The sequence below is a fragment of the Nicotiana tabacum genome, chromosome 18, assembly GCF_000715075.1.
Source record: "Nicotiana tabacum cultivar K326 chromosome 18, ASM71507v2, whole genome shotgun sequence".
In the NCBI taxonomy this organism is placed as follows: Eukaryota; Viridiplantae; Streptophyta; class Magnoliopsida; order Solanales; family Solanaceae; genus Nicotiana; species Nicotiana tabacum.
This window is the reverse complement of record NC_134097.1, coordinates 4,312,567-4,384,655: the sequence shown is the minus strand read 5'-3', so window position 1 is coordinate 4,384,655 and position 72,089 is coordinate 4,312,567. Positions and strand designations below refer to the sequence as shown.

Genomic DNA, 72,089 nt, shown 5'->3' with positions numbered 1-72,089 from the left:
TAAAACTAGAATTTCGCCCGATTCCCATATTTTCGTGTGCTATAGCCCACGACACCAGCGTGGACCAGGGCGCTCAGACCTAGATAGCCTAAACTTTTACAAGTCCATAAAAAATAACCTGAGGAACATTAGTCGTCGCCTCGCCATGACCGTTCCTCCTTTTTTGGCATTTTAGGACCATAAAACTGGAATTCCAGAATGCCCGAACCCGAATAGAATAAAATTTTGCCGGCCCATTCAAAACAATCTAAGGAACATTTATCATTGCCTCACCATGGCCGTTCCTCCATTTTTGGCATTTTTGGGCCATAAAATTGAAATTTCACCCGATTCCCAAATGTCCGTGTGTTATTGCCTACCCTACCGGTGTGGGACCGGGCGTCCGGACCTAGATCGCCTAAAATTTTGCCGGCCTATCAAAAATAACCTAAGGAACATTTGTCATCACCTCGCCATGACCATTCTTCCTTTTTGGCGTTTTAGGGCCACAAAACTGGAATTCTGCCCGATTCCCATCTTTGTATGATATTACCCACGCCACCAGCGTGGGACCGGGCATCCGGAATCGGATCGCCTAAAATTTTACCGGCCCATCAAAAATGACCTAAGAAAAAATAGTCATCACCTCGCCATGACGATTCATCATTTTTTGGCGTTTTAGGGCCATAAACCTATAATTTCGCTTATTCACAGATTTTCGTGTGTTATAGCTCACGCCACCGGTATGGGCCCGGCTGTCATGACCCCAATTATCCTCCGTAGCATGTAGTGATGGCACCTAGTCTTTATGACTAGGTAAGCCTAACATTAAATAATAACTTGACAGAAATAATTAACAAAAATACTAAAGCAAGTCTAAATAACTGATATAATCTTCTGAAATAGAATCTCAACAATATATTTTCCAAAATCGGTAGTACAAGTCATAAGATCTACTGAGTTCACTAGAAAATCTCTAAGTACAACTGTTCCGGAATAGAAATAACCAGTACAAAATAAACTTCAGAAGATGACTTTTAGGCCTGCGAACGTGACAACAAGTATACCTTGAGTCTCCAATGCAATGCCTGATCAGCTAGCTAATGATCAACAAACTCCGAAGTACCTGGATCTGCACAAAAATGTGCAGAAGTGTAGAATGAGTACACCATGGTGGTGCCCAATAAGTATAAAGACTAACCTCGGTGGAGTAGTGACGAGGGATAGTCGAGACACCTACTAGACTTAATGACCTATACAAGTATGATTGTGAAACTAACAGGAAACAATATCAATGTAAGGCTAAGAATAGTAAAAACGACAAAACAATACTTGCAATAGAAAACTAGAAGTAACAATTAGCGGGTCCTAAGTCATGAACCCTAATCACTTGGCATCTTATGCCCACATTAAAATTCACAACCGCACGGACAACTCACGTGCTACACGGACAACTCATGTGTCAATACCATTAGTACCTCATATCTGCACGGACAACTCACGTGCTAAGAGAGTGACAATATCTCATAACCGCACAGACAACTCATGTGCTAGCAATAATAATACCTCATAACCGCTCGGACAACTCACGTGCCAATAATACAACTCTCACAAAGAAGGCAAGTATACGAGAATACATGTAAATGATCAATAAATATATGGGTTCATCTTCTTAAACTGATATGAGCGATTAATTACGTGTATACTTGTGCAAGTGTTCTATCATAACTCGAGTCAACAAGTAAGATCAGAGACAACAAATGGTACATAGGAAACTACACAACAAAATATAAAATGCATGACTCACACAAAGTAGGAACACCACTACACAAATATTATCAACAACAATGCCCCCAGGCCATCACAAGTCATCACAAATCATCCCCGACATAGCACCCTTGTCTCGCCACATGCGCAACCATAAAGTAAATGCCTGTCTTGTATCGCCGCACACGCATAATAATATTCCCACCTTGTCTTGCCATATGCAAAACCTACATATATAGCCCGCCTTGTCACGCAGCATGTGCAATATCAATGATAACAATAGCACTGACAACTCACGTGCGAACACCCTGACAATCCTCTCAACAATATCACGTGTGCAAAAAATATAACAACGCAATATAACAACTCGCAGCACATGTGGCCATTGGCCACAACATTTCCTTTACACAAATCCCAATAAAACAACCACACGTAGCCCTCAGCTCAACAATACTGAGTACAAAAACAACAACAATAACATGGGAGTACGACATGTAAATCAACACAAGAATTATTAAACACAATCATGGAAGAACGAGCTCACAATGAAAGACATGAAAAGTAATAATGGTTTCAAAAAAGAATAACTCAACAATGGAAGAGATAATGTATAACAACAAAATCAAATAAGAGTAACTCAACAATATGAGAGATAACATGTAACAATGATTCCAAATAAGGATAAGTCAACAATGGAAGAGATAACAATAACTTCAATTAAGGATATTTAACTACGAAAGAGATAATATGGAAATAAAAGAGGTAATAACTTCAATTTATATAAGAGTATATTTGGCAATAAAGGTTAGAACATGAACCAATCAACTTCAAATAAGACACGTAAGGGTAAATTTAGCAATGGAGAATTTAACATGATAAGACAACTTCATTTTAATGTACATAAGAACCTAGGAGTCTAAGCCAGTCAAATTTCTACATATAATCCGTGAACATAACTTTCACGTAGTTCATACAGTACAAACAAACAATCCCTACGGGATAGTTCTCCCACACAATGTTATGCAAGATACTTACCTCAAAAGCACTTAATCAATACTCAAAAATAGCTTCTCCTTTACAATTTACCTCCGCTCGACACAAATCTAACCAAAATCGACTTAATAACATCGAATAATGCAAGAGAAATCAATTTCAATAAATAAAACTATGATCTTTACACAATTTCTCAAAAGTCAAACTCGGGCCCGCCCGGTTAAAATCCGGCTCTAATGGTAGATTCCGACTACCCATGACCCCATGAGTTTATATATGTGATTAGCTTCACAATTCGAGTCCAAATCGACTCTTAAACTCTTATTGTTTTTCAAAACTTGACAAAGTTTTTATAAATTTTCACTTTGATTCACATGATTTTGATGCTAAAATCTTACATATATTGATGGAATATGATTAGAAATAGATTACAATCACTTACCCAAAGTTTTAGATGAAAATCCCTCTTCAAAATCACCTCCTATCGAGTCTAGAGTTCAAACATGTAAAAATGAGATTAAAAATCCCGTCCCTCAGCTTTTTTGTCTAGTTGCAAGTGTCGCAAATGCGATTCGGGGTTCGCAAATGCGAACCCCGCAAGTGCGATGAAACAATTGCAAAAGCGAAATCCCTCACATCCCTGCTATCATCGCAAATGTGATGAAAAGTTCGCAATTGCGAACTTTGGACTATCGCAAAAGCGATCAAGATGATCGCAAATGCGACCAATGCCCAGCCTAGGCTAGTATCGCAAATGCGATTGGGAGTTCGCAAATGCGAACTCTTCAGGCCACAATGCACTTCGCAAATGCGAATAGGATGCCTGCAAATGCGATAGTCGCAAGTGCAACATATGCCTCGCAAATGCGATACCAGAGCACCGGCAAAAATCTAAATCTTCTATGAACTCTCTGAAACATGCCCGAAACTCACCCGAGCCCTCGGGGCTCCAAACTAAACATTAGTACAAGTCTAATAACATAACACGAACTTGCTTGTGCGATCAAATCATCAAAATAACATCCGAAATCACGAATCGGACCTCCAAAACACATGAAATCAACATGAAGCTCAAGGACATCTAAAACACAACCGAGCGTCCAATTCCTATCAAATCAACTCGGAATGACGCCAAACATTGCGGAGAAGTTCCAAATGAAAAAACGGACCTATCCCAAATCCCCAAAAAGAAATCCAAATACGATAGCTATGAAGTCAACCTACGGTCAAACTTGTAAAAAGTTTAAGCCTTTAAATTGCTAACTTTCGGCAAACAACACAAATCAACCTACGCACCTCCGAATTCGATTTCAGGCATACACCCAAGTCCAAAATTACAATAAAAACCTATTGGAGCCATCAAAATACTGCTAGATGTCATTTTCACAGAAGTCAAACATCGATGAATATTTTCCACTTAAGCTTCTAAAGTGATAATCACTCATCCAAATTCATCCCAAAACATCTGAAATTCAAATCCGACCATGTAAGTAAGTCATAAAACCAATATGAAGTCATTCAAGACCCTGAACCACTGAATGGATCGCTAAAGCTCAAAATGACTAGTTGGGTCGTTACATCCTTCCCCTCTTAAACAAATGTTCATCCTCGAACGTGGCAAAAGTCTTTCCCAACCCATCAAATCACCGTATTAACTTTCCATGCACATAGACACGGGTGATCCCACGTTACCCCAAACCACATAAAAATTGACAACACCATCTGAACCGAAGATTATTCTTTCTATTCATGCCGATAAGTCTTAGAATCAAATTTCCACATCTACCTAGGGCCCTATTATCACACAAACACACTGTAAAATCCTCAACTAGCTATAACAGATCATGCATACACCCATAAGGTATAACCACACGACATAACACATCATCCATATGGCCATAGCAATAACTCTGACCACAGCAGCTGCCCATTACCAAGCCCGGTACTGGAAAACAAACTCATATAGACTAGAACATTGTTCCGAACCTTCATAATGTTTAAAATAATGCAAGAAATATGTGAAACTCATAACTACTAATCCGATTAACAAGCCACCTCAAAAGACACATGGGCACATACATCGTAATCCAAACCCAACAATCACAACTCAAATATGGTTTAGTATGAAAAGAGGAACATATGAGAGAACCGTTAAATAAGCCAAACAGGCAAAACTCGATACCATACTGCAGATTCAATCCACAAGGAAGAAGCAAGACACACGCAACAACCACAATAAATCTTGCCTTAATATGACCTTACTGCATTGCATAGCCCGACACCAACGCACATATTCACAAAGAACACCAGGTCCTCATCCTCCACTCGGAATCACGAGTAAGGTAAACATCTCAACAACTTCCCTTACCTGTAGAGCACCCAAACCACAAGTCGGGCCGAACTATCCAGAGATCACATCAAATCCTACCGTTTTTAACTAACAGAAAGTCCACCCAAGTCTCATGACCTACAATAGCACCAAAACCATAACGATGGACATGGGCTATCAAAATAAAATTCTTAATTGGCATGAACACATGAACATAGTACAAGAACCACAAAACACCACCATATCTAAAGCAAGGTAGGATAAATATTACCAATCAATGGGACCAAATTGAAATAACATAAATGGGTTTCCATAATCAATCGGAATCATACCTGTAATGACATCATCTGGCGCATCAACCTCAGTCCAACTAGGAAAAGCATAAAAATGGGCCCAGCCTCCTCCTCTAGGATGACCTCTACCTGCCTGACCTCCACCCCTAGTATGCGGTACATGTATAGCAGCAACTGGAGGGGAACTCATAGCCTGAATACCTCGATGTGACACATCTATCTAGAGTCTAGGAAAATATCTTACCATGTAGCTGGTATATCCATACTCAAAGCAACCTCTCCGTTGACGTGGCTGTGGAAGCTGTCCGGTATGGGTGCTCTGGGACCCATGGATTACTGAAACACCGTGCAAATCATGAAGTGTAAACTGAGCTGGTTGACCCATAAAACCTCTACCATGGCGTACCCTGCCTCTAAAATAGGGATCACTAGATCCTCCCGGTCCACGGGGCATCTTAGCCTCCCTGCCCTCTCTCTCCTGGCCCCGCATACCCTCTAATCGACGAGTAATCTCTACCATCTGCTGAAACAGAACATCCATCTCCAACTCCCAAGCCATGCTGAATCGGATACCATAACTGAGCCCCTCAATGAACCTGCAGACTCACTCTCTAACTGTAGAAACCAAAGCAGGTGCATGCCTGGACAAATCACTGAATCTAACAGCATACTCTGAGAGTGTGAGTACTTGAGGCTATCACTGTGATGCATTGCATTTGACATGCTTATTTGACATGTAGTCATAGAGATGTAACATTCCTCATTCTAGCTGTACTTGGAATATCTTTATTAGTGTTGAGCTTAAATTATTGAACTCGAAAGCATGTCTATATTTCTGCACTGTTTGCAAACTGATTACAAAAATTCTCGAAGTTATTACTATCATTTCCTTATTATATCTGTGCTGCCATTTTCTGGATTTGGACTGTATCTTTCTGAGCTCGCCGTTACTTTTAGCGCAAGGTTATTCCTATTATTTATTCAGTACATTGGGTCGGTTTTACTCATACTATATTCTGCACATCGTGTACAGATCTAGGTACATCTGGGCATGGTGGTTGCTAGACATGGTGCAGTATCTGCTTGGAGACTTTTGAGATAGATGCTATGATCCTCGCAGACCTCGACTCTCCTTCTTTTCAGTTTATTTAGTAATGTTTTATTTTCTACAGTTGTATTAGAGATTTAGAGTGTGTTGACACTTAGTAGCTCATGTACTCGCCGACACTAGGATTTTGGGGATTTTATAGTTGAGTCGCAGTTGTTCTTATCGATTATTTATGATATTTTCACTGTTAAACTTATTACATCATGCTTTAATTTAAAATGCGTAGTTATTTTGTGATTTTTGGCTTGCCTAGTAATGTTATAGGCACCATCACAACATACTGAAATTTGGGTCGTGACAAGTAGGTCTCACGAGTGAGGAGCAGGTTTAGTAGAGTCTTGCGGATCGATACGGAGACGTCTGTACTTATCTTCGAGAGGCTACCGAACCATTAGGAAACTTCACTTTCTTGTATTATTGTCGTGCGGATTTGTTGATTCTAAAAACTAAACTTTTATTATTCTATTCTCTCACAGATTGTGAGGACACGTGCAATCAGATTTGGCAAACGGCTACCAGTACCACCAGCTAGGGCCGTGAGAGGTCGGGGCCGCGAGAGTCCGGGGCCGTGGTAGAGGCGAGGTGCAGCTCATACAGCAGCTAGAGCAGTACTTGTGAAGTCACCAGTTGCTCCAGCTCAGGAGGAGATACCGGATGTGGTTGAGCCAGTGGGACCAGTTGAGGCACCTGCTGTTCCCATTGCGATTCCAGGGCTTCAGGAGGCTCTAGCCCAGATATTGACTATATGCACTCGCCTTGCTCAGGCGGTTTCAGTTCTGGCTGCACCATCCACTTCTTAGGTCGGGGGAGGTTCTCAGACTCCCTCCGCTCATACTCTAGAGCAGGTACTTTAGGGACTTCGAACACTGAGGGTACTGCTAGCCCAGCCGTTTGTATCTTCTCAGGCCCAGGTTGGTCCACCTATGAGTATCGAGGAGCATAAGAGCCTTGAGCGGTTTGGGAGGCTCAGGCTTCCAGAGTTCAGTGGGATTTCTTAAACAGGTGCCAGCGGATCCTTCGCACGATGGGTATTCTGGAGACTGGTGAAGTCTCATTTATTACTTTTCAGCTGTAGGGGGCAGCCTTCAGATGGTGGGAGGCCTATGAGTTGAGCAAGCCAGCCGGCGCTCTACCACTTACGTAACATGAGTTCTCAGTTCTCTTCTTAGAGATATTTGTTCCACAGACCCGCAGGGAGGAATAGCATAGGCAGTTTGAGCAGCTACATTTGGAGGGTATGTCAGTGACCCAGTATGAGATGAGATTTTCATAGTTGGCTCGTCATGCAGTATAGTTGGTTCCCACTGAGAGGGAGAAGATTAGGAGGTTCACTGATGGCCTCAACTATGGACTACGTTTCGTCATGCCTCGGGAGATTGCATCAGGTGCTAGGTTTGATGAGGTGATTCATATTGCTAGATGCCTAGAGTAGGTTCGTAGCTAGAGGCATGAGGAGAGGGAGGCCAAGAAGCCTTGTGATTCGGGTAGCTTCAGCAATGCCTTACCTGGAGGGCAACCCCACCACAACAAAGGTCGTCAATATAGGACAACTCAGATGGCTTATCCAGTTCATTGTGGTGCATCAGCCATAGTTCATATGGAGATCGTCCAGGTCAGTCTTCTCTCAGTGCCCTCCCACTTAGAGTCCATCTCGTGCTCCATCGGTTCAGGGTTCATCGGTGGTAGGTCCTTCTAGAAGTTATTCAGGTTCTCAGAGTCTGATTCAGTCTCCACTGCCATTGATAGATCGACATTGCTTCAAGTGTGGATAGTTTGGACATGTGAGGAGGTATTGTCCCCGTCTCTTGGGAGGTCTAGTTCAACAGATAGTTCAGGTTATAGCTTCCACACCAGTTACTTCACCACCTACTCAGCTAGCTCGGGGTGGGGCTCGGGCAGCTAGAGGTCACCCTAGAGGGGGAGGCCGATCAGGTGGCGGTCAGGCTCGATGCTATGCTATTCCTGCCAGGCCAAAGGTTGTTGCTTCAGAACTTAGTGTTCACATGTATTGTTTCAGTGTGCCACATGGATGCTTTCATATTATTTTACCCTGTATCCACTTATTCATATGTATCATCATTTTTTGCTCGTTATTTGGATATGCCCCGCGAGTCCTTAGTTTTGAATGTTCATGTATCTATGTCGGTGGATGATTCTTTTTTTGTGGACCATGTGTATCTGTCGTGTGTGGTGACCATTGGGGGATTAGAGATGAGAGTTTATCTTTTATTGTGTAGTATTGTTGATTTTGACGTGATTATAGGCATGGATTGGTTGTCCCCATGTCATGCTATTCTAAATTGTCATGCTAAGACCATGACATTAGCGATGCCGGGATTGCCTAGGATTGAGTGGAGAGGTTTTCTGGACTATGTCCCATATAGCGTGATCTCTCATTTGAAGTCCCAACAGATGGTTGGGAAGGGGTGTTTGGGGCTAATACTCCTACCATTGATTTTGTTCCGATTATGCGAGACTTTCCGGATGTGTTTCCTGCTGACGTGTCGGTCATGCCACCCGACAGGGATATTGATTTTAGTATTGACTTGATGCCAGAAACTCAGCCCATTTCTATTCCTTCATATCGTATGGCACCAACAGAGTTGAAGTAATTGAAAGAGCAGCTTCAGGAGTTTCTTGATAAGGGATTCATTAGGCCTAGTGTGTCACCTTGGGTTGCATCGGTTCTGTTTGTGAAGAAGAATAATGGTACTATGCGGATGCGCATTGACTATTGGTAGTTGAACAAAGCTACAAATAAGAACAAGTATCCTTTGTCACGTATTGATGACTTATTTGACCAGCTTCAGGGAGCTAGAGTGTTCTCTAAGTTTGATTTGAGGTCTGGGTATCACCAGTTGAAGATTCGGGACTCTGATATCGAGAAGATGGCATTCGGGATCTTCTATGGTCACTACGAGTTCCTAATAATGTCTTTTGGGCTGACCAATGCCCCAACAATATTCATGCATCTAATGAACAGTATATTCCAGCCATATCTTAATTTGTTTGTTATAGTATTTCTTGATGATATTCTAGTGTACTCAAGTAGCCAGGAGGAGCATGTACAACATCTGAGGATTGTACTACAGACGCTGAAGAAGGAGAAACTTTATGCTAAATTCTCCAAGTGTGAGTTATGCCTCGATTCGGTGGCGTTCTTGGGGCATGTGGTGTCCAATAGGAGGATCAAGGTAGATCCAAAGAAGATTGAGACAGTTCAGAGTTGGCCCACACCGTCTTCAGCTATTGATATTCGGAGTTTTCTTGGCTTGACCGCATATTATCGCCGCTTCGTGGGGGGTTTCTCGTCCATTGTTTCACCTTTGACTAAATTGACCCAGAATGGTGCCCCATTCAGATAGTCTGATGAGTGTGAGGAGAGCTTTCAGAAGCTCAAGACTGCCTTGACCACAACTCCAGTTCTAGTTTTGCCTTCAGCATCGGGTTCTTATACAGTGTATTGTGATGCTTCTCGGATTGATATTGGGTGTGCCTTGATGCAGGAGGATAGAGTGATTGCTTATGCTTCATGCCAGTTGAAGCCCCATGAGAAGAACTACCCCGTTCATGATTTAGAGTTGGCAGTAATTTTCCATGCATTGAAGATTTGGAGGAAATATCTCTACGGCATGTATTTACACATCATCGGAGTCTGTAACACTTGTTCAAGCAAAAGGATTTAAATTTAAGGCAATGGAGATGGTTGGAGCTGTTAAAAGATTATGATATTACCATTTTGTATCATCCCGGGAAGGCCAATGTGGTGGCCGATACCTTGAGTAGAAAGGCGGTGAGTAAGGGTAGCCTTACATATATTCGTGTTGGTGAGAGACTGCTTGCATCAGATGTTCAGGCCTTGGCCAATCAGTTCATGAGGTTAGATATTTCGGAGCCTAGTCGTGTTCTATCTTGCATTGTTTCTCGGTCTTCTTTGTATGATCGCATCAGAGAGCGTCAGTATGACGACACCCATTTGCTTGTCCTTATAGTCACAGTTTAGCACAGTGATTCCAAGGAGGTTTCTATTGGATGATGGGGTGTTGCGGATGCAAGGTTAGATTTGTGTTCCCAATGTAGATGGGTTACGTGAGTTGATTCTTGAGGAGGCCCACAGTTCGCGGTATTCCATTCATACGGGTGCCGCAAAGATGTATCAGGACTTTAGGCAGCACTACTGGTGGAGGAGAATGAAGAAAGATATAGTGAAGTTTGTAGTTCGATGCTTGAACTGTCAGTAGGTGAAGTACAAGCATTGATGGTAGGCTATAATATCATGTTTTAGTCGATTATTACATTCCAATTTATTGCACTTTAGTTGAGTTTGAGCTTTAATCGCTAGTGTAATTATGTGTTTTATGCCTTGTAGGAGTAATTCCGAGCTATGTAGATGTTATGGAATGAATTCAAGTGATTTGGATCTTTGAAGTCTGAGTAAAAGCCCAAGGAATTAAGCTGGGATCGTGTTCGGGGATCAACGGATGATAGTGGAACGAAACGAAGAATCGAGCAGGCATGTTGCGCAGTGTCCAGTAAAATGCACATAACTTTTCGCTCGGAACTCCGTTTGGGCTCCAAAATATATTGTTGGAAATCTACTTCAAAGGGCTACAACTTTCATGTGTGAACAGTGTGAAACGTTCGCGGGCACATTTCCAGGTGCGCAGCCGCGCACGTCCAACTCCGAAAAGTGTCCTTTTTCACGTAGAAGAAGGTGTATTTGTTTGGAATCGACCCTACTTGGTATATATACATAGAAAAATAGTATTTTGAGGACTTTTGACATAATTTAAACCTAAGGAAGCTAAGGAAGAGAGGGAGAAGCAAATGCACAAGGATTTCACAATTCATCCTCACTCAAGATAAGGGTTTGGATGTTTTATGTTTTCCTTTGACTTAAACTTAATTGTGATGAATTTCTCCATATCCATGAAGTAATTCTTCCTTAGGGATTGATGGATTTGGTGTTTTGAGAATTGTTTGTGGATATTAACTCTAGTTTTATGTATTGAAGCGTTTTGGGTATTTTTATTGTTACATATATATTCACTTGTTTATGTAATCAAAAGAAGCATAATTTGTGATGTTTTGAATTATTTTATTGGTTGAATTCATTGATTCTTGTAAGTAATTGAAAGAGCCTGGTTGAATTAATGTTTAGACCTATTTAGAGGAAAATCGAAAGAGGTTCTCCTAAGGATCAATCCACTACGAATTCTTGCATATCTTCACCAAGCTTAACTTAGCTCATATCGTAAGGTTGAGACTTAATCGAGAGAGGCGTTTCTACTGAATGTTTGATTATAATAGAGTGAATTCGAGAGACTCATTTGAACCATAGAAGTGAAGTAACTAGAGTTAATTCCCAAACAAGTATCTTACACCTATCCAATCAACCCCTATTTTCTCCCCTTGATATCTTCTTGCTTACTCTTGTCGCAATTGTCATTAGCCAATACTTAGACTTTTAGTTAATGTTAGTTTTAATTCACACAAATCTAAATTGTTGATCATCTTGAATAGAAATAAAGCTATAAACTACGAAAATAATGTTTAACTCCAATCCTTGTGTATACGATATTTTCTATACTATATTCGACTAACGAGCATAATTTTGTGTTGTGTTTTAGATCGTCAAATTTTGGCGCCGTTGCCGGGGATTGGCAATCAACAGTGTTTGAAATAGTTTTTGGTGCTAATTCAAGAATTAGGTTTTAGTTTTTTTTTATTTTCGTTTTCTTTTTCTATTTTATTCTCTTTATTAGTTAACTTCTTTTCAAGATTTGTTTTGTAGTACCTAAAAAGTTGGAGAAGATACTGTAGATATTGAACTCTAAATGGTGTGAATATGGAGTACACCCAGCCCAAGAAAACGATTGACGAGTTAGCAGCTAAATATTATCAGCGGTCTGCTATGTGTTTTAAATGCGGTGGAAATCATCTATGGGTTGACTGTCAAACAGGTATGTATTCTTCCTATGGTTCATATTTTGAACAGTCTCACTCTGCTTCTAGTTCGTACAGGTATGAGAATTCATATGGGCACAATCTTGACTTTGGTTGGGATTAATACCCTTATTATAATAAAAGTAAAGTGAGACAACCACCTCAAGGGGAGAATGATAGTTTGGAAGAGAATGTATATAGTTCATAAATAAGCCGGTAGATAGGTTTTCACAAGATGATGAAGCCATTAACAACCTAACAACGCAAGTGAGTCAAATAATAAGTACACTTTCAGAAAAATTATTGCGTTGTAATGGGGAATATATAGAGGAGATACCCTGCGAGAATGAGCCTACTCAAGAGGATGAGCGTCTACAGAGGGAGATTTCCATAGTACAAGAAGACTTTGATTCAACTGAGATGATCGAGAATAAGGCTATGGTTGAGTGTGAAGCAACGGAATAAGAGCTCAAACCTCTATCCAACTTTTCACATTTGCAACCTTTAATAGAAGAGAATGAGAAACGAATGGTCGGGGACATACCAGAAGAATATTCACTTGAATTTTCTTCTTTGTTTTCTTATTCTAACCTTGATCATGTGGATTTTATTTTTGGGGATTTACAAGAATATGTATGGATTGATCCTGTGAAAGAATGCAGAAAAAAGTTAAGGATGATCCTGAACGAGCAATTCACCGCTCAAGATGAGGGCAAGAAAGAAATAAAAGAGTGGGTCTTGCAGGTATCCTTAGAAGAATTGGGTTTAATGAGCTCCATGAAGAATCCCAAGGCGCGAAAACGAGAAATGAACTCAGAATTAGGGGTGGATTCATAAGTTCTCGGAAAAGAAGAAAGTTCAGGAAAGTTTTCTTTATCTTATGCTTTTTAATTGTGTGTCATTGGGATATGCCACAACTTAAAGTGTGGGGTGGGGGATATTTGTATGGTGTATGTATATGTGCTAGTTTTAGTTTTATGCTTTTAAGTAGTTAGAGTGAGAAAAGGTAAAAAAATAAAATAAAAATAAAAATTTTAAATTTTTTTATTTTTTCCGACGATGGATATCATTCGACGGGTTTCTTGAGGGAATTAAGTCGAAAGAAAAATGCAAAAAAGATTTTCTTTTGTAGTTAGTGTATTAATTACTCGTTGGTTTTTCTTTATGTCGCGGTTCTTTTCCAAGGGTTTTGTTTGAACCGTGTGTAGTTAGATTTTTGTTTTTAGAAGTAGGAAAACCTTGTGCTATGATTTGAAATGGAAGCAATATCTCTTGACTTGATCATGCCTTGAGAATAGTAAGTGCTTTAATTGTGACGCTTAGACTCAGTTTTTGACTCTTGTACAAGTACCTTAAATTGTATGATCTTAACTTTACTTAAATACTTTGACTAGAGTGTCTTGATGAGTCCAACCTTGAGTGAATTATGTGCCATGTGTGTGAGAGGTTTATATGATTCTGTGCATTTGATTTGTTGTCTAGAACTTGCCCCGTGTGTTTGCAAAGCGAAATAGTAGTTTTATTCAGTCTTGAAAGTGATATAGTCATTCCTTTGTTGCGCCATTTATATGTTTTACCCACCTAATTGTTATATATCTTAGTTAACCCCTTTGAGCCTATAATCCTATTTCTTTGGTAACCACATTACAAACCTTACCCTTTTGTTTGAATTGACCATCTATTTGAGCCATTTACCTCCTATGAGCACTTAAAATTATTATGAACTTTGTAAAAGTTGAAGTGTGGGGTGGTTGGTTTGGATTTTGAGTGAAACTAATGAAATAAGGAGAAAGGTGCACTTTTTTGAAAACGTAAGAGCCACTTGAATTGAACAAGAAAAGAAAACAAATAGTCGTATTGTCGTGAACGAGATTTATTCATAAGTGGTAACTCTTGATGCAATTGTGCTTAAAGAATAGGGAGTTAATGCATGTTGATGTTAAGGTGGAGTATGGTTTGACATAAGTATGGGGTTTGAACAATGAAATGTATGTATTAAAGTGCATAGAGAGGTGTAGTCACTCTTATATCTAAATGTATCCTACTCGTCCCGCAGCCTACATTACAACCATTTAAAGTCCTATTTGATCCTTGACTGAATGAACTCAATTAGTTGAGGAGTACACTACGGGCAAGCCTATGGTTCATCTTTTGTGGCATATGAATGTTGTTTCTGAGAGTGAGTGAATTCTTTCTATCTTGAGTTCCTGATTGTTCTTAATTTTGATTGTGTATGGAACAACTCTCGTTTGTTGTGTGAGGGCACATGATTCATGAAGGAAAGGTAATATCATTGATCTGTATGTTAAAGTAAGTGAGTGAGTTGTGAATAATGCGTGGTACTTGTGAGTCAAATCTTGAGGTGAAGATGTTACATTATTGTGCGTAGTCTATTTTAAATATTCTTGGTGTGATAAGTTATGAGGGTTGCTTAGTAAGGTTGTGTTTATATAAAGTGTGGTTTGATTGCTCGAGGATGAGCAATGGTTTAAGTGTGGGGTGTCGATGGGAGGCTATAATCTCATATTTTAGTCGATTATTACATTCTAATTTACTGCAGTTTAGTTAAGTTTGAGCTTTAATCGCTAGTGTTTTGCACTAATTGTGTGTTCTATGCCTTGTAGGAGTGATTCCGAGCTATGTAGATGTTACTGAATGAATTCAAGTGATTTAAAGCTTTGAAGTCTGAGTAAAAGCCCAAGGAATTATGCCGGGATCGTATTCGGGGATCAACTGATGATAGTTAAATGAAACGAAGAATCGAGCAGGCATATTGCGCAATGTCCAGTAAAATGCATATAAATTTTCGCTCGGAACTCCGTTTGGGCTCCACAATATATTGTTGGAAAACTAATTCAAAGGAATACAACTTTCATGTTTTATGTGTTTTCAATTACCAACAGAACAGGGTGAAAGGTGCGCGGCAAGTGCGCGGCCATGCACTGACCGCGTATATGGGGCAGAACAGTGTGAAAAGTTCGCGGGCACACTTCCAGGTGCGCGGCCGCGCACGTCCAACTCCGGAAAAGTGTCCTTTTTCGCGTAGGAGAAGGTGTATTTGTTTGGGATCGACCCTACTTGGTATATATAAATAGAAAAATGGTATTTTGAGGACTTTTGACATAATTTAGACCTAAGAAAGCTAAGGAGGAGTGGGAGAAGTAAGAGCACAAGGATTTCACCATTCGTCCTCACTCAAGACAAGGGTTTGGATGTTTTATGTTTTCCTTTGACTTAAACTTAATTGTGATGAATTTCTCCATATCCATGGAGTAATTCTTCCTTAGATCTTGATGGATTTGGTGTTTTGAGAACTGTTTGTGGATATTAACTCTAGTTTTATGTATTGAATCGTTTTGGATGTTTTTATTCTTGCATATATATTCACTTGTTTATGTAATCGAAAAAGGCATAATTTGTGATGTTTTGAATTATCTTATTGGTTGAATTCATTGATTATTGTTAGTAATCGAAAGAGGCTAGATGAATTAATGTTTAGACCTAGTTAGGAGGATGATCGAAAGAGGTTCTCCTAAGGATCAATCCACTACGAATTCTTGCATATCTTCACCAAGATTAACTTAGCTCATATCGTAAGGTTGAGACTTAATCGAGAGAGGCATTTCTACTGAATGTTTGATTATAATAGAGTGAATTCGAGAGACTCATTTGAACCATAGAAGTGAAGTAACTAGAGTTAATTCCCAAACAAGTATCTTACACCTATCCACTCAACCCCTATTTTCTCCCCTTGATATCTTCTTGCTTACTCTTGTCGCAATTGTCATTAGCCAATACTTAGACTTTTAGTTAATATTAGTTTTAATTCACACAAATCTAAATTGTTGATCATCTTGAATAGAAATAAAGCTATAAACTACGAAAATAATGTTTAACTCCAATCCTTGTGTATACGATATTTTCTATACTATATTCGACTAACGAGCATAATTTTGTGTTGTGTTTTAGATCGTCAAATTTTGGCGCCGTTGCCGGGGATTGGCAATCAACAGTGTTTGAAATAGTTTTTGGTGCTAATTCAAGAATTAGGTTTTAGTTTTTTTTTATTTTCGTTTTCTTTTTCTATTTTATTCTCTTTATTAGTTAACTTCTTTTCAAGATTTGTTTTGTAGTACCTAAAAAGTTGGAGAAGATACTGTAGATATTGAACTCTAAATGGTGTGAATATGGAGTACACCCAGCCCAAGAAAACGATTGACGAGTTAGCAGCTAAATATTATCAGCGGTCTGCTATGTGTTTTAAATGCGGTGGAAATCATCTATGGGTTGACTGTCAAACAGGTATGTATTCTTCCTATGGTTCATATTTTGAACAGTCTCACTCTGCTTCTAGTTCGTACAGGTATGAGAATTCATATGGGCACAATCTTGACTTTGGTTGGGATTAATACCCTTATTATAATAAAAGTAAAGTGAGACAACCACCTCAAGGGGAGAATGATAGTTTGGAAGAGAATGTATATAGTTCATAAATAAGCCGGTAGATAGGTTTTCACAAGATGATGAAGCCATTAACAACCTAACAACGCAAGTGAGTCAAATAATAAGTACACTTTCAGAAAAATTATTGCGTTGTAATGGGGAATATATAGAGGAGATACCCTGCGAGAATGAGCCTACTCAAGAGGATGAGCGTCTACAGAGGGAGATTTCCATAGTACAAGAAGACTTTGATTCAACTGAGATGATCGAGAATAAGGCTATGGTTGAGTGTGAAGCAACGGAATAAGAGCTCAAACCTCTATCCAACTTTTCACATTTGCAACCTTTAATAGAAGAGAATGAGAAACGAATGGTCGGGGACATACCAGAAGAATATTCACTTGAATTTTCTTCTTTGTTTTCTTATTCTAACCTTGATCATGTGGATTTTATTTTTGGGGATTTACAAGAATATGTATGGATTGATCCTGTGAAAGAATGCAGAAAAAAGTTAAGGATGATCCTGAACGAGCAATTCACCGCTCAAGATGAGGGCAAGAAAGAAATAAAAGAGTGGGTCTTGCAGGTATCCTTAGAAGAATTGGGTTTAATGAGCTCCATGAAGAATCCCAAGGCGCGAAAACGAGAAATGAACTCAGAATTAGGGGTGGATTCATAAGTTCTCGGAAAAGAAGAAAGTTCAGGAAAGTTTTCTTTATCTTATGCTTTTTAATTGTGTGTCATTGGGACATGCCACAACTTAAAGTGTGGGGTGGGGGATATTTGTATGGTGTATGTATATGTGCTAGTTTTAGTTTTATGCTTTTAAGTAGTTAGAGTGAGAAAAAGTAAAAAAAATAAAATAAAAATAAAAATTTTAAATTTTTTTATTTTTTCCGACGATGGATATCATTCGACGGGTTTCTTGAGGGAATTAAGTCGAAAGAAAAATGCAAAAAAGATTTTCTTTTGTAGTTAGTGTATTAATTACTCGTTGGTTTTTCTTTATGTCGCGGTTCTTTTCCAAGGGTTTTGTTTGAACCGTGTGTAGTTAGATTTTTGTTTTTAGAAGTAGGAAAACCTTGTGCTATGATTTGAAATGGAAGCAATATCTCTTGACTTGATCATGCCTTGAGAATAGTAAGTGCTTTAATTGTGACGCTTAGACTCAGTTTTTGACTCTTGTACAAGTACCTTAAATTGTATGATCTTAACTTTACTTAACTACTTTGACTAGAGTGTCTTGATGAGTCCAACCTTGAGTGAATTATGTGCCATGTGTGTGAGAGGTTTATATGATTCTGTGCATTTGATTTGTTGTCTAGAACTTGCCCCGTGTGTTTGCAAAGCGAAATAGTAGTTTTATTCAGTCTTGAAAGTGATATAGGCATTCCTTTGTTGCGCCATTTATATGTTTTACCCACCTAATTATTATATATCTTAGTTAACCCCTTTGAGCCTATAATCCTATTTCTTTGGTAACCACATTACAAACCTTACCCTTTTGTTTGAATTGACCATCTATTTGAGCCATTTACCTCCTATGAGCACTTAAAATTGTTATGAACTTTGTAAAAGTTTAAGTGTGGGGTGGTTGGTTTGGATTTTGAGTGAAACTAATGAAATAAGGAGAAAGGTGCACGTTTTTTGAAAACGTAAGAGCCACTTGAATTGAACAAGAAAAGAAAACAAATAGTCGTATTGTTGTGAACGAGATTTATTCATAAGTGGTAACTCTTGATGCAATTGTGCTTAAAGAATAGGGAGTTAATGCATGTTGATGTTAAGGTGGAGTATGGTTTGACATAAGTATGGGGTTTGAACAATGAAATGTATGTATTAAAGTGCATAGAGAGGTGTAGTCACTCTTATATCTAAATGTATCCTACTCGTCCCGCAGCCTACATTACAACCATTTAAAGTCCTATTTGATCCTTGACTGAATGAACTCAATTAGTTGAGGAGTACACTACGGGCAAGCCTATGGTTCATCTTTTGTGGCATATGAATGTTGTTTCTGAGAGTGAGTGAATTCTTTCTATCTTGAGTTCCTGATTGTTCTTAATTTTGATTGTGTATGGAACAACTCTCGTTTGTTGTGTGAGGGCACATGATTCATGAAGGAAAGGTAATATCATTGATCTGTATGTTAAAGTAAGTGAGTGAGTTGTGAATAATGCGTGGTACTTGTGAGTCAAATCTTGAGGTGAAGATGCTACATTATTGTGCGTAGTCTATTTTAAATATTCTTGGTGTGATAAGTTATGAGGGTTGCTTAGTAAGGTTGTGTCTATATAAAGTGTGGTTTGATTGCTCGAGGATGAGCAATGGTTTAAGTGTGGGGTGTCGATGGGAGGCTATAATCTCATATTTTAGTCGATTATTACATTCTAATTTACTGCAGTTTAGTTAAGTTTGAGCTTTAATCGCTAGTGTTTTGCACTAATTGTGTGTTCTATGCCTTGTAGGAGTGATTCCGAGCTATGTAGATGTTACTGAATGAATTCAAGTGATTTAAAGCTTTGAAGTCTGAGTAAAAGCCCAAGGAATTATGCCGGGATCGTATTCGGGGATCAACTGATGATAGTTAAATGAAACGAAGAATCGAGCAGGCATATTGCGCAATGTCCAGTAAAATGCATATAAATTTTCGCTCGGAACTCCGTTTGGGCTCCACAATATATTGTTGGAAACTAATTCAAAGGAATACAACTTTCATGTTTTATGTGTTTTCAATTACCAACAGAACAGGGTGAAAGGTGCGCGGCAAGTGCGCGGCCACGCACTGACCGCGTATATGGGGCAGAACAGTGTGAAAAGTTCGCGGGCACACTTCCAGGTGCGCGGCCACGCACGTCCAACTCCGGAAAAGTGTCCTTTTTCGCGTAGGAGAAGGTGTATTTGTTTGGGATCGACCCTACTTGGTATATATAAATAGAAAAATGGTATTTTGAGGACTTTTGACATAATTTAGACCTAAGAAAGCTAAGGAGGAGTGGGAGAAGTAAGAGCACAAGGATTTCACCATTCGTCCTCACTCAAGACAAGGGTTTGGATGTTTTATGTTTTCCTTTGACTTAAACTTAATTGTGATGAATTTCTCCATATCCATGGAGTAATTCTTCCTTAGAGATTGATGGATTTGGTATTTTGAGAACTGTTTGTGGATATTAACTCTAGTTTTATATATTGAATCGTTTTGGATGTTTTTATTCTTGCATATATATTCACTTGTTTATGTAATCGAAAAAGGCATAATTTGTGATGTTTTGAATTATCTTATTGGTTGAATTCATTGATTATTGTTAGTAATCGAAAGAGGCTAGTTGAATTAATGTTTAGACCTAGTTAGGAGGATGATCGAAATAGGTTCTCCTAAGGATCAATCCACTACGAATTCTTGCATATCTTCACCAAGCTTAACTTAGTTCATATCGTAAGGTTGAGACTTAATCGAGAGAGGAGTTTCTACTGATTGTTTGAACATAATACAGTGAATTCGAGAGACTTACTTGAAGCATATAAGTGAAGTAACTAGAGTTAATTCCCAAACAAGTATCTTACACATATCCAGTCAACTCCTATTTTCTCCCCTTGATATCTTCTTGCTTACTCTTGTTGCAATTTTCATTAGCCACTAGTTAGACTTTTAGCTAATGTTAGTTTTAATTCACACAAATCTAAATTATTGATCATCTTGAATAGCAATAAAACTGTAATCTACAAAAACACTGTTTAACTCCAATCCCTGTGGATACGATATTTTCTATATTATATTCGACTAGCAAGCATAATTTTATGTTGTGTTTTTAGCTCGTCAAGCATCAGAGGCCGGGTGGTCTGCTTCACAGGCTTGAGATTCTTGAGTAGAAATGGGAGCGTATCACCATGGACTTCGTAGTTGGGCTCCCACAGACTTTGAAGAAATTTGATGCTATTTGGGTGATTGTGGACCGGTTGACTAAGTCCGTGCATTTTATTCTAGTTGGACTACCTATTCTTTGGAGCGGTTGGGTGAGATCTATATCCACGAGATTATTTACCTTCAACCTGTGCCGGTGTCCATTATTTCTAATCGGGGCATGCAGTTCACATTGCAGTTTTGGTGAGCAGTGCAGCGATAGTTAGGCACACGGGTTGGGTTGAGTATAGCATTCAACTCTCGGACAAATGGACAGTCCGAGCGCACATTCACATATTGGAGGATATGGTAAGCGCTTGTGTTATTAATTAAAGGGGTTCTTGGGATCAGTTTCTACCGTTGGCAAAGTTTGCCTATAATAACAGCTACCAGTCGAGTATTAATATGACTTTGTATAAGGCCTTATATGGGAGGGGTGTCGATTTCCAGTTGGGTGATTTGAGTCGGGGGAGGCTAGACTGTTGGGTACTGATTTGTTCAGGATGCTTTGAAAAAAGTCAAGTTGATTCATGAGCGGCTTCGCACGACATTGTCTAGACAGAGGAGTTACGCTAATTGGAAGGTTCGTGATATTGCCTACATGGTGAGGAAGAAGGTATTGCTCAGAGTTTCACCCATGAAGGGTGTTATGAGGTTCGGAAATAAGGGCAAGCCCTCGGTATATTGGCCCTTTTAAGGTGCTTGAGAGGATTGGGGAGGTGGCCTACAAGATTGCATTGCCACCTAGGCTATTGAGTATTCCCCCAGTATTTCATGTTTCCAGGCTCCATAAGTATTAAGGTGATCCGTCCCATGTTTTGGATTTCAACACGGTTCAGTTAGATGAAGATTTGACTTATGACGTGGAGCCGATGGCCATTTTAGATCAGCACGTTCGAAAGATGAGATAAAACAATATAGCTTTAGTGAAAGTACAATGGAGAGGTCATACACTCGAGGAGGCTTCTTGGGAGACCGAGCGGAAGATGCGGAGCAGCTATCCACACCTATTTGAGACTCCAGGTATGATTCTAGACCCATTCGAGGATGAACGTTTGTTTAGTATTGTAGACATGTTTCCCTATTTATTGCTTATTCTATGTTTGTTTGTTGTTATGTTACTTATCGGGGTGGTAGGTTTGGTTCCAGGAATATTTCGGACTGAATTGGGTTACTTAGTCCCAGGGTTGGAAGCCAAAGTTGAAAGAGTTGACCAGATATTGACTTATGTGTAAATGACTCCGGAATGGAGTTTTGATGGTTCCGATAGCTCCGTATGGTAATTTTAGACTTAGGAGCGTGTTCGGATATTGATTTGGAGGTTCGTAGGTGGTTTTGGCTTGAATTGGTGAAAGTTGGAAAATTGAAGGTTTAGAGAATTGAGAAGTTTGACCGAGAGTTGACTTTGTTGATACCGGACTCGAGTTTTGGTCTCGGAAGTTGGAAAAGGTCCATTGTATCATTTATGACTTATATGCAAAATATGAGGTCAATCAGAGTTGGTTTGGTAGGTTTCGGCAACGATTGTAGAGGTTGAAATCCAGTAGTTTTAATAGGCTTGAATTGGGGTGCGATTCGTGTTTTTGATGCAATTTGAAGCCTCGACTAAGTTGGTATGATGTTTTAGGATGGGTTGGTGTGTTTGGATGGTGTCCCGGGGGCCTCGGGTGTGATTCAGATTGAAATCGGATTGAATTTTGGGCATGTGAAATTGCTGGTGTGTTCAGTTTTGGGGCCACCGCGCTTGCGTGAATTTGGCAGCAGGTGCGGAGCCGCAGAAGTGGCCAAAGGTTCGCATAAGCGGCTCTGAGAGAAGTTGGGGAGGTGCATAGGTTCGAGGAAGTCTCCTCACTAGCGGGCTCACAGATGCGGAACTATGGTCGCAGAGGTTGTTAGGCGAAGAGCAGGAGCTTTCCGCAAAAGCGAAGTGTTGTGCGCAGGTCCGCTTCCGCAGGAGTGGGGTCTGGTCCGCAGAAGTGAAGTGGGGGACTTAAGGGAAACCGCAGAACATGAAATTGTGGCCGTACCTGCATGACCGCAGAAGTGGTTAAGTGAACCGCAGGTGCAAGATGCCTGCAAAAAGAGATAACTAAGGGTTTTGAGTCTCTTCTTCATTTTTGGACTTTCGAAGCTCGGATTGAGGGTTGATTTGTGGTTGGAGTTGGATGGTTTTGGTATGATAGGACTCGTTATTGAATGTGTGTTCGGATTTTGTGAATTTTGCGGGTTCCGAAGCATGACCCCAGGGTTGACTTTTTGAGTTTCGTTAAAAAATTTTGCATTATCGTATGGGATCGATTCCTATAGCTTGTATTGATTATATTAAGTTGTTTGTGGCTAGATTCGAGTCGTTCATAGGCCGATTCGCGAGACAAGGGTTTGTTGTTGCATTGATTTGCGTACTTTGAGGTAAGTAACACTTCTAAACTTTGTACTGAGAGTATGAATCTCTGGATTAGGTGTTATATGGTTGGTGTTGAGGTGGCATAGATGCTAGGTGACGGGCGTGTGGGCATGCACCGTGGAGTTTGTGACTCGGTTGATTCTGTGGTACTGTGTAGTTACCTAATCTTGTTTTTATTCATGTAACTTCTACGTGTTAGAGTAATTGAGTTGTGATTCACGTTAAATATTATGTGTAGGCTACGTGCTAATTCGGATGGGACCCATCGAGGTCATTTCTGCAGTTGAGTTGCTTGTTTAAATTGCAAATATGTACTTCGTCATATTCATTCATTTGCATGTCATATTCATTCATTTGCATATCATATTGTAGTCTCTGTTTCATTTAGTATTACATCATGTTATCATTGTTTGAGCTGAGTAGCCATAAAACTGGAATCCACTCGAATCCCAGATTTTCATATGCTATAGCCCACAACAACGGCGTGCGATCGGGCACCCGGATCTGGTTCACCTAAAATTTTGCCGCCCCATCAAAAATAACCTAAGGAATATTAGTCATCGCCTAGCCATGACCGTTCCTCCTTTTTTTTGCGTTTTAGGGCCATAAACCTGGAATTCTGCCCGATTCCCAGATTTTCGTATGCTATAGCCCATGCCACTAGCGTGGGCTTGGTCGTTTAGATCCGAATCGCCTAAAATTTTGTCGGCCCATCAAAAATGAGTTAAGAAACATTAGTCATCGCCTTGCCATGATCGTTCAACCTTTTTGGTGTTTTAGGTCCATAAAACTAGAATTTCGCCTGATTTTCAAATTTTTGTGTGCTATAGCCCACGCCACCGGAGTGGGCATGAGCACCCAAACCTGGATCGCATAAAAGTTTGCCGACCCATAAAAAATAACCAAAGGAACATTAGTCATCGCTTCGCCATGACCATTCCTCTTTTTTGTGTTTTTTGGGCCACAAGACTAGAATTCTTCCTGATTCTCAGATTTTCGTGTGTTATAGCCCACGCCACCGGCATGGGCCTGGGCGCCCGGCCCTGGATCGCCTAAAATTTCACCGACCCATCAAAAATTGACCTCAGGAACACTAGTCATCGCCTCGCATGATCGTTCTTCCTTTTTTGGTATTTTAGGGCCATAAAACTAGAATTTTTCCCAATTCCTAGATTTTTGTTTTTTATATAGCCCATGCCACCGGTGTGAAACCGGGTGCCCGGATTGCCTAGAATTTTGTCAGCGAATAGAAAATTACCTCAGGAATATTAGTCACCGCATCGCCATGACCGTTCCTCCTTTTTTGGCATTTCAGGACTATAAAACTGTAATTTCGCTCGATTCCCTCATTTCCTTGTCCTATAAACCACGCCACTGGTGTGGGCTTACGCGTCTGGACCTGGATCTTCTATAATTTTGTCGGACCATTAAAAAAGACTTAAGGAACATTAGTCATCACCTCGCCATGACCTTTCCGCCCTTTTTGAGGTATTTGGGCCATAAAATTAGAATTTTATCCGATTCCCATATTCTAGTATGCTATAGCCCCCGCAACCGACGTGAACTCGGGCGGCCGGACCCATATCGCCTAATAATTTTTCGGCCCATCAAAAATTATCTAAGGAACATTAATCGTCGCCTCGCCATCATTGTTCCTTATTTTTTGGCGTTTTAGGATCATAAAACTGGAATTCCGCCTGATTCCCAGATTTCGCTACTGGTGTGGACCCAAGCGCCGGACCTGGATCGCCTAAAATTTTGCACGCCCTTCAAAAATGACCTAAGGAACATTAGTCTTTGCCGCGCCACAACTATTCCTCCTTTTTGAAGTTTTAGGGCCACAAACTGGAATTCCGCCAAAATCCCAAATTTTCGTATGCTATAGAGCCCATGCCACCGGCGTGGGTCCGGGCGTCCGGACCAGGATCACCTAATATTTTGTCGTCCCATCAAAAACGACCTAAGGAACGTTAGTCATAAGCCTCGCCATGACTGTTCCTCCTTTTTGGAGATTTTGGGCCGTAAAACATGAATCTGCAGGATTCCCACCTACGTGGGCCCGGGTGCCCGTACTCGGATTGCCTAAATTTTGTTAGCACATCAAAAGCGACCTGAGGAATATTAGTCATCGCCTCGCCATGACCGTTCTCCCCCTCCCCTTTTTTGGCGTTTTAGGGCCATAAAACTAAAATTGTGCATGATTCCCAAATTTTTCTGTGCTACAGCCCACGCCACCGGAGTGGGACCAAGCGCCCGGACCCGGATCGCATAAAATTTTGTCGGCCCATCAAAAATTACCTAAGGAATATTAGTCATTGAATATCCATGACCATTCCTCCTTTTTTGGGTTTTTTGGCTATAAAACTAGAATTACGCCCGATTCCCAGATTTTCGTGCTCTATAGCCCATACCATTGGCCTGGGCTTTGGCGCCCAGACCCAGGTTGCCTAAAATTTTTCCTGTAATGACCGAAGGAACAGTAGTCATCGCCTCTCAATGACCGTTCCTCCTTTTTGGCGTTTTAGGGTCATAAAACTAGAGTTCCACCCGATTTCCAGATTTTCATGTGCTATAGCCCACGCCAGTAGTGTTGGCTCGGACGCCCAAATCCTGATCGCCTAAAATATTTTCGGACCATAAAATACGACCTGAGGAAAATTAATAATCGCCTCGCCATAACCATTCCTCCTCTTTTGGAGTATTAGAGCCATAAAACTGGAATTCGGCCCGATTCCAAGATTTTCGTATGCTATAGTGCCCACACCGGACCTGGATCTCCTAAAATTTTTCGGCCCATCAAAAATTACCTAAGGAACATTAGTCATCGATACACCATGACCGTTCCTCCTTTTTTTGAGTTTTTGGGCCATAAAACTGGAATCCGCACGATTCCTAGATTTTCGTGTGCTATAGCTCACGCCACTGTCGTGAGCCTGGACGCTTGGACTCGGATCGCCTAAAATTTTGTTGGCCCATCAAATACGACATAAGGAACATTAGTCATCGCCTCGCGATAACCATTCCTCCTTTTTTGGTATTTCAGGGCCATAAAACTGGAATTTCACCTGATTTTCAGATTGTTTGTGCTAAAGCACACGCCACGGGGGTGGGCCTGGGCACCCTAACCCGGATCACCTAAAACATTTTCGGCCCATCAAAAATGACCTAAGGCACATTAGTCATCGCCTTGCCATGATTGTTCCTCCTGTTTTGGAGTTTTAGGGCTGAAATGTTATCCGATCCTCAGATTTTCGTGTGTTATAGCCCATGCCACCGGCGTGGACTCGGTATCCCGGACCTGGATCGCCTAAAACTATTTTGACTTATTAAAATGACCTAAGGAACATTAGTCATCCCCTCGCCATGACCGTTCCTCCGTTTCTGTGTTTTTGTGCCATAAAACTAGAATTCTACCTCATACCCAGATTTTCATATGTTGTAGCCCACGCCACCGGCGTGGGCCCGGGTGCCAAACCAGGATCGCCTAAAATTTTGCATGTCCCTCAAAAATGAACTAAGGAACATTATTAATTGGCAGGCCATCACCGTTCCTCTATTTTTTGGCATTTTAGGGCATAAAACTAGAATTTTGCCTGATTTCTAGATTTTTGTGTGCTATAGCCCACACCACCAGTGTGGGCCCGGGTGCCCGGACACGGATCACATAAAATTTTTCAAGCCCATCAAAAATGACCTAAGAAACAATAGTCATCGCCTCACCTTGACCATTCATCCTTTTTGGAATTTTAGAGCCATAAAACTGGAATTCCGCTCGATTCCTAAATTTTTGTGTGCTACACGCCACCAGCGTAAGCCCGGGCGCCCGGACCCGGATCGCATAAAATTTGTTGGCCCATCAAAAATGACCTAAGAAATTTTTGGCATCGCCTCGCCAAGAACGTTCCTCCTTTTTGGCATTTTAGGCCTATAAAACTGGAATGTCGCCAGATCGGTGGCGTGGGCTCGAGCTCCCGGACCCGGCTCGCCAAAACTTTTTTCGGCCTATAAAGTCGACCAAAGAAACATTAGTCATCGCCTCGCCATGACCGATCCTCCTATTTTGGCGATTTAGGGGAATAGAACTGGAACTCCGCCCGATTCCTAAATTTTTGTTTCTTATAGCCCACGACACTAGCGTGGGTCGGGGTGCCCGGATAGCCTAGAATTTTGTCAGCCAATCAAAAATTACCTAGGGAATATTAGTCATTGCCTCGCCATGAACGTTCCTCCTTTTTTGGCATTTCAGGGGCCATAAAACTGGAATTCTGTCCGATTACCCGATTTTCATGTGCTATAGCCCACGCCGCCGGCATGGGCCTAGGCGTCCGGACCTGATTCGTCATCGCCTTGCCATGACCTATCGGCCCATCAAAAATGACCTATGGAATATTATTCATCACCTCACCATGACCGTTCCTCTCTTTTGGAGTATTTAGGACATAAAATTGGAATTTCACTTGATTCCTAGATTTTCGTGTGCTATAGCCCTCGCCACTGGCGTGGGGCCAGGCGGCCGGACCTGGATAACCTAAAATTTTGCCGGCCTATCAAAAATGACCTAAGGAACATTAGTTTTCACCTCGTCATCATTCTTCCTCCTTTTTTGGCGTTTTAGGACTATAAAACTGGAATTTCGGTGTGGCCCCAGGTGCCCGAATCACTTAAAATTTTTCGGCCCATCCAAAATGACCTAAGGAACATTAGTCATCGCCTCGCCAAGACCGTTTCTCTTATTTTAGCATTCTAGGGCTATAAAACTGGAATTCCGCCTGATCCCCAGATTTTTGTGTGCCACAGCCCACTCCACTAATATTAGTCATCGCCTCGCCACCAGCGTGGGGCCGTGAACCCAGGCACCCGGACCCAGATCGCCTAAAAATATTTTGGCCCGTCAAAAATGACCTAAGGAATATTAGTCATCGCCTCGCCATGATCGTTCCTCTTTTTTGGTATTTTAGGGCCATAAAACTTGAATTTCACCAGATTTTCAGATTTTATTGTGCTATAGCCCACGCCACTGGCGTGGGTCCGGGCGTCCGGACCCAGATCGCCTAAGTCGGCCCATAAAAAATGATCTAAGAAACATTAGTCATCGCATCGCAATGACCGTTCCTGCTTTTTTGGTGTTTTATGTCCACAAAACTGAACGTCTGGCCTATTCCCATATTTTCGTGTGCTATAGCCCACGCTACCGGCGTGGACCCGCGTGCCTGGACACGAATTGCCTAAAAAACATTTGGCCTATCAAAAACGACCTAAGTAACATTAGTCATCACCTCGTCATGACCGTTCCTCTTTTTTGGCGTTTTAAGGCCACAATACTTGAATTCCGCCCGATTCCTAGATTTTGTTTATGCAGGTGGCAGGGCGCTTGGACCCGGATACCTTAAAATTTTGTCGATACATAAACAATGACCTAGGGAACATTAGTCGTTGCTTCGCCATGACCATTCCTCCTTTTTTGGTATTTTAGGGCCATAAAATTATTTTCTGCCCGATTCCTAGATTTTTGTTTGCTATTGCCCACGCCACCAGCCTAGGCCTAGGGGCCTAGACCCGGATCACCTAAATATTTCTCATCCCATCAAAAATTACCTAAGGAACTTTGGTCATCGCCTCAACATGATCGTTCCTCCCTTTTAGGCGTTTAAGGGCCATAAAACTAGAATTCTGCCTGATTCTCAAATTTTCGTGTGCCATAGACCACATATCGGACGCCCTGACCCGGATCACCTAAACTTATGTCCGCCAATCAAAATTGTCCTAAGAAACATTAGTCATCGTCTCACCATGACAGTTCCTCCTTTTTTAATGTTTTAGGGCCATAAAACTGAAATTCCACCCGATTCCTAGATTTTTGTGTGATATAGCCCACACCATCAGCGGTAGGACCATGATCGACTAAAATTTTACCGGCCCATCAAAAACGACCAAAGGAACATTAGTCATTCATGATTGTTCCTCTTTCTTTGGTGTTTTAGGGCCATAAAACTATAATTTGACTCGATTCTCATATTTTCGTGTGACATAGCCCACGCCACCGGCCTAGGCCAGAGGCGCTCCAACCCGGATCGCCTAAAAATTATTTGGCCCATTAAAAATGATTTAAGTAACATTATTCATCGCCTGACCACCATCGTTCTTCCGTGTTTTGCATTTTAGGTCTATAAAAATTGAATTGTCGCCCGATTCCCAAGTTTTCGTGTGCTATGCCCACACCACTGGACACCCGGACCTAGATCGCTTAAAATTATTTCGGTCCATAAAAAATGACCTAAGGAACATTAGTCATCACTTCTCCATGACCAATCCTCCTTTTTAGGCATTTTAGGGCTATAAAACTAGAATTCCGCCCTATTCCAAGATTTTCGTGTGCTATAACCCACGCGGCCAGCGTAGGACCAGGCGCCTGTATCGCCTATAATTTTGCCGGACCATCATAAATGACCTAAGGAACATTAGTCACCACCTTCCCATGATCGTTCCTCCTGTTTTGGATTTTTAGGGCCATAAAACTGGAATTTCGCCTGGTTCTCAGATTTTCGTGTGTTATAGCTCACGCCATAGGCGTGGGACATGGCGTCCGGACCCGAATCACTTAAAATTTAGCCGGCCCATCAATAACGACCTAATGAACATTAGTCATCAACTCGCCTTGATCGTTCCTCCTTTTTTGGCGTTTTAGGGCGATAAACTAGAATTCCACCCGATATTTAGATTTTCATGTGCTATAGCTCACGCCACTGGCGTGGACTCGGGCGTCCGGACCCTGATCGCCTAAAGTTTTGCCGGCCCATAAAAAATAGCCTAAGGAACATTAATCGTCGACTCGCCATGATCGTTCCTCCTTTTTGGCATTTTAGGGCCATAAAACTTGAATTCCGCCCGATTTCTTGATTTTCATGTGTTATTGCCCACGCCACTGGTGTAGGCCTTGGGACCAGGACCCGAAATACCTAAAAAAAAATTCTGTCCTATCAAAAAAAGCCAAAGGAACATTACTTGTTACCTCGCCATGACCGTTTCTCCTTTTTCGGAATTTTAGGGACATAAAACTAGAATTCTGCCTTATTCTTAGACTTTCGTGTGCTATAGCCCATGCCAGGGCCTGGGCGTCCGGGCTCGGATCGCCTAATATTTTTCCGGCCCATTAAAAACGACCTTTGGAACATTAGTCATTGTCGCGCAATGATCGTTCCTTCTTTTTTAGTGTACCAGTGCCATAAAACTGGACGTCATTCCCATATTCTTATGTGTCAGAGTCGATGCCACGGGCATGGGCCCGAGCGCCGGCACCCGGATCGCCTTAAATTTTGTCGGCCATAGAAAACGGCCTAAGGAACATTAGTTTACGCCTCGCCATGATTGTTCCTCCTTTTTTGGCATTTTAGGGCCATAAAATTAGAATTTCGTCCGATTCTCAGATTTTCGTGTGTTAAAGCCCACGCCACAGCCGTGGGCCGAGGCGGCTGAACCCGGATCACCTAAAAAAATTTTGGCCCATCAAAAACGATCTAAGGAACATTAGTCATCGCTTCGCTATGACTGTTCCTCCTTTTTGGCGTTTTAGGTCCATAAAACTAGAGTTCTGACCGATTCCTAGATTTTCGTGTGTTATAGCCCACGCCACCGGCAAGGGACCGGGCGTCGAAACTCGGATCGCCTAAAATTTTACTGGCCCATCAAAAACAACCCAATGAACATTAGTGATCGTCTCGCCGTGACCGTTCTTCCGTTTTTTACGTTTAGGGCCATAAAACTGGAATTCCGTCTGATTCCCAGATTTTCGTGTGTGATAGCCCACGCCACCGGCATTAGCCCGGGCGCCCAGATTCGGATCGCCTAATATATTTTTGGCCCATAAATAAGGACCTAAGGAACATTAGTTATCGCCTCGTCATGATTTTTCCTCTTTCTTTGGCGTTTTAGGGCCATAAAATAAGAATTTCGCCTAATTCCCCGATTTTCGTGTGCTTCAGGCGCCCGGACCTGGGTTGCCTTAAATTTTGTCGGCCCATAAAAAACAACCTAAGTAACATAATCCATCGCCTCGCCATGACCGTTCCACCGTTCTTTGCATTTTAGAGCCACAAAATTAGAATTTCACCCGATTCCCAATTTTCGTGTGCTATATCCTACGCCACCGACCGCGATCGTCTAAAATTTTTTCGGCCCAGGAAAAATGGCCTAAATAACAGTAATTATTGCCTCGCTATGACCATTCCTCCTTTTTGGCATTTTAGGGCCATAAAACTGAAATTCCGCCTGATTCCCATATTTTTGTGTGCCATAACCTACGCCATCAGCGTCGGCCCGGACGCTCGAACCTAGATCGCCTAAAATTTTTGACCCATCAAAAATGACCTAAGGAACAGTATCATTGCCTCGTCATGACAGTTCCTCCTCTTTTGGCGTTTTAGGGCCATAAAAATATAATTCCGCCTGATTTCTATTTTACCGTGTGCCATAGCCCACGTCACCGGTGTGAGACCGGACTCGGATCTTCTAAAATCGGGCAGAATTTTAGTTTTCTAGCCCACGCCACGGGGGTGGGCCTGGGCATCCGGATCGCCTAAAACTTTGTCGGCCCATCAAAACGACCTAAGAAACATTAGTCATTGCCTCGCCATGACCGTTCCTCATTTTAGGGCTTGAAAACTATAATTCCGCCCGATTTCCTAATTTTTTTGTGTTATAGCCCACGTCAACAGTGTGGGCCCAGGTTCCAGGACCCGGATAGCCTAAAATTTTGTCGGCGCATCAAAACTGACCTAAGAAACATTAGTCATCGCCATGACCGTTTTCTTCTTTTTTGGTTTTTTAGGGCCATAAAATGAAAATTCCACCCGATTTTCAAATTTGGTCGACGCATCTAAAATAACCTAAGGAACATTATTCGTCGCCTCGTCATGATCATTCCTCTTTTTTGACGTTTTAGGGCCATAAAACTTGAATTTTACCCGATTCTCAAATTTTTGTGTGGCGTGGGCCCTAAAGCTCAAACCCGGATCACCTATAATTACCTAAGGAAGATTAGTCATCGCCTCTTCATGACCGTTCCTTCTTTTTTGGCGTTTTAGGGCCATAAAACTGGAATTCCGCCCGATTCCCAGATTTTCATGTGTTATAGCCCACGCCATCGGCATTGGCTCAAGCACCCGAATCCGGATCGCCTAATATATTTCCGACCCATAAAAAAGACCTAAGGAACATTAGTCATCGCCTCTCCATGACCGTTCCTCCTTTTTGGCGTTTTAGGGTCATAAAACTTGAATTTCACTCGATTTCCAGATTTTCGAGTGCTGTAGCTTGGCCCGGGCACCCAGATCTGGATCGCCTAATTTTTTTAGCCCATAAAAAATGACCTAAGGAACATTAGACATCGCCTCTCCATGACCGTTTCTCCTTTTTTGAAGTTTTAGAGCCATAAAATTGGAATTCCACCTGATTCCCATATTTTTGTGTACTATAGCCCAGCCCACCGACGTTGGCCCGGGCGCCCGGATCTGAATTGCCTAAATTTTTTCGGCCCATAAAAATGACCTAAGGAACATTAGTCATCGCCCTGCCATGACATTTCCTCTTTTTTGGCGTTTTATGGCAATAAAACTTGAATTCTGTCCGATTTTTATATTTTTGTGGGCTACCATGCCACCGGCGTGGGCCAAGGCGCTTGGACCCGGATTACCTAAAATTTTATCGACCCATCAAAAATAACCTAAGGAACATTATTCATCGCCTCGCCTTGACAGTTTCTCCTTTTTGGCGTTTTAGGGGCATAAAACTTAAATTCCGCCCAATTTCCAGATTTTCATGTGCTATAGCCTACGCCATCGGCGTGGCCCGGGCATCCGAACTCGGATCGCCTAAAAATTTTTCAGCCCATCAAAAACGACCTAAGGAACAATAGTCGTCGCTTCGCCATGACCGTTCCTCTCTTTTTGGTGTGTTAGGGCCATAAATCTGGGATTTCGCCCGATTCTCACATATTCGCCTGGACCCGGATCGGCTAAAATTTTGTCGACGCATCAAAAACGACCTAAGGAACGTTATTCATCGTCTCTCCATGCTCGTTCCTCCTTTTTTGGCGTTTTAGGGCCATAAAATTGAAATTACGCCAGATTTTGAGATTTTCTTGTGTTATAGCCCACGCCGGTGGCATGTGCCTTAAAACAGAAATTTAGGATGATTTCCAATTTTTCGTGTGCTAATGTCCACGCCATCGTCATTAATTCAGGCGACGAACTCCGAATCGCTTAAAATTTTATGGGTCCATCATAAACGACCAAATGAACAATAGTCATGGCTTCGCCGTGGCTGTTCCTCATATTTTATCGTTTATGGCCATAAAACAGGAACTCTAGACGATTTTTAATTTTTTGTGTGCTAATGTCAACATCATCTCCATGAATTCGAACGACGGGCTCCAAGTGGCCTACAATTTTCTGGGCCCATCAGAAACGACCTAATGAACAATTGACATTGTTTCGCGATGATTGTTCCTCGTTTTTTAAAGTTTTAGGGCCAAAAAATAAAATTTTAGGAAGATATGCAATTTTTTGAGTGAAATTCAAAAATAGCCAGATTTACAAGTGATAATTATAAAATAGCAATAGTTTCAAAAGTAATCAAAATTTAGCAACTTTTCATGTAAAGATAAATCTGAACAAAAATATTGTTCAAAATCCGAAAAATATTCCAGCATAATATACTGGAGTTCCAGCATAATATACTGGAATTCCAGCATAATATACTGGTCCAGCATAATATGTTGGAAGTCTAATACACAGGTGCTCCAATCTCCAGCATAATATGCTGGAAATTCATACACAGGTGTGCCAATCTTCAGTATATTATGATGGAACTTTTCGTATTGCAGCAAAATAGTGGCTATTTTTCAATGACTTTGCAAACGCTGACTATTTTTCAATTACCAGCCCGAAAACTGGCTACCCCGTGTTATTTTCACCAGTTTTTTGCCTCTGCCTCTCATTGGAACCACAATAGCCAACCTAAAAATTATGTAAGGCCAAGTTCAAATTCTAGAAATGTCAAAAAAAAAAACGATTTCTTTGTGGATGCATTGGCAATATTAACCTCCATGACAAACATTCATGAGGGAAAATACACCCAATCAGGATAGAATAAGGATTTGTTTAAAACGCGCATAAACCGACTCAAATACCACAATTGAAAAAAGAAAAAGAAAAATATCGCATTTTAGAGTTTCAAAAGAATATAATTATTAGGAAACCAAAAGAATATTGTTGCAGAGCCCTAATGGATTTGCCTTTGTCCTCATTGATCAAAACTAGTTTGTACTTATTCTGTTTTATTGCCAAATTTGAAAATGGACCAAACAAGACTGCAAAATTGAAAAAGGAAACAAGCTTAATGAGATGGACAAATAGTTTATCTGACATATTTTGTAGGTTACCATTTTTCATGTTTTTTTTAATTATTTATATTAATTCCAAACATGTTGCTATTATATATCACTTATATCCAATTAGTTATCGTTTAGGTCTCTTGAGACAATTTTCCTGTACACAATTTTAGGCTTTATAGTAATTATAATGTTGCTCCTATGTTCAAATCTGTGTGATTATGCTTTTCTTGAGCCCCTTGAGCCGATAGTCTATCAGAAAGAGCTTATTTACCTTCACTGTTAAGGTTTACGTACATTTTATCTTCCCCAAATTCCACTTATAAACTTACACTGAGTATGTTCTTGTTGAATAATGTTGCACCTACAAACATGAGCATTTGGAGATCTAAGTGAGATATAGCTAAATCATCATCAAAGGTGTCTCATCTTTATTTTGCATGACTAATATAAGTGCACCTTTTTATCTTGGTCTATAATCCAAGGCAACGGGGAGATTGACGAGAATGTTACTCGCCACATTGGAGTGGGTGAATGAGATGGAGGCCAGCTTCAGGGGTTTTATGCGATAAAAATGTGCCGCCTAGACTTAAGGGCAAATTCTACAGGGTGGTGGTTGACCAGCTATGTTATATGGAGCTGAGTGTTGGCCCGTCAAGAAGTCCCATGTCCAAAAGATGAAAGTAGTTGAAATGAGGATATTGAGATAGATGTATGGGCATACCATGAAAGACAAGATTTGATCAGTCGTGTGAGTGGGACAAGGTGGGAGTGGCATCTGTGGAAGACAAGTTGCGAGAATCGAGGTTGCGATGGTTTGGGCATGTGAAGAGGAGATACATAGATGCCCTGGTCATGAGACGTGAGAGGTTGACCGTGGCGGGCTTGAGGAATAGCAGGGGTAGGCCAAAGAAGTATTAGGGAGATGTGATTAGACAGGACATGTCGGTAATTCACCTAACTGAGGACATAACTAGCGATAGGAAGGTGTGGAGGTCAAGAATTAAGGTGGTGGGTTGACAAGTAGTTGTGAGTTTCTCTTAGGTTTACCAGTAGTACTAGTAATATTCTTGTATTCTTAGTTCTTTATTACTCGTTATGCCACTCGCTTTCATTACCTTATTATATTATTGTTGTTGTTGCTTATTGCTTTATTTTTACCGTTCCTTAAGCCTATGGTCTATCGGAAACAACATCTCTACCTTTATATAGGGTAGGTGTAAGACTGCATACACATTACCCTCCCTATACCTCACGTATGAGATTAAGCTAGGTTTGTTGTTGTTGGTATAGAATTAGCATATGTATTTCTATGCACTCTCTTATCGTCTTTATCGATATGTTGGACATTAGAGGTCCTGTATTCACTGACATTATGATATTATTGGTCTTAAAATTGTCCTAGAAAACTACCTTTCACTTTGTTAGGTAACATCAATAATACATTATTGTCTGCAAACAGCATGTATCATGAAATCTCATCCTCATCTTGCATGATATTAGTTAGCTCATCTATCACTAGAAAACACAAGTATCATGCTAGTAGTTATTTTATCCAGTAGAAATGACATCGGGTAGCCACTCTAAAGGATTGCTATTTAAATATTGGCTAGTGCGTCCTGAATTTCAGTTCAATTTTTTAGGACAAAAATGTCCTGAATTGTCTTGGAGTTCAAATTTTTAGTTTAAAATTTCAGGACAAAATAAATACTGGCTAATCTCTAAATAACATCCCTGAAAATGACTATCTGTGCACTTGCCCCTCCTATCCATCACTAGAAAATGCAAGTACCTTAACAGATCATGAATTATTAACTTTCAAACAAAGCAAGTCCATAGTTATAACTGAACCTTTTTTTTACCTTCAGCCCTCAACAATCTATCCATTGAAAAGATGTGAAGCACAAAGATTTAACACACAAGCATCATCACATTCCATTTTAGAACAGCATAATGAACAAAGACAAATATCCAGCAAGAATTAGTTTCTTCAAAATATGGACATAAATGCATCGAGACATAATGAAGTTTATTAGCCACCCAGTCATAAACATGATATGCAAAGAAATCAATTTCAGAGAAAACAATGATCGATACTCGTCCTTTTAGCAGCTTCTCGTGTGAATGGTGAAACGAACACCAGTAGCAGAATTAACAGTTTCCAATGTCAGCAACACGAAGTCATTTAGCGTTATGTTATCTCTAATAACTTATCCAATAAATAACCATATGAACTCAACAGGCTTCAGCAATTCAGTTCACTAATCTCACTCAACATAGGGGAGGGGAGCTAGGGTGTAAAAGAATCACAGTCCACCATCTGTGTCATTACGCACTCAAGAAATATGCTGGTCACTTTGGGCCGGTGACCGCGCAATCTGCAGGTCCTTGGAACCAGTGATCATCCAACTAGAATGCAATATTTCATGTTTTTCTTCTTAGTAACATTAAGATTCAGAAACAGCATCAACATGCATATTCAGAATTCATTCAGGGGCTAACTGCAGCATATATATACAAGCAGATAAGCTCACTGTAGATTAGTCACGTGATATACTAGTAGGAATGCCAACGTAGGAAGTCTAGGCCCAGCATACAATCTACTGAAAATGGCATGCAGTTCTCTATTCTGAATTAACATTAGTGCAGTATGTATTCTTGCACAATTAGTCAATAATTTATGAGAATGATTTTGTAATAAGTCACGTGACATTCAAATTAGAGTTGCTGCTAAGTTACAAGTGACAGGCTATAAAAGTTTGACAATTATTAGCAAGTATGAGCTAGTTCATAGGAAAGATCATCAACAACCATTGCTTGTACCCCATATCCAAGCCAAATTTCTGGAAGCTTCCGGTGTCATGTAAAGAATTCTTCATGGTTGCCTTTTTCGTTTTCTTTCAGCACCAGAGTGACACATAATGATTGGAAAGCACATTTAATCCCTGTTACACACATATGTATATATGAAAAAATAAAATTCCTCGCCTTCTCCCATTTTGTCAATATCCATCTTTTAGTGAAGATTTCAGAGCATTTTTATGCTTCTTGTATTTTGAGTTTTATATATTATAGGAAAGCGTCTAGAACTTGAATGAATAATTTGCATATCGCAAATTCAAATTGTTACATTTTGGCCTTCTTTATATTGATATATTCCTCAAGACAAGCAAAAGTCTAAACATTGAAGAGAGCAATTTTAGTTGAAAAAACACCATATAATTTTGTGTTTTAAAACTACAACCTACTCTAAACTTTGTGGGACCAGCAGATATACCTGGAACACGTCCATTTGAAAGATCAGAACAGAAATATAGAGATGTTCATAAATGGATCAAGGTGTCTTAACAGTTATGATCTTTCTGCAGGAAAAATTTTCTCGTGAACGCAATACTGTATGTCCTTGATAACATTAAAATTCAAAGCAGCATTTAAATATGAGTTTCAGAATTGGTTTCGGTATTGAACTGCGGTCTGCGCATATAAGCTCACTGCAGACCGGCTCATAGGAACCGTTGGCAGATTAATACCAAAAATAAAAAGTCTAGACCCCGCAACCAATATGCTGAAAGTGACACGCAATGTATGTTCTGATCTAACCTAAGCAGAATTTGCCTACCTGGCACAACTACCTAACGCTATATGACAACGATACTATAAGTACATGATATTTAGTTTATAGTTGCTTTTAAGGTACAGATGAAGTGATGAATAGGGTACAAAGTTTTGAGCTAATATTGCAGATATCAGCTCTCATAGGAAAGGTTGGTATCGGAATAGGAACTAATAGTATGACCTCACTTATGATGTTAGACTCGAGCAGATACCCCTACGGTCAATTTACAAGTATTTCTTGCACCCCCACATTCCAAGAGCTAAATTACTGGAAGTGGAAGCTTCCTGTGTCATGCCAAATAAATCTGTGTGGTCGCCCTTTATCACTTTCTTTCAGTACTAGAGTGATACAGAATGTTTGGAAGAGGACATTTTCTCTCTATAATGCACATGTGCGCCAACTACATGTTGAATTCCACAACTTACAAAGTCTAACAAAAGGAAGTACGTACACTCTTTCTAAATAAATGAACATCTGTTTGTAGATGCAAAAGATAAATTTCAATACCAAACAAAAAACTAATATCTTTACACCAAGATGGATTTCCCACAAATGGTTAAAAGAAACTCTTAGTGTGTAAAATAGTTATTTACATTCTCAACTAGTTTATCACCAACCAGAAGTAGAATTCAATACAAATTGCTCCGTGCTTTTAGACATTTCATAATGAACTATTCCAATATTCGACATGGATTATTGAGAGCAGCACATTCAATATAAATAGAGCTGCGGAAAAAATAATTAACATACATAGTAATCAAACCAATACAAAAGATAATCAATAATTCAACTAAGCTTCCATAAGCTTATCATAATAATCTTTGAGCAATGTAACAAACAAGAATAACAATCTCATATCTTGCAGTTAAAAAAATAACACAGGGAAACATTCAACAATCACCTGAACTACTGCTTGCCATAATTCTCCAAATACCATTTATAGGTATCAACAAGACCATCCCGAAGCGAAATCTTGGGTGTCCATCCCAATCCAACAAGCTTTGAAGTATCCATAAGCTTCCTTGGTGTCCCATCCGGCTTAGTCGAATCCCAAATCAATTCACCTTTAAACCCCACAACTTCCTTAACTAACTCAGCTAATTCCTTTATAGTAACTTCACTCCCACTCCCAACATTCACATGTTCTAAATCACTGTAATTTTCTAATAAAAATATCACAGCATCAGCTAAATCATCCACGTGTAAAAATTCCCTTAAAGGTGAACCTGTCCCCCACACAACAACCTTATCTAGGTTGTTAATTTTTGCTTCATGAAACCTACGTAATAATGCAGGTAAAACGTGTGAATTCTCAGGGTGAAAATTGTCATTTGTACCGTATAAATTTGTCGGCATTGCTGAAATAGCATCAAAATTATGTTGTAGCCTATAAGCCTGACACATTTTGATACCGGCAATTTTTGCAATAGCGTACCATTCGTTTGTAGGTTCTAAAGGAGCAGTTAAAAGGGCATTTTCGGGAATTGGCTGAGGTGCAAATTTAGGGTAAATACATGAGGAACCGAGGAACAGAAGCTTTTGGACTTTGTGATTGAATGACGAAACGATGACGTTTGTTTGGATTTGGAGATTTACAGTGATGAAATCTGCTGGATATGTGTTGTTTGCGTGTATGCCACCGACTTTAGCGGCGGCGAGGATGACGTATTGAGGTTTCTCGGCGGCGAAGAAGGATTCGACGGCGGATTGGTTTGTGAGGTCGAGATCGGAATGTGTGCGGAGGAGGAGATTTGTGTAGCCTAATTGGTGGAGTTTTCGGACTACGGCGGATCCGACGAGTCCGCGGTGGCCGGCGACGAAGATCTTGGCGGATGCGTCTATCGGCATTTTTTGTGTGTGGACTCAGATTTCGGTGTGTGTGTGTGTGAAATGAAATGGACTAAGCTCGAGAGGAAGGAGCTAAATAATGCAAAAAAATATTATAAAAATAAGAAATAATTAGATAAATAAGAAAATAAAATTAAGATACAAAGTTTGTTTAGTTTCTTTTATAATCATGTGATATTCAAAATTATTGGTTCGGCTAATTTGACTTTGCAATGCATACGATTTATTAAGGAGGAATTGCTTTATATTAAGAATCTTTTCATTGTCAAATCAAAACTTCAATTAGAGTTCGAAATCAGAGCGGAGAGATCTCATTCATCCCACATTTGAAAGAGTAATTTTGTTCCGTCAATACAACTTATCGAGTTATCAAGCTGAACTGAATCATAAATTTCTAGAATTGGGAATAATTTTTTTGAGGAATTAAAGTTTTAAATAATAAGTAAAAAGGGTAGCCCGGTGCATTAAGCTCCCGCTATACGTGGAATTCGGGGAAAGATCGGACCACAAGAGTCTATCGTACGCAGTCTTACCCTGTATTTCTGTAAGATGATATTTCCACATCTTGAACTCGTGACCTCCTAGTAACAACTTGTAAGAAATAATAGAGCATTATTTAGGAAATAAACCAAGAAAATATATCGATTCATTCAATGAAAAGCAATTGGGCAATAAAAAGATGCTTTTTTTATAATTATGTAGTAAAATTTTAAGATTAATTTTAATTTTTATTTACTAAAATTTTGATGAGTGAAACATTTGACCTTACTACAAAAGATAGGACATGAAAAGTGTATTCTACGGTCAAACTTCTCTATAACAACCTCGTTTGTTCCAGATATTTTTGGATGTTATAGCGAATTGCTGCTATAGAAAACGTATATTATAACAGAATATGAAATTTGATTCCGAAAAAACTTGTCTTTTATAGTGAAGTGGTATTATATATGGATGTTGTTATAGAGATGTATGACTGTATTATCTAAAGAAAGGTATTAAATTATCCAAAATATTTCCATTTTTTGCGTTTTAAGTGGGTCATGTACAGATAATATTTCGCCTTTAATATACTTGAAATTGTGGTACGCCTAATCCAATTTAGTTGGATTAAGCTAATTATTCATATTTAATTGATTAAATGTATCTTCCAAATAATTGAATGTATACTAATTGGGTAAGTAAGTGTAACATTTAAGATTGTGGAAACTATCATATCATATACTTTGGAAAAAAAAGAGTTAAACACTTTTTCACAATCCGAATCAAATAATTTTACTTTAGCAATTATCAATTTACGTGAGAGTACATAATTCAATCATCATTAAAAAATAAATAGGTGTATGAAAGACAAATATTTTGCATACGTTGGCTTTAGTAAAAATATCGAGTCCATTTAAATTTTCAGTATCAGAAAAAGAGTATCTAAATTATGAATATTTTTAACACTCTTTTCATAAATTCATGATACATTTTAGCCATGATATGTGAAGCATATTTAAAATTGCGATTGGATACTATAAATACAGTGATAAAGCCAATGTAGAGACACTAATTTCAAATGAATGTTCAGAATATATTCAATTGAAAAACAAATATTGACAGGTAAAAAAAAATTCCAACATTGTTATATTTGCTTTCTTTTACACATATTATTTGGCAATATGAGTCACTTATGCAATTGTTAATTTCCAAAAAATAATGGCTACTAGTATGCAATGGAATATGCTAAGAAAAAAGGAATCAGATGTATGTGGAATATATTCTCCTAATTTGGATTGAAAGGATTAAATATAAATATTGCCATTGATTTAATTTCCATTAATCGATAGCTCGCTCTTCTAGTTTTGAATGCCAATTCAATTACCTCTTATAAGATTTATATTGACGGGACGATAACCTCTTTTGAGATAACCTCGGATTGTTATTGAGTTTAAGTTATATATATTGACGGGTAAAAAAAATTCACCCCATAAATGTAATTTGACCTGTTAAATTAGGTTACTCATTATTAACTATAAGTTATCAATCAATACTAATGAATTATATGCACTTAACTTTTAAATGATCGAGACGAGCAACTGATATCACTATAGCAATGAATTTTACACTTTGTAGGTCCGACTAAAATACTCCAAATACTACTACAATACTCAAAAGAAATAACCCTCTTTTGATATTCCCACATCACTACAATATCGCTCACTCTCTATTTTTCTCACGGACTATTTTCTTATACCCTGTCTGTGAAACCTCACTCTTTCTTTCTCTCTTTGTTGGTGTGTAGAAATGAGAATTGAAGCTCTCCTTTTATAGCCGAAGCCTCGCTCTCTAAAGCCTACTATATTTGACAATGTGCACACACTTTTCCTTCTTTTTCTTCAATGTTGACACTTCAACAAAATTGGCTATCAAATCAAAGAAATTCAACAAAGTTGGCTACCAAACCAAGAAATTCTCGCCAAATATTTTCCTTAGGCACATGCCTATTACTTTGGCTTTTGAATGAGATGAACCCCATCAATCTCCCTCTCCAGTACCATACAGAAAAGAGCCGGTGGATGAAAGCCATGCAAGAAGAGATGGAATCTCAGCAGAAAAAAGCACAGATTCCATCTCTTCTATGTTATATGGTTTACAACATAGTTATAGTGATTATTTAATAACTATAACTATGATGTAAACCAAATAATCCATTCTATATGTAAGATGTAGACCATTATACAACCTAAAATGGAAGTCTCGGATCTCCCACAATAAACTAACACGTTATTCAAATCATAGTTTTCCTGCTCATGACTCCCATAAATATTTTCAACTTCAACCATTTAAGATAAGCTGAAACTTCAACCATATGCTTGGACAGCCCAGTGCACAAAGCATCCCCATTCATGCAGGATTCGAGGAAGAACCGTACCCCAAGGAGTGTGATGTAGACAGTCTACCCTAATACAAGTATTACTAGCTGCTTTTACTACTCAGAACATGTGACTTATAGGTTAAACGAAGACAACTTTACCATTCCTCCAAGGCTTCCCTTCTTCAACGTTATACTTACGCTATATTGAAATAAGGCAATGAAATGAAAAGATATACATCTTTTACAATGAGGATTCTATCACAATTCAGAAGAATGAGAATCAATGCTCATATAACTATGTTCAAAATGGGCACATGACAGTATAAATCAATGTATCTGTGGCCAAATGTAAGAGCTTCATACAACAAAAAAATCATTGTTCCTTTTTTCCCTTTTTCCCCAGTGGCTAACTTTTCGATTATTGCATTTAGTGGAAATAGCAATATACAAAAACAAATGATCAAATAAAAGAATAGGCTAACATGTATTCAATTTAATGATCGTTAGGCAAGACGTAGATGTTCTCTTGCGTTTCGTACCCCAACGGATGTCCAGCGTCGTCACAATTTTCTTTTTGCTACCCAAATAGCCTTGACAATTCGAAGCTCCACAATTGCACTTCACTTCTGGTCCAAACTGCACAAATCTGCGTACAAGAACAAATCGGACCTCTTATTCGGATTGAAAAGCAGAATGTATGTTGCAGATTGAGCTAATGCACATGTTGTAATTCTTAAAATTAATACTATATACTACTTGGAAACATGAACATAACATTGTCTGCCTCATGTTGTACGTTAGGACTACAAGAAAATACTACCACAACTTTGGTGAAATAAAACGATATATCAAACAAAATCACATATGACATAACCGGAAGCTTCCTCTATGAAACTTACAAACACGCCACATATCACAGAAAATGATATGGCCAAATAGTCTTGGATAAACAGGAGATTTCTTCATTGCCATTTGGCTCATACCAATCAAATCAACATATATTATTATGTATAACGACAAAAGGTTAAAAGATAACTTGGAGGTATCGCCACACTTTAGATAGACAAGAAGAATACAAGGAGACTGGGATGCAACTCCTTCCTATTTTAAATTTGAGAACATGTGGCTACAAGAAGAAGGATTCCTAGACAAGCTGAAAAACTGGCGGCAAAGTTACACTTTCACAGGTAGTGCAGACTTCATTCTCCTACAAAAGCTGAAAAACTTGAAGAAGGACATCACTACTTGGAACAAGGAAGAGTTTGGGAAGATAGAAACCAGAAAAACCAAGGCACTAGATGAACTCATGGCATTGGAGCAGGCGGCAGAAAGAAGGCAGCTGACTTTATCCGAATCCACCCAAATATTGAGTCTGAGAATTGAAATACAACAGATAGCCAAATCAGAAGAGATATCATGGAGGCAGAAATCCAGGTGCCTGTGGTTAAGAGAAGGAGACATGAACACGAAATACTTTCAAAAGATGGCCAATTCACAAAGAAGAAAGAACCACATAGACAAACTTTTGGTTGGTGATGAAATCATAGAGGACAAAGAGGTGATAAAGAAGGAAACACTGAAATTCTATGAAAAGCTATACACTGAGCAAGAAAGTTGGAGACCTTCTGCCAATTTTGAAGGTATAGCATCCATCACAGATAAAGAGAGGAGCGATCTGGAAGCTCCCTTCGCTGAATACGAGGTGTTAGTAGCTATACAGTCAAGTGCTCCAGACAAAGCACCTGGACCTAATGGATATACAATGGCCTTCTACCAGAAGTTCCTTGCAGCTATGAGTCATTACCATCAGCAATGTCGGATGGTTAGATCATGCAATGCTTCCTTCATTGCATTGATCCCCAAGAAAATTGGAGCACTGGAGCTTAGAGATTACAGACCAATTAGCCTCATTGGCAGTGTATAAAAGATCATAGCTAAGGTATTGGGAGAAAGATTGAAGAAAGTTGTGGAAAAATTGGTCTCAAATCAACAGAATGCATTCATTAAGGGAAGGCAGATTACAGATGCTTCACTGATAGCAAATCACTCTCTCAAGTCAAAATGCCTACTTGAACTTTTTTGCTGGACAAAACTGTCCCCTATACTTTGTACTGGTCATTTTTGAACTTTCTTAGTACTCTTGTCCTAGATTGACACTTTGTACAGGGCCTAGCTTCTCCTTTTTGTTTTTGCCTTTGTAACTAGGCCTCCTGTAACTATGTAACTATGCATCTTCTTGACGTTTTTTTTAATGAAACACCTTACTTCATAAAAAAAAAAACTGATAGCAAATGAGGTTCTTGACTGGCAACTGAAGCAAGGGGGAACAAGCATCTTATGCAAACTGGACATAGAGAAAGCTTTTGACCAACTTAATCGGTCTTATCTCATCTCCATTCTTAGGCAGATGGGATTTGGAGAAAGGTGGATAAAATGGATTAAATTTAACATGTCCGTTGTGAAATACTCTATCTTGATCAATAGAAGTCCAGTTGGTTTCTTCTCTCCACAAAGGGGCTTGAGGCAGGGAGACCCCTTGTCTCCATTCTTATTCATCCTAGCAATGGAAGGATTAAGTAGAATACTGGATAAAGCTAAGCAGATGCAGTGGATTAGTGGCTTTGATGTGGGGAGAAGCAATGTAGTAAACATCTCACATTTGCTCTATGCAGATGGCACTCTGATTTTCTGTGGGGCAGACAGAAATCAGGTGCTCTATTTGAACCTAACTCTACTTATTTTTGAAGCTCTTTCAGGTCTGCATATCAACATGCTCAAGAGTGTGATTTACCCCGTAAATGAGGAGCATAACCTGGAGGAATTGGCAGGAATACTGGGATGTAGCATAGGGACTTACCCAACTACCTATATGGGGCTTCCACTAGGGGCCAAATTTAAATCAGAAGCTATATGGAATGGGGTAATGGAAAAGTTTGAAAAAAGGCTAGCATCATGGCAGTTGCAGTATATATCAATGGGTGGAAGATTGACCCTGATCAATAGTGTCCTTGATAGCATCCCCACTTACTATATGTCACTATATCCGATGAGTAGTAGGGTCCTGAAACAACTTGACAAGATCAGAAGGAAGTTTCTGTGGGGAAGGGAACAACAAGGATCACAAATTTCATCTGGTCAAGTGGTCTAAGGTTCAATTACCAAAGCACCAAGGCGGATTAGGCATAAAAAACTTAGTCCTTCATAACAAATGCTTGTTAATGAAATGGCTATGGAGGTACACACAGGAGGAGCAATGTCTTTGGAAGGAAGTTGTCAACGCCAAACATGGAGTCCTGAATCATTAGTGCACTAAATTATCAAGAGCACCCCATGGAATTGGAGTCTAGAAGAACATTTGTAAGCAGAGGCGGAGTTAAGGATTTAAGTGTGTGGGTTCTAAATTTTAAAATAAAATATTGCTTTCAGCGGGAATCGAACCCCCATCTTTCCCAGCGAACCCACAACCCTTACCGTTGAACCAAAACCACTTTTGTTACTGGGTTCGGCAGTATATATTTATATAGATTTAGTAAATATTTCAATACAAATACTGGGTTCCGGAAAAAGTCACTGAGTTCGCCCGAACCCGCACCCACTACTGTAGGAAGAACATTTGTAAGCTATGGGAAGAATTCTCAGTGAACAAACACTTTGTAGTAGGGAATGGTCAACATATCAAGTTTTGGAAGGACAAGTGGTTAGGAAGCACTGCTTTGATGAATGATTACCCTGCAATATTTCAGATAGCCAGAGATCCAGATTCAACAATCTTGCAGTGTAGGGAGGGCGACACCTGGAACATACTATGCAAAAGGAACTTGCAAGATTGAAAATTTGAAGAGCTAGTCAGACTACTAGCCACACTGAATGGCTACTCCAGTAACAACCTAGTACCAGACCAGTTCAGATGGGGGAATGCACATGCAAGAAGGTACTCCGTGAAAGCAGCCTACAAGTTATCAGAAGCTCAAAATGCAATCACCGACCACTGGCTTTGGAAGCTAATATGGAAAGTTCATTTATACCTGCATATATTATGATTAGTGTATGAAATTAATTCTATAGATATAATAGTACACCTAAAGTTGCGTGTTTCAACTGGACTGCTCTCCATGGATCATGTCTAACACAGGACAACTTAGTCAGAAGAAATTTTCAGATTGTCAATAGATGTTACATGTGCCAGAGGGAGGCAGAATCACATAACCATCTATTCCTACACTGCCCAGTTGCAGCAGATCTCTGGAATATGTTTATTTCTCTTTTTGGACTCAGATGGGGCATGCCACATAACATCAGGGAGGCTTTTGAGAGATGGAGCTTTTGGAAAGTTGACAGCACTATCAAGAAAGTCTGAAAGATGGTTCCTGCTGCTATCTTTTGGAGTATCTGGAAGGAAAGGAATAGTCGATGTTTTGACGGACTATCAACAACTACTTTCCAATCTCTCAAAGCTAATTGTATTATGTTTTTATTCACTTGGGTTTATTTATCCCCCATAGATTCCCCTGATAGTTATTTGAATTTTGTTAGCTCCTTAGTATTAGCCTGAACATCTGTATTGGAGCTGACATTATTCCTTTTTGCTATAACTCTTTTGTAACTATTATGCATCTTCTTGATGCCAGCAATGAAATTAATTACTTCATCCAAAAAAAAGAATACAAGAACCTAAAAATAGCTTTACCACAAACAAAAAGAAGCATACCTGTAATCATAGGTCAGAGGTTCTCCTACTTCAATGGATTGAGCAGCAAAGACACCAACTCGAGTCTCACCTTCAACCTGCCTTTAATAGGCAATAAAAGTAAAACCGTTATAATGTTGAATTGTTGATCAAGGCACACAATGAGCATAAAGGAAGAATCAAATATGTCGGACTGTAACACTTGCAACCTAAGAAATGATAAATATGTGACTATCAAAAGAAGGGGGAAAAGTATATATATGTGGGAATTACTATATAGGAAAAATAAAATCCATGCCATTTTATCCATATGTCTATTCATTAACCAATTCCTAAACAAGATTGGATGTTAGATATGGCAAGACGACTTGGTAGAAATTAAACACTAACAGATGAGGGCATCTCAAACAATCTTCACTAACCAACAGAGCTCAGATGCCTGTAGAAGGAAGCCATCATGTCATCTGAAAAATGCCATAGTTCAGCATTCGATGTGTCGTAAGAACCTAGATTGGCAACATGCTCATAAATTGAATGACTGTTATTCCTGGGATTTCGGCTGGTCTAATATGAACTTCTCCTCTAGTTGGAAGTAAGCGTAACAGTGTAGAATGAATAACTTCGATAATTTTCTCTAGCATTCAATTATAAAGGAATAAATCGTAAAACCGGACAAAAATTAGAAGAGCCTATATTACTTTGAAAGCATGACATCACAAATGACATCCATGCACCTATTCTTTAGCGTGGTTTAAGGGCTACGTTCATCTAACTTCAAAAAAAAAAGTGGAGGTCTGGAATGTTAGTATTTGATTATATCCTTTGCAAAATTCACGTTGATGTTTCGTTTCAAAATTCACAGCTCTAGTCTGATCCAGGAAGATGTCACTGGAGTATGTTAACTCATGTCAAAGATCACTAGCATCAGATCTCAAAGAATAATAAAAATAACTGAAAAAGGGATATGCTATTAGAAGAAGTTAACTAACCATTTTTCCAGTTTGCAATTAGGATCACAGCTATGGTTGAGAAAGCGAGACAAGTTTCCCTTGAATGTTGCATCAATTGTGAAATCTTTCCGTAATTCACACATGTAGAAATTTTTCACTCCTTTATATTTCATATCCCACAGCCTTTTCTCGCACAATGCATCATCAATAACTGAAAAAAAAAAATAGACTAACCAATTTAGAAGCATAACATGCTTGCTAAAAACAAAAACAAAATGTTTCAACATTTGATGAAATACATAAAGAATGCACATAAATGGGTCACAAAAGGAAATTTACATGCAAAAGAGTTTGACATTTCTGTATTCAAAATTAACTAGCAGAAAGTCCTCCTCTTTGCATCGTACATTTCTGGTAAAGGAGCCTCTGAGCAGCACAAGGAATGATGGATGACACAATAGTAAGAAAACGAATGGATTTTAAAATGTCAAATAGACCCTCAGGATTCCAGAAAGGGATTTACATTTAATACCTTTTATATGGTATATTCTATTTATTTTATGTATAAAGGTAAATTTAATTATTATAATTGAGAATTCCCGGCATACGAGATGTATAAAAAAGTAGGGAATCCTAAAGCACAATATGATTCTCTTCGAAGAGCATCTAGACATCTATAGTGGTTGGAGTATGTTGAATGCATACAAATATTTGGTATAGGCTCTTGATATTTGGAGTAAACTCAAACGTTGGCAGGAGGAGGTGGACTTCTGCTCCAAAATTTGGTTTGTCAAATGCTATGGAGTATATGAGTTTCGATTTGAGTGTGAGCAATCCAAAATTGTATACCCTCTTTTCAACATAACACTGAGATGCTGAAAACCATCTAAGAATCCCAATGCTTTAGTCAAAAGTGTACCTCGTAATAATTTCAGTTATGCCCTGAAGATCAGATCCTAATAAACATTTGAAACAAAAGTAGGTTTCCCAAAAAGAAAATGCTGGGGGTTTTGACATCACCTACGGTTGTTAGGATCACACGAACCATTTCATCTTAAATTTATCTTTTAATACTCATAATTTTATACAAAACATTTTATGTTCTCAATAGGTGTTGACAACATATAATCAGACAAGGAGAGATGAAGAGGCTATTTTGATGAATTGTTCAACTCAAACCACGAGAATAACTTTATAAATCTCCATACATTTGTGTACGATAGATACTTTAGCTACACTTAGAGAATCAGGCTGACAGAAGTAAAGAATGCCATGAAAAATATGAGGATTAGGAAAGGCTGTGGTGCATATGGTATCCCTATAGAGGTGTGGAAGTGTTTTGGGAGGCTGGAGTAGGATGGATTACCAAATTCTTCAATGTTACACTGAAAAGTGGTAGGATGTCTGGCGAGTGGAGAAAGAGTACCCCGATTCCTATATATAAAGCAAAAGAGATATTCAAAGTTGTACAAACTATCGTGACATTTATGAGACATAAGATGAAACTTCGGGAAGAGTCATAGAGCTTAGACTTAAGAGATATTACATGAGTAACAGAGAAGCAGTTTAGATTTATGCCTGATGGATCTACAACAGAGTCTATATTCTAGCTAAGAAGATTGATGAAAATTATTCGTGAGAGAAGAAAGAACTATATATGGTGTTTATTGACTTAGAGAAAGTATAAGATAGAGTACCAAGAATGGCCATTTGGTGGGTACTGGAGAAGAAAGGAAATCATATTATATATATATATTACCATAAAGGATATGCATAAAGGAATTCTCACTATTGTGAGAACAGTAGTAAGAGATACACAAGAGCTAAGGATCGACATTGATCCCGTACTAGTTTATCCTAGTTATGAACGAGCAAATTAACACTATATGGGATGAAGTATCAATGATGTATGCTATTTGGTCACAATATCATGCTAATGGTCGAAACAAGCGATGGCATCAACCAAAAGGTTGAACTATGGAAAAGCACTGTAGAGATCAAGAACTTATATAAGGGAAGTAGAACCGGATATATGTACTGCAAGGTTTTTCAGCAAAAGAAAAGTGAAGTTGAGGTGAGATTAGAGAGGATTGCTGCACGTAAATACAAACAATTCAAACATCTAGACTTTATGCTCCAGGAAAATGGTATGATAGATGAAGATATTACACAGAAACTCAAAATAGGATGGTTGAAATAGAGAAGTGTTATATGATAGAAGGATACCTACCTAAGTGAAAGGCAGCTCTACTAAAAAGTTATAAGACCAACAATATTATATGGAAGTGAATATTCCGCCGCTAAAATTCACATATGCACAAGAATAAGTGCCTTGCGGGTGGAGGCACTAAAATGGATGACTGTTCATACAAAATTAGGACAAGATTTAAAAAGCACACTTGAAAGGAGCAACTAGCCTATGTTGAGGATAAAGAGGTCGCTTGAGATTTGGGCATGTCCTGCGTTGATTTCCAAATGCATTAATCCATATGTGTAAAACTATAGCAAGTAAAGGTGCTAAAAGAGAACAAGGTACACCTAAAATCACATGAAAGGAAGTAGTATCAAAGGATTTACAATCTCTTGGAATCCATGCAAACCTAGCGAAAAATAAAGTAGAATAGAACAAAACAATCAATATATGCTATATCAATTAGTTGGGATTATATTTTGGTCATCTTTTTACGTGTACTTTAGGTTCTATGTTTTTTAGAGTCTTTTAGTCCTGTCGGAGATTTATATGTTAGAGATTTTTACGTATATATTTGTAAAATATACAAATATATTACCTTCTCAAAAAACATGTAGATCACTTTTAGTACTTCTATTTTTATTTTTATTTTAGTCCAAGATGAGCTCAAACAAAGTGACATGATGAATGAGGTTTCATGTGATCAATCCCAACTTGCTTTAGATTGAGGCATAGTTGTTGTAGAACATAACATTTTATGGTTAGGGGTTAAGTGTAAATGGTTGAATGATGTTATAATCACAAAATTCAGTTACATAAATAGTGACATGTGAATACATGAAATGTAGCTAAGAAAAGAATTTAAGAGTTGACAGCTTCACTTGTAAAATAATCACCTTCACCGATGTACTCGATTATGAAGTCACCTTTCTTTATGGATTCAGCTGCTACTACCCCCCAACCACAAAGTTCAGTCTGTAACATAGAAAAGAATCAGCCAAAGTAATGCATGAAGAAATTCTACCACTTTCAGCAGACATGATAATCGAAACCATAAGCTGGATTATAAAGAAACTTGAGTGTCAAAACATGCGTCACCTTGACAACTTTTATCCTTTTCTCTCTCCGAAATGGTCTGTTTGAGCACATATCAGAGCAACGGCATGCCTTCGAACAACTTATGCATTGAACCCTATTAAGTCACAGTTTAACTATCAAGAAAGCTCCTTGTACATATATAGCATAACGATTTATGTTGACAAAATAGTTATTGATCTTCAAATGGAAGACTAATATACTTCATTCAGATTGGCAAACGTTTTTAGACAAACCTACTTTGCGGCTACTGGAACCCCATTCCCACTAAATGGATCCAACATGCTGGACAAGGAAAGACTGTATATAAAGAACGGACCACAATGTAGAAAATGCAGGGGTAAACTGAAGAATTACTTCCTTCAACTGTTGAATAAATTAGCTTGACTTGCCTATTAACGTTGCAAACGCAAAAGATATTACACCCAGAATGCAAAAATGTTAATATCCAGAACATAAGATTCAGAAAAAAAAACATTATTTCGGGGTTAAATATTTCATCATTAGAACTCTTTCCGATACAGGACCTTATCCTGCAACTGAGATACTTATGCACAAACAATAATAGGCTTAACTTTCTCTAAGTTGCATCAGAAAATAAATCTTCAGACTCCCTAGGATTCACATCAGGAATCATAGCACCAATACTTGCATTTTGACATATAATAAGAGAAAAATCCAGTCTGGCAAGAAAAGATTAGAAAACCATGCAATGAATGGCATTACCTGCAAACACAATTGTCCGAGCATTCTGTAGATCTGCAGTTTGTGCACCCAATATCAGCATTAACGCCATCACGTTTTTTCTTAATGAGGTAGACATCTAATTCAGTTAAGGTTCGGCTGCATAGTATTACTTTACCCGCTGACAAACTAACTTGGTGAATAGTACTACTTTTTCTTAATGAGGTACACATTATTCAAAGGATACTTCTCTTGATATGCACGTATGGAGGTGGTTCAAATCTGTTTTCAATCATGTCTTTCCAATTTATGTCAATCTTGAACTCCTCATCCACATATGGTAAAGGCAAACGATTGAATATCTCCTGTAATTTAAGGTTAAAATAAGTAAATCTGACAAGGATTCCAAACTGAAGAAAAGAAAACGCTATTCAGAATCTTCTCAAAGCAACTAAATCCCAGGGTTCTTAAAACTGTTAGATCTTTAACATTTATGAGAAATAAATAAGAAAGTGACAATCTATCTGTCAATAATTAGAGAACTCTATATTCTCTGAGTATCTAAAAGAACTAACTGAACTAATGCCTACAAAAGTTCATAGTTTTTGCTTCAAACATTGAATGATATAGCTATATCAAGAAAGTCAAATAGATGGTAGTGAACTAATGGGAAAGAGGAAATAGTATGATTTTATTACCAATTATATATCAACAAATAAAGGGGTGGACTGGAGTTAGATGGAGGTGCTGTAAAACGATGCATTGCATAGGGGGCAAGGCACAGAGACCCTATGTTGCTCGAACTCTCCAAAAATGCTGCCGCACCCGTGTATGATCCTCCAAAAATGCACTACTTTTGGAGGATTCGACAAGCACCCATCAGCATTTTGGAAGAGTCCGACAAAATAGCAGAGACCATATGGATTCACGCTTTGACATTGTTTGATTCACTACTAAGAGAGTATGAGTTATGATGTGATGGATTGCCTAAAGTATTTCTACCATGTGGGCTCCATCAAGGAGGAGTTATAACTCTTCATTTATTGTGTTTACCTAAAAGAAGAGTGGTGCTGAAGGACATAGGACTTAGGCCTACTGGTTTGGCAGATAATTTAATAATGCAAGTGCTCATAAAGAGTAAAATAGGTAATGGATAAGCTTACCTTCACATTTCATAATTTATTTATGGATAAAAGCAAATACTTGATGCAACTATAATAGCAAATGAGTTGGTGGATGTAAAGTCAAGTGGAAGAAACAGGCGTTTTACAGAATATAGAGGCTATATTAAATTGATACTCTATAAAAATTATCTGGATAATGGGAGAATAGTGAGATATGGAAGAATATCTGATATATCACTGCACTGACAAAAGTAACTATCGGATGCCACCTTAACAGGGATAACTTAAGGAAGATAAGGAAAATCGCTGTGAGATGGTGTTGTTTGTTTAAAGAGTATGAAGAACGATTGGTCCGATGACATGTATGGACCATTGTACTTTTGATGTTCAATATTTCATTAAATGTTGCAATGGAAAATGGAGGAAGTAGTGCCGAGTCGGGGCTATAGAAGACTGTTAGCCGGAAAAAGAAAAACAACTTGGAGAACAACGGTTGTGTAAATGTGTGTGTATATTTTTTTCCTTTGACTTATTTGGTATGAAATAGATAATAAAGTGTTCTGGGATATTAGACAGATCTAAGAAGTATAAAACCATCTCTTTATTTAATATTTCCTTTTTAGTATAAAGAGAAACTCCCTGTTGTATAGATAATTGGGTTAACTTGGTAAACGACTGGGGTTAAGCCACATTTTCATGGTTACATACTATTAGTTAAGGGCTTTTTTGTCAATGAATGAAAGGCTTTACATCTAATAATCACAAGCAAAAAACATGGTTTAATAAATGTCTAACCTCAAAATTAATCATTGGGGCTTCATGCTGCTTATCAAACAAGATACATCAGTCCTGTCAAGTCATCCAGCCTAATCAATCAAAAATAAAGATCCAGCGGCAGAAACTACTATATATTGAATTATTTTGCTTCTTGTTCATAGTTTTCTTCAAATACTAATAGCATCACAGAGAAATCAAATCATGGATAACATCACAATAACTTAACTAGAAAAGAACGTGGAATCATCTATGTTTTGTTATTGCTCAATGGGGGATAATGGATCCCAAGAATAATGCAAAACATAGCAAACTTTGTCAAACATTGCAGGCTCAAAAAGAACAAACATATACAGCAAAATGTCTTAGAGAGTGGTTCCTCAGATGTGTATTTTGCATTACGAATTAAGATCACTTCATTATTGCCTCTTGGAGAACATATCCAAAAATAAAACTGTGCTGATGAACAAAAGAAGAGATTGACCTTCTCCAAATGCCAATCGGCAGGATGCTTCCAACAAATAACTCGCCCTGGCTGATCATTTAAATGAACCACGTGCTCCGGAAATGCTGCACACTTATCGTGTGATGCCAGTGGACATCTGATGCACCGCCAGAGATGTATCTTTTTACTACAAACATAACATACCTATTCACAAAAATATTATATAGACACTAGTTATACTGGTCATCTCAGGACAACGGCATGGTATTTAACTAATCTAATCTTGTGCAGCCTTTTCCTACATGGCAATGGAGTCTTGTAGATGGTAAAATGTATAAGTAAGAGAAACAATATTAATCTTTTCCGTTCCTCTACCAGATAGATCATAACTTAGCTCAGAATTAAAAGTTCCATAGAGGGATCCCCCCCCCCCCAAACTTTACAATTAGAGCTTCAGTTCTACTGCCCAAATTGAAGCAGCATATAGAAGTGGTATACTACATTGGTGAAGCTAAGATCCCATCATGTTATTAAAGGTGAGGCAGGAAATTGGAAAGGCTTAAAACACAAAATGTGCAAAGCTAAAACAGTTGTACAAATCAAAGTGAGTGAGAGTAAGCTGTACTAATCAAATCTCAAATCAAACATATTAAGTAAGAAATGTGTTTTATGATCATTCAGCCAAGATGTATACAAAATCCAACTTACATGCTGAGGGCACTTAAATGTTTTGGGAGAAGATAACCCAAGTCTTTCTTTCGCACATTTTAAGTGGAAAACTCCCATACAATCTCGATCAGAGCATCCTACCTCCTCACCGGGAAAAATTAATCTTTGGCAAACAGAGCACTCAACCTGACAAAACATTACGAACCATTGGAAAACAATTGATCAAACATAACATCTAAACAAATGTATGCACTCCTAAAACTTTTAACAGAAAAGAGTCAAAGGGATACCATTACTTCTCAATCCCACTCATTCAATAGTATACCATACTAATTGCAATAATATCATGCATTAAAGAGCACAAGATTAATTATTTTGCAATTCTCGATCGCCAATGGGATAAAGATTCTCAAATTCCCTGTGTTACTTTGATGGAGACAAGGTGTAGTCGAGCCATGTTGAGATAAGGTCATGACGGTTGACTCTAGCGTTATGAAATGCTAAAAACCAAAAATAGAATAGAGTTCTCTTGGTGCTTTAAGCGGAAAAATAATAATGTGTGGGCTTCCATAAAAAATGCACAAATGAAGAATAAATCAAAGTATACATACATTTATAATTCAAGAATAATTACCAAAATTGGGTTTGGGGCCTAACTCAACCCCAAAAACTAGCTCATGATTTGACGTTGTTCAACACCATGTAAGGAGATAAACAGTTCATCCTCCCGCATGCCCAGGTTTTGTCATCTGGAGCATGGACAACATAACATGGAGGCCAACAATGGGTAACTAAGAATTAGAATGGGTTTGGCTATGATACCATGTTAAGAAAATAGACCTTGGACCTAACTCAAATCAAGAAGCTAGTACATGAGGCGAGGATTACTCAAAACCATGTATGGGGAAAACAACTCATTTCATCAACAAAGTGGGATACTAAATAACTACAAACACACCACAATTATATGGACGAAGGAATTGCAACAAACTAGGATTAAGTGAAATCATTACATATTACTGTTGCCCCTTCAAGATAGAGCTTACGAGTAGCGACATTGCACACCTTATTGCCATGGTCCTAAACTAAACCTCTCTCTAAGCGACGTGAAACGCTCTACCTATTTCAAACCTAACTTCAAGGAATAAGCATGCTTTAGCAATTTATGATTACTACATTTTCTCCTGACATACATTAAATTCAATAACAAGTATCATTAGGAAGAAGATAGAAGAAGAAATTTGCCAATTCCGGAACATAAATAAGGGGCTTTTTTTATGACGTGCCAGCTTGCAGACACCTCAACTATTCCACCGGATACCTGCTACCTCCCACCAACACAGGTACCAGGTAACACTGTACATCAAGGCTTAAGCTTGGAAGAAATCACCTAGTTTTTTGGTTTTTCTACATTTTTATAAGGACAAAATACAAGATAATAAGAAGAATGTATATATCATGGACAATCCCATTTTCAGCTAACAAACTTTAAATTCATCAATAATATCGTTGAACCTGAGACCTCGTAGCTCTAACTCATTTCATTGACCACTAGGTAACGCTGCCAACCTAGGCTTAGACAAATGATAAGAAATCACCTAATATTTTTGTTTTTCTACATCTTTTTAATAAGTAAAAATACAAGATAACAAGAAGAATGTACTATCTCATGCCAATCCCAATGGTAATAGTAGAAACCAAATAACTACATTTTATAGTGACATACTTTAAATTCAATAACAAGAATCATAAAAAGGAGGAAAATATAAAAAGAAAATTTACCAACTTAGGAGCATGAACAAGGAATGGCAAGAAACAATTGTTTTTATCAGCACCAGCATTGACTTTCCTCTGAACCCAATCTTTAACAAAATCATCCAAGCTCTTTTTCGCCACTGATCCACCACCACACTGCCTCAAACCCCTATTTTCAAGTTTCAATTCATCTTCTTTATGCAAAAGAGGGAGCCCCATTTGGGTATTTGGTCCAGAAACAACAAGGGCCTGGATTTGGGTATCTGATTCACTTGAAATTTCAATATTTGGGTCCAAAAGATTGCCAAAATCAGGCATTTTTAAAACCATAAAGATTGATAATTAAGAGGGTTTCGGTTTGTAGTATTTGGAGAGAATTGTTTGCATCAGTTGTGTGTGTGTTACTGTGTGACTGTGTGTGTGAGAAAGAAGGGGGAATGGATTTGGGTGGAAATTTCAGTGGGCGGGAAAAGCTAAATGTTTTTATAAGATTTGGTGAGGGGTAAAAGTGTTAAATTCAAGATTTTTGTGGGGAATAAAAGAAGTTAATTGAAGAGGAATAATTTAAAAGATATAATTTGTCAAGTAATTGTTTGGGTATACAAGTTAAAATTTCTTAGTTAAGTTTTTCAAATTAAGTACATGTTCGTAACTCAAAAATTGTGCGTGTCTCAACTAATTTATTTGACTGTTTATCCCCTATTTAAATACTAGTAGTCAAAATAATGTTATCAACCAAGAGGAGAGCAAATGATTTCGCAGTAGTTAGGTTCCAAATTTAGGACTGTTCCGGCATATTTGGGCTGATATAGTAAGGTATTGTTATAAAAAAATATATACTATAACATAATATGAAAAATCCGTTTCAAAAAAGTGTTGTTTCAGCTATGATATTTTTGTTCAGATTTTATTACCGCTTAAAATAGTGGCTATTTTTTAATAATTTTGCAAATGGTGGCTATTTTTTCATTATCAGTCTGAAAACTGACTAACATATGCTATTTTGACCAATATTTAAGGCACTAATAATTGTAAAAATAGCACTGGCTAGCTAGTTTTCGGACTGGTAATTGAAAAATAGCCAGCGTTTGTAAAATTATTGAAAAATAGCCACTATTTCAATGCAACGCGAAAAGTTCCAGCATAATATACAGGATATTGGAGCACATATGTATGAACTTCCGACATATTATGCTGGACCAGTATATTATGCTGGAAGTTCACATGTAAAAAATTCGAACTCCAGTATATTATACTGGAATATTTTCCGGATATTGAACAGTATTTTCGTTCAAATTTATCTTTACATGAGTGACTAAATTTCGATTACTTTTGAAATTATGGCTATTTTTTAATTACTACTTGTAAATTTGACTATTTTTGAATTTCACCCTTAATAATTGGGTTATTCTGCAATTCCTTAATCAACCTGAACAAGAAAAAAGCGAGAAACACCCCCCCCCCCTCCCCCCCAAAAAAAAGATACAATATATGTATATGTATATATATACTCTCTTTAACCCTAAGGAATACCCTCGTGAATTCTTGATCATCAACTTTTAAGTTTATTTTGTTCTTTGGATGAAGATGGCACCAAAAATACCATGCCCTCTTTGTTCAATACAACGCCTATGGAATAGGGATCCTGAGCTTTTTATGGTGCTATTTACTATTCTCTCTATCTTTTCCTTGTTGGGTTTTGGTATTTGGATGGGATTCATTGACGCTTCTGAGAAATCTTTTCCCAAATTTTCAATTGAAGCAATTACAGCTTCTAATATTAATATTTTACTGTGGCCTGAATCATCCCTTTCTGCTCAAGACTTGACTATAAATTTCGTCGTCGAAAACCGTTATAATGATGAAATCGAGTACAAAAATATGGAGGCTTCAATTTCCTACCACGGATATATTTTTTAGTTGAATATATTATGACTTTATCATCAACGGAAAGGAGAGCGTACGTCAGTACAAGAACTTTTGGTAATTTTTCCGTCAAAATAATGGATGATTATGTCGAGTTTGGCATCACTAAGGAAAATAGAACAAGTGCATTTGGAACTTTTACAGTGGAGGTAAAGGGAAATTATAAATCTGGATATATGAAAGTTTCTTGTGGAGAAGTGAAGTTACAATTTTCGTCCCTTATACAAGAGATTGGATTGTTACAAAATTGCTCCACTTCTATGTGTACCGTTTTAATCCTATTAATTTTCCTTGAAGGAATTTTAAGATTTTAGTTTTAATTTATATGCAATTAGTGTCTGGACATTATATGTATTTTCTTATATGAGTTGTTGTTATTGTCTATAACCAACTATAAGTTCAAGTTACACAAAAATACTTCATCAGCTCTACATATTTGAAGTGAAATTGCAACAGTTTTTTGTCCCAAAATAGAACTTTAACGAATTGCATTAAACGATATGAGTGATTAACAAAGCGGATGAAAATCATGAGATATCAAGATAATTTCATTATATTAAACACAAAGAAAGAGTTATTAATCTCAAGCTGATGAAGAATAGTAAGTATATAATGAAATGCGAAAATTTAACTCACCCAACCACTTAAAGTATATAATATATGTATAATCATATTTAATAATTTATGTATATATATTAACTAAAAAAGGTAAACAGTAAATCTAGGAGAATGCAATGACGAATTAGATCCCATGAAACAATCTAGGAGAATGCAATGACGAATAAGAGCTTAAAGATAAAATCTAACCTTTCAATGGTTTTTTCAATTCATCAAAATTTACCTAAAAATGAAAATAAGAGCTTATTTATACCAGGGCCTGTATAATAATGACGCAAATATTCCTAAGCTAATGAAAGAAATTCATGAATAACCAATTTTACAACTCCTAATTGAAGACAAGCCACATATTTAAAATTTACTCAATTTTCCATGCGAAAGTAATACATGGACAAAAATATCTCTAGAAAACCTACGCTTCCTCGTCACTTCTTCTTCACTTTGCAACTATGTTGAAGCTAGTACACAAAAACTCCAACATAATATGTTGCATTTCGAACTTTCACAAATAAAATCTCAGCATTTTAGAAGAAAAATATTGGAGTTTGAACTGTGTAATGCTGGAATTTGAATTATGTAATGCTCTCTTTATATTTTTTGTAAACTCCAGCATAACATGATAGATTTTAATTAGTAAAAGTGTTAAGCTCGAGCACGTTATGTTGGGTTTCAGTTCAATTTTCGAAATTTTTTCATTAAATCTTATTTGACTTCTTATGCTAAAATTTAGATACACGCTGAACAAATTAAATTATTGACAATTTAATTCATTGATTACTTTCTTTAGACTTTTGCTTAACTTCTTTTATGTAACGGATATAAAGTCGCATGCATGATTTCATCAACTAACTACTACTACGCTAATGTATGTTGTTATTATCCAATTTATAAGGGATACTGACCCACAAAAGAATTTCGCGATATAATAATTTGAAACAATAAACAATATACACAACTAATATAATTATATCAAGATTAAGAGTATAAGTACATTTATTAGTCTAAAAAATTTATTTTATTAAGTCAGCATGAAATGCATACTCTACTTGGGTTGTTATATGTACTAGCACACAAAGTTGAAATTATATCATTCCCATAGTCAAGATAGCTTATATTTAATATTATGCTATAATTATTTCGATGGCTTGTCCCATTCCATCGTTAAATTGTAAACATAATATTTATAACTTATAACAACCGATGATTTTATCTTATATAAGTGAAACTTTATATGCTAAATCATCTACTACTTAGCAAAAATACAGACGAATACATGATCTATTTAAATTTTTATTAAATTTGATTAAATAATTATTCTATAATAAATACTATATCTAAACGCATGGTTACTAGTGGAATTGGGGCACTCCGAGAGTCATCGAGACTCTAGGTACCGTAGGAGCATTAAGGTTGAGGAGGTCATGAGGATTATACGTAAGATGAGTATGGGTAAAGCAACCAGACTAGATGAAATTCCGGTAGAATTTTGGAGGTGTATGGACATAGCAGGAGTGGCTAACTGGGTTGTTTAATGTTATTTTCAAGACGAAGAGGATGCCAGATGAGTGGAGGTGGAGCACGTTAGTACCGTTGTACAAGAACAAAGGTGATATCCAGAGTTGTAACAACTATAGGGGTATCAAGTTGCTAATTCATACCATGAAAGTTTGGAAGAGGGTAGTAGAAGCGAGGGTGAGGAGGACGGTGTCTATATCCGACAACCAGTTCGGGTTCATGTCGGGTCGGTCGACTACGAAAGCTATCCACCTTATTAGAAGATTGGTGGAACAGTACAGGGATAGGGACATGCACATGATGTTTATTGATATGGAGAAAGCGTATGACAAGGTCCCTAAAGAGGTTCTTTGGAGATGTATGGAGGTTAAAGGTGTGTCGGTTGCCTACATAAGAGCGATTAAGGACATGTATGATGGAGCAAAGACTCGAGTTAGGAAAGTGGGGGGGGAGACTCAGAGAATTTTTCGGTTATTATGGGATTACACCAAGGATCTGCTCTCAATCCGTTCTTATTTGCCTTGGTGATGGACGGACTGGCACGCCATATTCAGAGGGGGTGCCTTGGTGTATGTTATTCGTTGATGACATAGTGCTGATAGATGAGACGTGAGGCGGCGTTAATTAGAGGCTAGAGGATTGGAGACATGCCCTTGAGTCTAAGGGTTTCAAGTTGAGGAGGACTAAGACCGAATACCTGGAGTGCAAGTTCAGCGCAGAGCCGAGGGAAGTAGGCATGGAAGTGAGGCTTGAATCACAGGTCATCCCCAAGAGAGACAATTTCAAGCACCTTGGGTCAGTTATCCAGGGGGAGGAGGAGATCGGCGAGGATGTCATACACCGTATAGGGGTGGGATGGATGAAATGGAGATTAGCATCTGGAGTCTGCGTGACAGGAAAGTGCCACCAATACTCAAAGGTAAATTTTATAGAGCGATGGTTAGACCAGTCATGTTATATGGGGCTGAGTGTTGGCCAATTTAGAACTCACATATTCAGAGGATGAAAGTAGCAGAAATGAGGATGTTGAGGTGGATGTGCAGGTACACTAGGATAGATAAGATTCGGAATGAATATATTTGGGAGGTGGGGCTCCTATGGATGCCAAGACGCAGGAAGCGAGGCTTAGATGGTTCGTACACGTATGGAGAAGAAGACCGGATGCCCCGGTAAGGAGGTGTGAGCAGTTAGTTTTGGCAGGTACAAGAAGAGGTAGAGGGTGGCCTAAGAAGTATTGGGGGGAGGTGATTAGACAGGACATGGTATGGCATCAGATTTCGGAGGACGTGGCGCTTGATAGGAAGGTGTGGAGATTGCACATTAGGGTTGTGAATACCTAATGTTTGCTCTTTATTTTCTCCTACATTACATTTTTTTTAGGTTTATTGTGTGTGTTTGTAGATTTTTAAATAGTTAATAATGGGGTTAAAGGATTGGTTTTGTTATTTTAAGGCCAAAATGGACCAAAGTCAGCGGCCCAATTGCATTTGACCCGCCCAGCTCAAGGCCCCCACCAGACACGTCAAAACGACATAGTTTCGTATTTGTGGTTGAGATTCAATTTCATACACCCATCTTGACTTGATCTAACGGTCATAATCTGATATTCATTCCTAGTATTTAAAACCTAAAGGAGCCAAAATTTGCCCTTATTTTGCCCATTTTCTATTCTCCCCCTCTCACTTCGCCCTCTCTCCTCTCTCTTTCTAACCCCTGCTGCCGCCACCTTCCCTACGGTGGCTCCGCCGGCCAGAATTCTCCACCATCGGCCAACCACCTCCAATCACTACCAAGTTTTTACTCAATAATCTAATCAACCTCCTCTTTAGAATCTCCAAACCAAACTTTCCAAAAGCCATCCAATCTCCACGATTTGTGGATCTAGAAACCCTAGCCGCCGCCTATTTTTCCAAAATCAAAGAACATCGGGCACTACCACCCCACGATACATACATGAATGGATAGAGCTCCACCATGCCAACCCTTTCCCCTAGGTCTCCACCCGAAACCCCGGCTGAATTCCGATGACCACCTCCCGCTGCCGCCATCGCCACTGCTCACTCTTCTTTTTCTTCTTATTTTTCTTTTTTCCTTCTTCCCCCCTTGCCTAGATATGAATCAAGCGAGCTTTTCACACCGGCACGATACCAATATCGAAATTGGTTCACCGAACCTTTGGTATTGGTATCTGCCAACGTGAAAAGTTCGCTTCGTGGTCGATTCGCCGCTGGCTGATATCCTTGGCATCTCGTCACTACTCGAATTAGCATAAAATCCCTTGCTATGGTAAGATCATAGTTCTTCTTCACTTTTTCTGATTTGCTTCTGTAATTGGGTTTAAGTTTAGTTTAAGTGTATATTTCTTATCGATAGTTAATTGCTCGTTCTGATCGTTGTCGATTCAATGGATCACGTTCATTTTGCATAGTGGCTTAATTGTCTGTTTGATTTAGCCATGTCATTTATGTGATCGTAAGATGAATCAATTTTTTTCCATTCGAATAGGTTCTGATTAGCTGCTAGTAATAGTCGCTTAGTTAGTGATAGTGATGTTGATACCCAATTTTACCCTCATACTTTTTCAAATAATATATATACTTTCAAATATCATTTTGCATCATTACTTAATTTACAAAAGTTCTATAATTTTTCATAATTTTTTAAAGCTTTCAAATTTATTTTTCTTGCATCTAAATTACTTGAACATGTATTAATTACCCCTTTTAAACTATTTTGTTATATATATACATATAAAATTTATTTTTATCCATATATATATATATATATATATATATATATATATATATATATATATATATATATATATATATGTTCCATAATATTTTACCTTACTTTATATAATTATATTTGTGTTTAAAAGCTATTTTGCACAATTTTGCAATAATAGCCTATATTCTATACATAACTATATTTATTATATTATTCACACTAAAATAGCATTTCTCATATTTTTATAATATTAAGCTATTACTTCCAAATATTTTAATACACAAACAATATTTTTATTTTGACTTATTAGTCATTTTTATAATTTATTTTTAATGAATTTCGCGTATTTAAATTCCAGCTCAACACAAGGCTGATTTTCGGACCAAAAACCTTAGCCCAATACCCTTTCACGGGGGTATTTATGTGGAGGGGGTGGGGTACTGTCACGACCCAAAATCCACTAAAGGTCGTGATGGTGCCTAACACCGCCATTATGAAAGCCAATAATGGATAATTAACTTAATTACTCATTTTAGTATTTTTGAAATCATATTTTTCATTAATCTAATGGTATAAGATAGAATTTATAGGGAAAAATGATAGTAAATATGTAATTACAATAATGAACAACCCGTAAGCACCTCCAAAACCCGGTGTCATAAGTGCATAAGCATCAATTAGGAAATATAATACAATACAATATTTGTCTGGGGTACAAATTAGACAGGAGAATATAAATAACTTTGATGGAGACTCTGCAGGCTGTGGATCATAACATGAAATGCAGCTCATGGTAAGTCCCCGCAACATCCTTGCTTCTGCCCCGAGAAGACCACCAGACATATATGTACCTGCAAAACAATATGTAGCAAGTGTAGTGTGAGTACATAAATCAACGCATACCTAGTAAGTATCTAGCCTTAACCCAAAGAAGTAGTGACGAGGGGTCGATATCGACACTTACTAGTGGTCCAATAAGACAAATACAATAAGAAGTAAACAGATATAAGGCAGAATAAATAAACGAAATGAACAAGTATAAATATGTGGTACAATCCTTCTCTCAACAATAAGCGCAGCTCTCGATTAGCAGTCACCACCTCGACTGGTGTGTGTGTGTGTGTGTGTGTGTGTGTGTGTGTGTGTATATATATAAAGGACCTCACCAGATAGGTCGTCATAATTCAAATCAGGAAAACTCCCAAATACACTGGCTTTTTGACAAATGATACACATGTTTCCATAGAAGTATTTTATAGAAATGTTGAGGCGTACGTCCCGATCCCATCATAATCTGGTATATAACCATAAATACATCTATTATATATTGCTGAGGCGAACGGCCCGCTCCCATGAGAGTGTGGTACATAATCCTGCCGAGGTGAATGACCCGATCCCATAAGGTGTGCGCGCTACCGAGAGTCGAACGACACGAACCATAGATGTATCTATCATGCCGAGGAGAACGTCCCGATCCCATTAGAATAAGAAGCTTTGACGGGTCCTTGACCCTACTCACGGAGGGACAAGTGAGTTTTAGGAAAGCTTTAGGGAAAGCCCTTCAATAAGAACGCATAACGCGAGGGAAATTCGTAAGAGGAGTATAATTATTCTGTGGCAAATCATGAAGTTCGTCTGATCTCTACAATAACGAGTCTACTGCTCTACACAAGTCTAGTCTCAATTGTATCATGTAGTAAATGAATCTAATAGGCAAGAGACAACTCAAATAGTACAGTTATAGCATGGCGCGGACCTGAGTCTACCCGGACAATAACATGAATATAGCTACGTATAGATTCTCGTAACCCAGTGCGTACGCAGCCCCCACAACAAGTAACAAATATCAATTACAACAACTAGGGTAGTTTCCCCCTCACAGAGTTAGACAAGAGACTTATCTCGCTCCGAAGTTCTATAATCCGGCTCCAACGCTACTCTAACACCCCAAACCGATGCTTGTCGCTCCAAAACTAGTCAATCAATGTGCAAATTCATAAATATATACTCTAATACTCATAATAAATCAGTTTATCACAAATTTCCAACTCCGCTCGAAAGGTCGATAAAATCACCCTAGGGGAGGCCTGCGAGCCCAAATTCCGAAAATTTTGAAGGAAACTGTCACAACCCAAAACTAACCCCTGTCGTGATGGCACCTATCGTGGAACTAGGCAAGCCGACTCATTTCCAAAACAAATTGACATTTTCATTTTAAAGAAAATTTCAAGGTTATTTGACATAAAACTTTCATTAAAAGAGTCCAAATCAAAGAAAAACAAAAGTGCGGAAAAGAAAAGCCCGACATCGGGGTGTTACTAGTCATGAGCATCTGCTACAATCTGTCTAACAATATCAAGGCTAACTCAGCCTGGAAAATAGCTAAATACAACTAGAGGAGGATAAGAGGGAGAAGAGCAGGGGCTGCGATCGCCAAACAGCTACCTTGCTATCTCCAAGAAAATCTGCAACCAGAACACTCAATAACCGCTACCGTGTCCAGCTACACCTGAATCTGCACACAAGGTGCAGGGAGTAACGTGAGTACACAAACTCAGTAAGTAACAACAATAAATAAAGACTGAGTAGTAGTGACGAGCAATAAAGCATATAACGTTCATATCAGGAAATCTCAGTAAAATACCACATGCTTTTAAAAATCAGGATTTGAATCAAACATCTCGTTTAAACCCAGTTCCAGTAAAAATCATTTAAAGACATTTTCCCAATAATTTTTCAAACAAAGGCTCAATGCAAAGGTGAGCAAAAATGGTGAAATCATAAATAGCCCCTCGGGCAAAACATCACTCATATACATCCCCTCGGGCAAACCTCAAAGTCACTCATGCCACTCGGGCATACCTCACAATCACTCTTGCCACTCGGGCATACCTCACATTCACTCTTGCCTCCCAGTCACTCAGCACTCGACACTCGGCACTTTCCACTCAGACATACCCAAGCGCTATAATCTGCACGGATAACTCACGTGCTATAATAATAAAGTATGCTGCAGGCGGGCTGCCCCGATCCACACCCATCCTCACAATCAGGCCCTCGGCCTCACTCAGTCATAAATATGCTGCATACGGGCAACCCCGATCCACACTCATCCTCATAAATCAGGCCCTCGGCCTCACTCAGTCATAAACCTCTCAAGCCACTCGGGCATTTTAGTAAAACAGGGCATTCGACCCAAAACATTTATATGCATCAAAATAGAGTCATAAAATTGAGTTATGCGGTAAACAAGTATAAACATGACTGAGTATAGATTTTCAATCAAAAATAATGAGAGGATGGTAAGAAACAGCCCCTAAGGGTCCAAACAGCATTGGCGCAAGGCCCAAACATGGCATTCACCCCAATTTACAGAAATTCTTTCTAAAACATATAAGTATCAAATGGTTTCAACAAAGTATGAAACTTTACAGTTGCTACGGGATGGACCAAGTCACAAATCCCCAATAGTGCACGCCCACACGCTCGTCACCTAGTATGTGCATCACTTCAAAATAATAGAATGATACGAAATCCGGGGTTTCATACCCTTAGGACTAGATTTACAATCATTACTTACCTCAAACTGGTCAAATCTCTAACCCGCAATGATCTTTCCTCTGGACTCGGCCTCCAAATGCTCCGAATCTATTCACAATCAGTACAATACCATCAATACACGCTAATGGGATGAATTCCACAAGAAAAACTACAAAATTAGACCAAAACCCGAAATTGGCTCAAACCCGGCCCCCGGGCCCACATCTAGAAATCCAACAAAATTTACAAAACTAGAAAGCTCATTCACTCACGAGTCTAACCATACCAAATTCATCAAAATCCAACATCGTTTGGTCCTTCAAATTCTTAAATTACTTCCCAAAAATTCCAAGCCCTAACCCCTCATTTTCACTAATTACCAAGATTAACAACGGAAAATCACCATATATATAAGTATTAGGGCTCAAGTAACTTACCTCAATGAAACCCCCTTGATTCCCTCTTCAAATCTCTCCCAAAAGCTCCAAAAACCGAGTTGAAATTGTGAAGAATGACCAAAATTCGCGAAGGGTTCTATTTATGATTTCTGCCCAGGTTTTTCGCACCCGCGTGACCGCACCTGCGGTCCAAGAAGCCGCACCTGCGCAACTCACTTAATCACCCAGATTCCGCACCTGCGGACCCCTTCCTCGCACCTGCGGACTCGCATCTACGGTCCCAGGTGCGCATATGCGAAACCAGACCAAAGTTCTCATCTCCGCATCTGCGCTCAAGGCCTCGCACCTGCGAGCTCACAGATGCAGCCAATTCTTCGCATCTACGTTCCCAGCCTTATCCCAGCATCTCCCGCACCTGCGCACTCCCCACGCGCACCAGCGGCCTCGCACCTGCTACCCTTTCTTCCGCAGGTGCTGAAATAACAGAAGCAGCAGCTCCAGCTGCAATTTCCAACTTCAACAAATCCGTTAACCACCCGAAATCACCCCGAGGCCCTCGGGACCTCAACCAAAAATAACAACAAGTCATATATCAACATACAAACTTAGTCGAATCTTCGAGTCACTCAAAACAACATCCAAACACCAAATTACCCTCGGATTCAAGCCTAAGAACTTCTAAATTTCCAAATTCGACAACCGATGCCGAAACCAACCAAACCATATCCGAATAACCTCAAATTTTGCACACATGTCACAAATGATACTACGAACCTACTCCAATTTTCGGAATTCCATTCCGACCCCGATATCAAATTTTCACTGCCGACTGAAATCGCTAAATTTCCAATTTAGCCAATTCAAGCCTAATTCTACCACGGACCCCCAAATAATATTCCGAACATGCTCCTAAGCCTAAAATCATCATACAGAGCTATTGGAATTATCAGAATTCGAATCCGAGGTCGTTTACATATAGGTCCATATCTGGTCCACTTTTCTAACTTAATATTTTTCACTTATGAGACTAAGTGTCTCATTTCACTCCGAGTTCCTTCCGGACCCGAACCAACTAACCCGATACAACATAATATAGCTGAATGACACAAAAAGAAGTAGAAATGGGGAAAATAGGGCTATAACTCTCGAAATGACCGGTCGGGTCGTTACATCCTCCCCTTCTTAAACATCCGTTCGTCCTCGAACGGGTCTAGAAACATACATGGAGTCTCAAATAGGCATGGATATCTGCTCCGCATCTCCCGCTCGGTTTCCCAGGTGGCCTCCTCTACAGGCTAACCTCTCCATTGCACCTTCACTGAAGCTATATCCTTTGACCTCAATCTTCGAACCTGCCGATCCAAAATAACCACCGGCTCCACTTCATAAGTCATATCACCCTCCAACTGAACCGTGCTGAAATCCACAACATGGGATGGATCTCCAATATACTTCCGGAGCATGAAAACATGAAACACTGGATGCACACTCGACAAGCTGGGTGGCAAGGTAAGCTTATAAGCCACCACCCCTATTCTCTGAAGCACCTCAAAAGGCCCAATGAACCGGGGGCTCAACTTGCCCCTCTTCCCAAACCTCATAACACCCTTTATGGGTGATACCTTCAGCAAAACCTTCTTCCCAACTGCGCCGTGCGAAGCCGCTCCTGAATCAATTTCACCTTATCTAATACGTCCTGAAAAAAGTCTGTACCTAAGAGCCTAGCCTCACCCGGCTCAAACTATCCAACCGGAGATCTACACCTCCTCCCATATAAAGCCTCGTACAGAGCCATCTGAATACTCGATTGATAACTGTTGTTATATGCAAACTCCGCGAGTGGTAGAAACTGGTCCCATGAACCCCCAAAGTCAATGACACAAGCACGCAACATGTCCTCCAATATCTGAATAGTGCGCTCGGACTGCCCGTCCGTTTGAGGGTGAAAAGCTATGCTTAGCTCAACCTGATTACCCAACTCTCGCTGCACATCCCTCCAAAATTGCGATGTGAACTGAGTACCCCTATCTGAAATGATGGAAACTGGGACACCATGAAGGCGAACGATCTCTCGGATGTAAATCTCAGCCAACCGCTCTGAAGAGTAAGTAGTACCAACTGGAATGAAGTGCGCGGACTTGGTCAGCCGATCCACAATAACCCAAATAGAGTCAAACTTCCTCGAAGTCCGTGGGATCCCGACTACAAAGTCCATAGTGATCCGCTCCCACTTCCACTCTGGGATCTCTAACCTCTAAAGCAAGCCACCCGGTCTCTGATGCTCATACATAACCTGCTGATAGTTTAGACACCGAGCCACAAACCCAACTATATCCTTCTTCATCCGCCTCCACCAATAGTGCTGCCTCAAATCCTAGTACATCTTTGCGGCACCCAGATGGATGAAATATCGCGAGCTGTGGGCCTCCTCAAGAATCAACTCTCGAAGCCCATATACATTAGGCACACATATCCGGCCCTGCATTCTCAGCACGCTGTCATCACCAATGGTCACATCCCTAGTATCACCTCTCTGAACCCTGTCCTGAAGAACGAGCAAGTGGGGGTCATCATACTGACGCTCCCTGATACGGTCATAAAGAGAAGACCTGGAGACCATACAAGCCAATACCCGACTAGGCTCCGAAATATCTAATCTGACATGCTAGCCTGCTAAGGTCTGAACATCCAATGCCAAAGGTCTCTCTGTTGCTAGAAGATATGCTAAACTCCCCAAACTCTCTGCCCGGTGACTCAAAGCATCGGCCACCATATTGGCCTTCCCCAGATGGTACAAAATAGTGATATCATAGTCCTTAAGAAGCTCCAACCATCTCCGCTGATGCAAATTATGATCCATCTGCTTTAACAGATACTGCAGACTCCGGTGATCAGTATAGATCTCACAATGAACCCCATACAAATAATGATGTCAAATCTTCAAGGCGTGAACAATGGCTGCTAACTCAAGATCATGGATAGGATAGTTCTTCTCATGGGTCTTCAACTGGCGCAAGGCATAGGCAATCACCCTACCCTCCTGCATCAAAACACAACCAATGCCTATCCTCGAGGCATCACAATACACGGTGTAAGAACCTGAAGCTGATGGCAGAACTAACATTGGAGCTATGGTCAAAGCAGTCTTGAGCTTCTGAAAGCTCTCCTCACACTCATCCGACCACCTGAATGGAGCACTCCTTTTGGGTCAATTTGGTTAAGGGTGATGCAATAGATGAAAATCCCTCCACAAAGCGACGGTAGTAACCCGCCAAACCAAGAAAACTCCTAATCTATGTGGTTGAGGACGGTCTGGGCCAACTCTGCACCGCCTCTATCTTCTTCGGGGTCCACCTGAATACCCTCACTGGACACTACGTGCCCCAAGAATGCTACTGAACTAAGCCAAAACTCACATTTGGAGAACTACGCATAAAGCTTCTCCTTCCTCAATCTCTGTAATACAATCTTCAAATGCTGAGTGTGCTCCTCCTGGCTACGAGAGTACATTAGGATGTCATCAATGAATACAATGACGAATGAGTCCAAATAGGGCTGGAATACACTGTTCATCAAATGCATGAACGCTGCTGGGGCATTGGTCAGCCCAAAAGACATCACCAAGAACTCATAATGGCCATATCGGCTCCTGAAAGCTGTTTTAAGAATATCTGAATCTCGAATCTTCAGCTGGTGATAACCGGACCTCAAATCGATCTTGGAGAACACCCTCACTCCCTGAAGCTGGTCGAATAAATCATCAATACGAGTCAAAGGATACTTGTTCTTGACTGTGACCTTGTTCAACTGCCTGTAATCAATACATATTCTCATGGAACCATCCTTCTTCTTCACAAATAGAACCGGTGCACCCCAATGTGACACACTAGGCCGAATAACCCCTTATCGAGGAGTTCCTGAAGTTGTTCTTTCAATTCCTTCAACTCCGCCGGTGCCATACGGTATAGTGAAATAGAAATGGGCTGAGTGCCCGGCACCAAATCAATACCAAAGTCAATATTCGTATCAGGCGGCATGCCCGGTAGGTCTGCAGGAAACACATCCGGAAAATCACGTACCACCGGAACAAAATAAATGACAGGAGTCTCTGCACTAAC

General features: G+C 39.2%; 2 protein-coding genes across 4 annotated transcripts; both read right to left on the bottom strand.

Moving 5' to 3' along the window:
* Positions 1-37,150: 37,150 nt before the first annotated feature.
* Positions 37,151-40,079, bottom strand: LOC107831894 (putative GDP-L-fucose synthase 2). The gene is made up of 2 exons (XM_016659696.2): positions 39,067-40,079; positions 37,151-37,494 (listed from the first exon to the last, which is right to left on the bottom strand). The coding sequence occupies exon 1, from the start codon at positions 40,011-40,013 to the stop codon at positions 39,072-39,074; it is 942 nt and encodes a 313-aa protein (XP_016515182.1). The 5' UTR covers positions 40,014-40,079; the 3' UTR covers positions 37,151-37,494; positions 39,067-39,071.
* Positions 40,080-43,134: 3,055 nt separating this feature from the next.
* On the bottom strand, positions 43,135-57,711 carry LOC107831893 (histone-lysine N-methyltransferase ASHR3-like). 3 transcript variants are annotated; one of them, XM_016659692.2, is made up of 11 exons: positions 57,272-57,711; positions 55,529-55,675; positions 54,860-55,024; positions 54,397-54,423; positions 52,725-52,842; positions 52,520-52,616; positions 51,797-51,890; positions 51,595-51,673; positions 48,547-48,718; positions 47,579-47,659; positions 43,135-43,516 (listed from the first exon to the last, which is right to left on the bottom strand). In XM_016659692.2, the coding sequence occupies exons 1-11, from the start codon at positions 57,572-57,574 to the stop codon at positions 43,348-43,350; spliced, it is 1,452 nt and encodes a 483-aa protein (XP_016515178.2). In that variant the 5' UTR covers positions 57,575-57,711; the 3' UTR covers positions 43,135-43,347. The 3 variants fall into 3 exon arrangements, with proteins under 3 accessions (XP_016515178.2, XP_016515180.1, XP_016515179.2); XM_016659694.2 differs by having other exon boundaries at positions 47,579-47,655; XM_016659693.2 differs by lacking the exon at positions 54,397-54,423.
* Between the last annotated feature and the right edge of the window lie 14,378 nt (positions 57,712-72,089).

Coding starts and splice junctions, on each gene's coding strand:
- LOC107831894 (XM_016659696.2), bottom strand. CDS start 40,013: ATGCCGATAGACGCATCCGCCAAGATCTTCGTCGCCGGCCACCGCGGA.
- LOC107831893 (XM_016659692.2), bottom strand. CDS start 57,574: ATGGTTTTAAAAATGCCTGATTTTGGCAATCTTTTGGACCCAAATATT. Junction 52,843..54,396: donor CCCCAATGATTAATTTTGAG/GTTAGACATTTA, acceptor CTTAAATTACAG/GAGATATTCAATCGTTTGCC. Junction 51,891..52,519: donor TCGGACAATTGTGTTTGCAG/GTAATGCCATTC, acceptor GTGACTTAATAG/GGTTCAATGCATAAGTTGTT.